The following is a 61,722-nucleotide window of genomic DNA, read 5'->3' as shown; positions in this document are numbered from 1 at the left end:
TGAGGATAATAAATTGATATTTGCATAATGGAAATGCTACCAAAATGTACTTCAAATAAGCTGAATTAGATTATAATTAGCACTGTGTTTTGGGAAAGAAAATCCTTCTAATTGCCTACGTACAGTCAGTGCCAGCGAGGAGAGGTCTTGCAGCTGCTGGAAAGTCAGGAGTGCCGTTTGCAGGATGAATGCGCAGTGACCAGGGGACCGCGCCGTGGGCCCGTGCCGGGGCTGCGGGGTGCGTGCACGCCCCTGCTCACGACCAGCGGCCCCAGCAAGCCGGCTTCATGGGCAAACTTGCAGCTGAACTGCCAAAAACAGCGATGTGAAATGAGATTACTGCTGAAAAACCGGCCCTGTGCGTGCTCAGGGCTTGGGTCGCTGCTGTGTGAGCTGTTAGCTCCATTTATGCGGCAATCGAGGCAGAGGCTGCTGCCTGGCCTGGCTGCGTTGAGGGTTGTGCAAGCATGCAAGGAGTCGTGGCCTGGGTCTTGGCCATCGTTCAAAAGCTTTTGTGTCTAGGGCTGAACCTGTGCTACACAGCTTTGTGTTGGGCAAAAAAGGGAGCAGCCTTTACAGCCATGCGGCCGCCCCCTTGGAGGGGCTCTGGCTGGGCCGGAGATTAACGCTTGATACCGAGCAGCTCCAAATGGCAACATTTCCTCCCCCCAGCAGGAGAAAAATAACAATAAAAGGTGATTCAAGCAAATACAGCTAGCACCTGCTGGCAACCTTAATCTCTATCCGAGGCACCTCCTGGCAGCCACTGCCGCTGGGTGGCTGGGGCGGCCCGTGCCCCCACCCGTGAGGACGGTGGTGCTGCCGGGGAGCTCACCCCGTCCTTCGGCCTGGTGCTCGTTCCAGGGCCGCCAGCTGCCTTCCTGCCGTCGCATCTCTCCTGCTCAGGCTCCCCGCTATACAGCTGTGCTGCGGCTGACCTCGCCGGCTGGCAGCGAGAGCTGTCCCGAGGGAGCAGCCGGTGCCTGGAAAATCCCAGGGCGCTCTTGGTTTATTTTTCCCAGCCAAGAATCGCAGAGGAGTTGTTGGGCACGAGGCAGAGATCTTGTCTTTCTCAGCAAGCAAGGATAAGCCCTGGAAAGGAGCTGATCGGCTGGTTTTCCTCTTTTGGTAATGGAGAGAGCAGGAGCAAGGTTTCCTCACAAGCTTTTTTTTCTGAGGCCAGGAGGAGGAGGCTGATGCACCAGACTGCGCTTGCAGCCCTGCGTTTTGGGGGAACATTGCACCCCAGTAAACATGCTTGGCAAGGAAAGACACTTTCTAGCGGGTGTTTTTCAGTTCATTTGCTTCTGGCGATAGAAAGTCATAACTGGATAGAGGATATATAAAAGTCTAGGTAGTATAGGTAGGTGTATTTACTTTTATGCTATGAACGGATATATAAATATAGATTTTGTTCTGCAGTTTCTTCATGAGCAAAAGTTTGAGAACTGTATGGCCATAGCTCCCTCCTGTTTGTTAGCCAGGTGCCAGGGCTCGCAGCGAGACCTGAAACCTCCTGCAGAGGGAAGTCCCTGCTCGGGGCAGGCGCTGGCACCCCGATAGAGCCATTCCCCTCATTGGGGCCCTCAGGAGACTCCTCACCTTTGGCAGTTAACTTTCTGGGGCTCTAGGCTACTTGGCAGCCTGGAAGTGCGACATTCATAACACCTTAGTGGTCCCAGCCCTACCTCCCTGCTTGGAGCTGCTTTGTCGCTGCCTTTCATTCCCCCCCGCCCCCCACCCCGTGAGCCCCTAAGGAAATAAAGCGACTTTCTACGTCTTTTAAGACACTGAACTGAGACTGCCAACTAAATGGGAAAAGTTGTTTCTAAATATTGATTTCAGCTTGCTTAGTAACAGGTTTCAAAGCATTTTTGAGCTGAATGACTCCTGCTTTTATCACACTCAGAATGTATCCTGAAAACACAGCTTAAAGAATTTGTCATAATATTTGGTCCCTTTTTACTAACTGCTTGGTGCTGGGTAGGAAGCACTAAAACTGGAGTGATCTTCACCAGAGGTCATTTGGCTTAATTAAGGGTTTCTGACTGGGGGAGTAAACATCTAAGGAAAGGCAATCCAGGCATTTCTATGGCCCAAACACACAGGAAACACGCTTACAGAGAGGGAGACGCTGGAAGTACTCTTAACACCAAAGAAATGGCTTAAGGCGCGCTATTGCAAAATTCCAAGAAAAAGGAAAGAAAATCAAGAGTTGAGATATCAGCCATGAAACATCCTCACTCTTCAGGGCTTCCAAGCAAGCCCTGGCTCTGCTTTCGCTCACACACCGGTCAGGTACTGCGCGTGCTCCTTCTTAACAGCACACTGATGTGCCTGGGTACTTTTTGAGAGTTGCTTACCTTGGAATCAGGGTGATAACAGCATTTTTTAAGAGCTCCATGTTTCACGCTATGCTTTGTAGATGCTCAGAGATCAGCTATACTGAACATTTTTGGAAGGCTTTGCTGACGCTGTTGTTCAGCCTTCAGTGCCACATTTTACTTATTGAATAATGTTTTGGAAAACAAATCTCCAGTGCTTGAACGGAGTGATTGCCATTCATGGAGCTCAGGAAGTGCCCACTCACCTGCCCTGGCTGGGGCATCCCCCCTCCTCTTACAGGAGGGTGCCCTGAAACCAGGGCTGCTGCATGGCTCTACAGGAAAACTCAGAAAAAAGGTAGGATGGATATGAACGATAGCACCAGTTGGTCATTGACTTTGAGATTATGTTTCACTGGATGGTACTGAAAGAAAACCCAGGGAAAAAAATTGTATAGAAAACAAATCTGGGGTGGGAGAAGCCAGTTTCTCAGTGAGTTGGTGCAAAGATAAAAATTGTTATGTAAGAGCTAATTCTGTAAGTTGCGCTACACCCGTGAACGTCTTTCCTTGGTGAAGTATTGGCACAGAATTGAATTGCAATAGCCTTCTCCCACTAGTGCTTGATAATTGGCTATGTTACATCAGCAGGGTTTTTTTTCCATCAAAATATAATGCGAGGTTGCTCTTGATTTATTTTCCAGCCTTACTGTTACTTGTCAAAAGCAGGCCGCTCGGAAAGCAATTGGTGCAACATTGGGCCATAAGTCACTCGGCTGTTACGTGAGCTCGTGTATACCAGGGAGGAAACGTGTAGGCCTAATGAAACTGTAGCCGAGATAAAGGAAAAATGTAAAATGGTTTTTGTAGTGAATGTGAACAAAGGAACTGCAAAATGAATAATATGCTGGCAGCATGTCTTGTCACTGAAGCTAAGGCAGCGTGAACCTTGACGCTAACATGTCACTCTAACTCCAGTGTCTCGCAGCCCGTGTCAGTGACCGCAGTGGACAAGGGCAGGAAACTTGCCGGAGCGAGCCAGGTTTCTGCACAAAGCACCAGGGGTTTCCCGTGCCAGGCACCGCACAGCCCTCCAATGCCATCACTCTTCAGAAATGAGAAACGCCATACCAAGAAAACTGTTTTCTGGAGGTGGGTGCCTCTGTCTTTCCCTCCGCTCCCCTGGGCAGACTTCAAGGAATTCAGCCAGTCTTTAGCATAATGTGATTTTCTTTGCTGCTGAAGGCACATTTCTCTGACCTGGTGCCTGTGGATGAGAATTTGAGATATAGCAGTACGTGCATGAATCATTGCCAAGAAACTGCTTCACTTGTATCAAACCTGGGGCCATTCTGTCATTTTGTTATAAACAAATAACGTGGCACCAGCTGAGCCGCTTTCATCCAAGCACACACACAATACAAGGCAAAAAGCAGCCTGCAAACCTTTGATGTTGCCACCCTACAGCACCATAAAGAAAGCTCTGACAACCATTATTTTTGTTTCTTCATTGCTTTGGAGCTTCATATTATCTAAGCTAATGACAGGCAATCTCATAGCATGAAAGCAGCATGGAAGGAGCGTCACAGCTTGCCCATTAAGCACCAGTAACAGTACTGCAAGAGATGTTTAACCTCAGAGGCCCATTAAAACATGAGGTCCTCGAGAAGCAAAGCAGTTTCTGCTTTTTTTTCTAGTATCAGTATGTCCCTGCAGTATTCAGGATAAATACGTGTGGAGAAGTGCATCAGGAGACCAAAGGTATAGTGTTTTTCCTGCTCAAGCTACAAAGAGGAGTATACCACAGGCCAGAAAGAAATATCCATTGTACTTAACTGATGTGTCTATATATACATATGAGACACATAACATAGGTCTAGTTTTCAAATGAAAGAAGAGGAGTTACAGCTTGTATATGCTTGCTGTTCAAGAAAAACATGGGTATGAGACATGATCCAGTGCTAACCTATGTCAAGGGAAATATTCCCCTTGCCTTCAAAGGGTCCTGGCTCAGGGCCCCAGTCAGCAGCTGCTGCACAGGCAGTAGAAATAAGCACCTTTTTGAACTGGCAAACACTGTATTGCTTCTGTATTTAAGGGGGAGGAAAAAAAGAAACTCAGTCGGTGCTCTATGCTGCTGCTTGCTTTGTGGTACCAGATTTAATAAAAGGATGTGTGGGAGGGGAGCACAGAAGGAAAAGACAAAGGATAAAAGCGGGCTAAGGAAGCAAGGGACTGTAAATCAAACTGAAAGAGTTAATCTGCAATATGTGCTGGCAGGGACAAGTTGGTGGGGGAGGCAGGAGGAAAGTAAGGCCCCGGTGCTCCTCCGCCCTGCATTTGGTGCCACTGGTGCAAAATGCACACCTGGCCCCGGCGAGCGAATTGCCACGGGGGCCCCCAGGCTGCATGGAGGCTAAGCCAGGCCGTCCCCTCTTTAACACCCTGATGCTGAGCTCCAACAATCTGCCTCAACAACCAGGGAAACGGGAACCTGGGCAAGAAATCCTTTACATCTTTGTTGATGAGTCACGGTGCAAAAGCAGTTCTTGGACACCAAACTCACCCTCCGTCATGGTCTTGTTTTCTCATTTGCTCTCTCTGCTGCAGCCCTCGGGACTCAGGCTCAACTGCACAGTCTCAGACACCTGTGGGAAGCTCAGGCCCTCATAAAACACAAGAAGTAAGCTGGATGATCATGATAGGAAAAAACAATGATTGCGCACCAACAAATACATCCCAGGTAAAAAAAATTATTGCTAGCAAAACACCGTGGATCTTTGTTTAGTAAGTGCACTTTCTGTTAAATGTAATTACTCCCACTGTGGCTTTAAACTGAGACCACCTTGAAAATGAAGGCAGTTTCCATTAAATTTAATTACATTTCCCTGAAACTGGCACAGTAATGGTATAGCTGTTAAGGCATGGTAGCTATTAAGTGAGGGCATTATTTATATTTTCTATTAAATCACTGTTATTTCTATTATAAATGATATCATGCATGTATCTCATGCTGATTTACAATGATAAAGCTTCAGTCTTGATCATTTATTGCAATGCATAAATACAGCATAAAATATATGCAACACAATTGCACAATTAACACTTTATCAAGCCCCAGATCAATATTTGGACCTAATATTAGCAGATCAGTTGGTACAAAGTGTGATCACCAGCTGGCAATTACTTCTCAATAAAAGAGAAGTGATTCATTCTCTCTTTATAATTCCAGCAGTTCTTTTTCAGTAACATTCGTAGGTCTGTTGTTGTCCATATAAGCCTTAAGACTATTCATCTTGTCCATCACACTGTTCCAGAACTGTTCAGAAATGGTGAGCCAGAAAACAAAAGGGAAAGTATCAGAACATTGATCATTTCAGGTATTTTCCCATCCCACACTGTGCATTTTATGACAAACAGACTGAATTGCCCTTGCTGTTAAAACTGAGACTGGAGCTAATCTGTACTGCTCATTGATGAAACTGGATTCAACCTGAATTCCCATTCATTAAAAGAGGTGGATATAACTGTATTTTTTCCTGCAGCTTGCAACAAATCACTGCTGTAGATCTAATTGTGGTGATCCAGTGCAAAACAAATGTAATATCCTGTTAATGTTTCAAATACTTGAAGACTAGACATTCAGCAAAGATGAAGCAGAGGAGCCAAACGCAGAAAAAGGCAAAGCTAGAAGAGCATCGGTGTTGCCAGCTCTGCTGTGGCTGTTCAGGGAAGGTTTCTGTTCTTGAGGATGTTTTCTAAAAGTTCCTGAGCTTCTTGGAGCCCTTGGTCTGCAGCCACACCAAGGAGCTTTTCCACTTCCCTGGAGGACATGAAGTCATTATCAGGAATATGTAGAAAGAGGCTTCATTTGCTCCTATATGATTTTTATCTACCTAGGCTTTTATAAGAGGACCATAACTACTTCTGTAAAGTCAGTTCTCCATTATTCAGAAAATGATCTAATTTTCTTTCTGCTTTTCCCTGTCATCTTTGCATGTATGTTTTCATTTTGGTGATTTTTTTCAACTTAATTGCATTGCGGTAGAGATGAATTTGGAGATCTCAAGATACATATTCCTCATACAATTGAACACGTAAGCCCACCTGACCTAATACACCTGACACATCTAAATGAAACACAGTGGCTTCAAGTCATAGGGTTTGCACAAATGTTTTTTTACTTTCAGTTAGCTTTGCTCTATCCAAGCTCAATTTTAAATTTCAGATTTGGAATAAACTTTAAAAACTCAGAAAAAAACAACAGAAAAATGACCAAGTTTCACTTTGATGGAGGCAAGGCAAGTCTTCTTTGGCTATCTGATCTTGCTGGGAACATTTGTGTGCAGTTCAAGTATGCATAAGTGCATCAGGGTAAGAAAGACGTGTCCTGGGTAGCTTCAACCAAACCCCTTGGAAATCAAAAGAAAACTTTTCACTGGCTTCACTAGACTTAAAGGAGAGCAAAAAAGGCGCACCCCCGGAAGGAAAGACAGATCTTTCTAGCAGAAAATTTGCATGCCATTTCAATAGCTCTTTCTATACCAGTATGATTCTTACTGTCCCTCACCCTCCCGGGAAATTACTGATAGAAATACATACGTAACCAGATTACAAGCATTTTAGGTACTGCGTCATCTAATTTTTAAAACTTTAACAAGGTTACTAACACAAGGGTTTTTGGCTTTCTAGCTACAGATAGAACTGCATTACTGACAATATAATGATAGGGCATTAAAAATGCTTGAGTAGCTACACCTATAGAGACTCGTATTGGATTACCCGGTCAGGAAGAACCAGGAATTCAGCTATGAAGGAAAAGAATAGGCACAGTTAACGTTACCCTTCTTCAAGTGCCATAGTCATGTTTTTGAGTGCTCCCACTGCCAGGTTAAAGGAGGAGTGTGGATGGCCCTGTCCTGCAGCTTGTCTAAAGGGGGCAAAAAGAGGAAGAAAGAAAATGTTAAGAGAAAATACAGAAGAAGAAAACCTTAGTTTGAATGTTTTCAAGTGAGGTAAGAGCAAACAAGGAGAAAGGTATGTATAAATCAGTATCCTGAAATGTGACCCCTTTAAAATTTTCAGGCCCTGATTTGGGAAAGGCACTAAGGCTTCAGTGTATTCCTAAGTATGGATGGCCTTAAGGATGCCTTCTTGTTTCAAAAGCCCTGGTGTCAGAGGCACAGTTATTTTAGCCCTAAAAGCCTTGCAGCTTTATGCTATCTTCTTTCACCTTGTTTTATGCCTTAACCAAACACATCTGAAACATGTGACGTGCCTCTCTTTCCAGGCTTTTTGTGCAGTACAATAACTTTTACAACCCCCTGTCCTTCCCATTTCTCAGCAGGAGCTGAAGGGCACCTGGGCTTGGCTGAGCTGCCCCTGGGTTTCGGAGGAAGAAGCCCCAGCTCTCGCCGGGGGTGCAGCTACCTCGTGCAGCACTGCAGCAGGTACCGCAGCAAATTTGCACACTGGGGACAGTTGCCTCATTTACATGGCAGAAATCTCCTGTGAGCATACGCAAAGAGCGGGAAATGCATACGCTGCTGGTTTTATTTTCTGTTGCCTAGAGCAGCTTCTGTCCCCTTCCACTCCCAGGCCTGTACACATTTCCTTGCTGCCTACCTGTGGCTCAAACCTCCCCCAGAAGGCTGCACTGCCCAACACAGTCACGGCAGCACCGATATCCCTCTCTGTCAACATACTTTGTCTTCCACTGACTTAAAAAATAGAAATAGCAGGTAGGGAAAGTGGAGTGAAGCACCTGGCAGCAGTCAGGAGCTTGCCTGAGGTCCCCCTCCTACTGCCCCATGCTGTGGCACAGGAGGGGTTGGCACAACTCTCCCCACAGGAGGCACTGCTGCCTCTTCTTCATCTTCTCCCTCCCTGATAGACTTGCCCCAGGAGAGAGCTAATTGCTGTGTTGGGAATTGTTTATTCCCACCTCACCTGAACCAGTGCATGGCCATGTCCTCATTTTTTTCCACTCCAGCTCCTGGGTGTGAGACAAAGACAAGAAAGTGAAATAATAGTTGGGATATAAAATATGATATCCAAAATACAGCAGTGTGGTAATGTGCCACATAGCGCAGAACCATATTTGTGTTTCTTTTTTATACACACACATACTCTGACACCAAGTTAGCCAGGGCTTGGAGAAATATTACCTTTCAAATATCTCTGCCCCACAAGGTGCTGGGCGTTGGGGTACCCCAGATGAGCATACAGATGAGCCACATGGAAATGGAAGTTCTCATAACACAGCAAGATGTACAGCAGGAGGAGGCCAGCAGTGACTATAGCTGACAACTGTAAAAGAGAAGGGAAGTCCTGATGTAAGGAAAAAAAGAAGCAGGGGACCAGTTACAGCAAATATTTCATCTAAGCTCTAAAGCCTCCTAAAGCTATTCCCCAAAGAGAAATGGGAGGAGAGCCTCACATAACAGCAAAAAATCAAAGTAAGCTTTGATACAGAGCCAGTTCCAACACCCATTAAAGCCAGCAGAAAAAGCTCTGCTGACTTCAGTGAGCAGTGGATCAGGTCCCTAGTTAATATCGTCTTTAGCTCTGCTACAGCAAAGGAAACTACAATCATTTTATTTTCTAGTGGTCCTCTTGAAGAAAAAAAACATAAGCTGGCATCAGACTTCTATGAGCAATTCATCAAGAGAGTTTGTCAGAATGAGTCTTATTCCCCGGGCAGATGGGTCTTCAGCCCATCACTGTTTCACAGCTAACTGCATCTTTGCTGTATGAATGTGAAAGCTCCCTTTATAAATTTCACCAATTCATAAATCCTTTCATCATGTGTTACAGTGAGGGTACTTCTGAAACTTCCAAATTTGACAGTAGAATAACCTTGGGTCTGAAACTCTTCTTGCATCCAGGGTATAAATCAGTGAAAAATCTGTTGTATTGCACCTGCAGAAAAAAAGATCTGAGACCAGAATCAGGCTGGTTACTTTTTGATGCCAAATTGCATTTTCTTTTTTCAGTGTGCTGCCTATTAGTTTCTAGTGAAGGAGTTGGCAACTCAAGCAACTGCATCTTAGCAGGGGGCAGAGATACCTGGCCTAGGAAAGAACAGTAGGGTTTATGAAAAAGCTCTATAAGCTGCATATGGAGCCTACCTGCACAATTTACTGAGAGCCATTTGTCTCCAAAGTGACTTGCGGTATGAGAAAGTGAAACATTTTACTAAAGGTGCCAGCACTACAGACGTTAAAATCCTTCGCTGATATATGGGGAGACAGAGGCCAGACGCTGTCACTGGGTAGAAGACACTGGTCTTTGAAAATAACAATGGAGGCAAGCACTGCTCACATTTTTCAATGTGAGCCTGTGCTAAGAGAAATCACATTGATGGTCTACAATGCACAGTAGATTGCTGATACCTCATCCCTGAACTTTGCAGTTTTTCTGAAAGTAATGCTTACTCCTGGGGTCTGGGTTTCATGGGGACATGCCAGAGCACATGCAGGCTAGGTATACATCACTGTCCCTCTTTTATGGATGCAGGAACAGAGCAGTTATGACCGGCCCCATTTCAACGCCCGAGTCAGAAACAGAAAGAGGCCGTTGTCCTGACTCCCTGTCCGCATGGCTGTGGCTGTCACAGAATAAGTGTACTTTTGTGTTCATGCATAATTTATTGCTACAGGTCTTTGTAAAGACTTACTACAGCATGTATTTGAGTTTGCTACATGTCATTCTCAGAATGAGCCAAGGCTGCAAGAAGTAGCTGAAAAGGATGATGCAATGCAACAGCTTTAAGGTTCAGGGACTGGTCATTGCAGGTGGTTGGACGTGACTGAAATGGAAGGGTGCAAAAAACAACTACCCCCTTTTGGGGGCATTTGGCACAAGAAGTGTATTCAGACCACTGCAGAAACAGCCATGCATTTAGCTCCTGATCTAGACTGGCCTGAGAGCTTGAGGGCAGAGGTGACCTGGGTCCAGTGTTTCCCTGCTGTTTCTAGATGGTTCCCATACTTGTGCCTGCAACGAAAGCTGTGTCAGCCACTGAAGCCAGCTAGTTACCAAGATCTCATTATCTCCTAATTGGGACCAAGGTCCTGATTCAGGCCCATCTCTAATTGGGAATAACAAATGCTGAGAATTAAATGAACCTCATTAGCTAATTAAGCTAATTAGTTAAAATAGGTAAGCAATAATGACATGAAAATCCCCCAATATTCAATTTTTTGGCTGACAAGTCTAGAGAAGTGAGAAATTTGCTGTTCTGTTTCAGATCCCCCAGTCAGCTAGCACAATGTTTCCTCTTGGACAGGGATGATTCCCCAACGTTTTGACAAAGAAAGCTCTTCTGTAATGCGACTGAAACCTGCAGGCCCTGAAAACGCTGAAAATATGCAAATCTGCAGTAAGCCACAAGCAATTCCAATGGGAAATATAGATTACAGATTGACCTGGTTATTGCTGAATGCTTTTTCTCTCCCTCCTAAAAAAAATGATAATGGCTAGAAACACGATAAGAAGCACTCCTTACTCAAGATATTGTTGATTTTAGGGCTTCAGCTCAAGCACCAGAGACGAGTCCAGCATGGAAAGATGCTCTTAGCAGCCAGGCTGCTGCCAGGTGGGAGGGGAGCGTGCGGCGAAGGGAAGGCAGCGTTTCAGAACAAGAACAAAGGCTGCTGAGTAAGAGCTGCCGCGTGTGCTGACAGCGGGCTGCGTTTCACACAGCCTCTGTGAAAGCGGGGGAGAGTCGCAGGGCAGCCTGGCGCGGGGCCCTGTGAACAGACAGGGAGAAGGACTCTCCAAAATCACGCTCGCCGGGGGAAGGGGGATGGGGGTGCCGCAAGTCAGAACACAGCACTCCAACTTTGGAGCTAGAGACTGATCTTACACTTTAATTGCAGTATGATTTTTCTTTTTGTGCATTAGCTAACACTATTAATGATATTTTGTCACTGTTACAGTGTCTAGGGCCTCAATATTTCAAAAACTGTTTCATGCAATTGCACAGGATATATTGCAAAGTGTTGCAAGAGCTGGTGGTGTTTTTATTATGCTGATTTGGGGGCTGCATGACGCTTGCAGTTGTGATGTTTTCTTTGCACAGGACTGCCCGAATTCTGAGGGAAGAATTAGGAAATGTCACAAAGAGTGTCACGTTTGAGAAGGGCTTTTGTGGAACGCTCTGTTGTGAGTCTGGTATGAAAAATAAGCCCAGGAGAGCAAACCAATGATGGGCTATTTTTAAAGTACAGAGGAAAAGAAAATCTTAGGACCATTTCCAAATGCCTGTGCTAGGCTGCTCTATTGGAGCTGTTGCAGGTGCAGTTCAAGCTTAGCCAAGGTGGCCAGGCTATGTCTTTATACAGTCAATGAGTAAGAGTGGAGATGCCTAACAGCAGCAGCTCAGTGCCTCCCTGAGGTGGGGTACCTAGTCATGTTTAACCCTTGGGGCATCCCCCCCTGCAGCTGTGGGATCCCACTCACAGGTCTCCTCATATTTCCCCCTAGCTCGCTTATAACACTAGGAGCGTTTAGCAGCATTAGTGAGAGGTTTTGTGCTGCTTCTGGTCTGCTAACACAGCTAATGCTTTCCTTGCCATCTCTTTGGGCAATGCCTCCACCTCCGCAGGCACGAGTGTCCCTCATACCTCTGTCTGTCCTGTGCAGATATCATGCTGGCCTTGTGGTGCCCTGCACTACCTGGCTCCCTTGCAAGGAAGGCATGTGTTTCCAGCATGTTTTAGAGCTGCTCGGACTCCTCATCATCCCCAAGCTTGCCTGCCAGCCCACAGGACTGTGCCATTCCTTCCCCTTGTAGGACACATAGTGGAAAATGAGCAGCCCAAGTTGTCTGTGCACAAACTAAGAAAGAGGATTTGTGAGTCTCCTGCAACCCAGGAAGGCTTGAAGGGCCAGAACCATCTGCAGGAAGACCAGCTCTTTAAAGACATGTACATGCCATGTACTTGGTGTGGGCTGTCACCATGTGCCACCATCATGGAAGTACCTCATGGCACAAAATTCTCATTGCAGGGCACCACCTATCCACGGCAATGTCTGTTACAGTCAGATGTCCACTGCTGGCAGCGATCATGTTCACAGTTATGGTGATATTGTGCCTGGTTCCTCAGAGACAGATGGCATGGGAATTGCCACATGCCCATTTTTTTGTCTTAGGCTTTTTTCACAGGGCTGCTTTCAGCTTTTTTACAATTGAGTAGGCAGTCAGATGTTGCAAGTGAGAGCTCTCACAGGCAGTTCCTTTAGAAATGGCTTACTGAGCATCCCTAGGTTTTTTTCTCCCCTCCTCCCACCAAACCTTCCTAAAGGGCAAGGAAGACCAAGATCTATGCATGACAAAATGTAGGCACACTAAGTGCTGGAGTGTAATGGTCCTAGCTCCAGGAGGGTGGCACCCCAAATGGTCCTCACTTGGCTGTGCATCAACATCTAAGCAAGCATCTAAAAGCATACAGTGAGTCTGATAGCGAGTGGAGGAAATGGAGATGTTGCCACAGGTTTTTATCGCTGTCTAACAAAATGCTCCTTTGCCCTCTGCTAGGTATGCGGATATTCCAATGTTCACGTAAATGTTCTGCCTATTCTGTTTTAAATGTATAAAAGAGTTGGCAGCTTTGGATCTCATCACTGCTTTTTCCTTGGGTCGCCCATGAGCCAGCTTATCAGCAGGTTTACAGGTGGCTGCTGCCAGGCCATACAAAGCAAACAATAAAAAAGCTATGTATCCTGTGGCGGGTAGTGAGACCTCTGGAAGATAAGCAGGTGACCATTCAGCCTCTTAAACAAAGCTGTGAGGGTTTTATTGTGCATGACTGCTAAAGTCAAAGACTAGGAGAGAGGGGAAATGCAATAATGTTTCTCAAAAGCATCCGCTGGTGAATGGGAGGCACTATGAAGTGAGATCTCGCCTGAAGAGTGATGGAGGAGGGAGGTGCAAGTCCCCACGTTTCCTTCAGACTGGTTGTCTGCAGCCCTTAGCCCTCACAGCCAGCGTTAGGGACTGAAGGTGCAGTATAAAGCTTCCTTGCAGAGGTGGTTTGGAGCCGTGCTGCTCGTGAGAGGACAGACAGTGGCCCAAAGGCAGCGCAGTGCCCCAGAAAAGGACGGTTTTGCCTACGTTTTGGTGAAAGGGGTTGGGGGAGCTCATTTAACACCAGCTGTCCCTGAAAGCAAGAGCTCCTCAGAAATTACAAATTCAGGAATGTGGGAAGCTTACTTGTGTCCCCCTAAATAGGGGTGGGAGGTGAGCCACTAGCCTGACACCACCGTCGTATACTTCTGAGGAACACCCAGATATTCATTTCCACCCTTTCCTTCCATGGTCACTCATTTAGAAACTAGTCTGTATGTTCCAGATCTTACATTGTTTAGGCTGCACTAAAGCAAGAGAAAGCCCAGTGATATCAGTGGGGTTACACACAAGACTGGGTGGCTTGGGAGTAGAATCAGCCTAAACATAAATATGTAAGTAACTCGGTTCCTCTCATGCACCCTTCCTAAATCCAGAAGAAACAAAATTCACGCTGGTTAGGTCAGAACTGGAGCCTAAAGAATCATGATACAAGCAGCTGGATCTGTTTGGGCAATAAAAGACAGTGAGAGGCCTCTGTATCCCTTCCCTCTTGAGACCTGGAGCCTGGACCCAGTGACGCTGCTTTAAATCCTGTCTTGTGCTGGAGGAGGAAATTTGGTCTCTCCAGAGACCGCCCTTGTATCAGTGCCAGGGCTCAGAGCTGTCAGTTTTCCCTGAGCAGTTTCAGCTGCCTTGTTTGCACCATTACCCATATGCCACAGCTAGGTAAATGGGAACAAAGCATGAACATCAACCTTCACAGAATGCCTTTAAAAATAAATCTTACCTGTGATGATTGTGTTGGAAGATGCCAAATTACTGCACATGAGCAAATGTCCCTGCTCCCTAAGCTTTGTTTGTATTGCAATAACTATCTTCATTACATTCCCTGTGTCTGTAAACAGAAAACCCCAGGGACTTTGCAGAGGCTTCAGTCATGTTACAATCCGGTCTACACAAGGCCATAATGCTGAGAAAGGAAGCGTAGGATTCAAGTTTGAGGCACTGCGTGTACAAGAAGCTTCCTGTGGCTTCCCAAGCGGCTTCGACCTCCTCTGGCATCAATGAGTTTCACAGGCTACTAGCATTTCTCTCATAAGCCCACCTTGTTGCATGATCCTACTCCACCTCTGCCTGGTGGCTGGTTTTACTGCTCGTGAGCAGCAGCAACGAAGACAAGCAGCTGATGTAGAAGCAGTGCTGCACACCACGCTGCAGTCAGACGCAGACGCCTGGCACGCCGCTGCTTCAGCTGCGATTGCGCAGAGGCAGACAAAGCTGTGGAGACCTCATCCAGCTGGGACATGGTGCATAATTTAACGCTCTGGTTTTGCGCTCCCACCGCTGGCCCCGGCTGCACGCTTACCTCCCATTTGCTCCACTCAGAACGAGAGAGCTTCTTGCTCCTCGGAGACAGGTTTTTCTCACAGGTAGGAACACCGCCGGCCTGGCTCCTTCCTTTCCGTTTCCGCTGCACCGTGGGCTTTGTGTTCCTCATCGCTCCCTCTTACAGAAGCTTTGGGCGCCTCGTTTTGACCTGGTCTGCTCCCTGTGTTCCCAGGCACTGCCACCACCCAGCCGCAGATCTCTCATAATAACTGTTTTTCTCGCACCTGATTTATGGTGTTGGTAGCCCAGCTGCTTCACCAAGATAAGAAGGATAGATACACATCACTCACAGAGCCATAGAAGAGGAAAAGATCCTCCTGCTGAAACCCTTTTAACCATTGACACTTAACTCTCTCTGTGCCAAATATTTCTCTTTAAGATCTTTCCCAGCTTTTACAATAAAATGTTTTTTTCTTTTGCAAGGCTTCACCAGGACAGGTGAATCCTTGTATTTGACAAATTTAACTAAGAAAGAAAAAGAGATTTGTTTTTCTTCTTTCTGTTTTTTCTTATGAGAAGGAAATTGCTTCACAAGTAACGATAATGTTACTTACTGTTGCAAATCTTTAGTATCTTTTCATTTAAATTGCCTGGTCTCCACTGGGCTGTGGGGTCTGTCCTATCAGGCTTTGGACAAACACAAGAAGATGCAGGCCCTGCCCCAGGGGATTCTGGAGAAAAATAGAAAAAGTGCAAATTATCAGAACATACAAAACCTCCACAGAGTTCAAGAGGATGGGTTTGGGGGGGGGGGTGTTTGTCTGGTTTTGATTTGATTAGAAAAGATCTTACTTGTCAGAGGCAGTCATTTTATAGCTAAATAGTTGTGCTTTTATTCTTCTGCAGTAACACCCTCTGGTGTTACTGGTACAGACAAATTATGTTTGCCTTCACAGTTAAGAAAACATGTTTTTAACACAAGATACCTAATGCCTGTTGTCTTTCCTGCTCTGAAGTCCTAGCTGAGGATCTGAACTGGATGGCAATTAGACAAGATCAATCTCGTGCAAAGTGCTGGCCTTGCCCAGTTACCTGATAGTAAAAAATAAAATGTTTTTTCTCTCCAATTTTTTAGCAAGATAAGGGTTATGCTATCGTTTTACAGACAACCCACCCCCCACAGAAGAAGAAGGATGCCTCTTTGGCAGTGATGACTCAGCCTAAAAATGTTACTGAAGAGGAAACCCTTCATCCTTTTGTATTTTAGGTAGGATTCTTATTTCTTATGTTATACTGCCACCATTGGGACAATTTCATTTGTTCAATCACAGCCACGTTACATTTTAAGAAATCCATATCCATTCCATGCATGCCCCTGCATATTGTTTTGATCAAAGTGCAAAGCATTTTCACAGTATATTTAATTTAACTGGACATTAATGGTCAAACTGCAGGATCTGTTGCTTCTGAGTGCAAATCTCTGGTTTAGGAAAACTAAAACAACCCAGAAATTTCTAAAACAAGTCCTGAGGAGAAGGACCTAGGTTACAGCAAAGAGCAAGGAAGAGATGAAAACACATGTAAAATCTAATACCCACTTACTTCTTTTCTTTAGCTATAATTATTAGAATTTAAAAATAAAGAAAAAAAACATTCTCAGGGAGTCATTATTTGGGGGAAGGAACCACGCTGTAGCTGCAGAACCCAAATTCTGGCAAAAGTGAGCTCTTGCAAACACGTTTCCTTTCTGAAGGATTAAATCAAAAAGCCTCACGCACAAATAACCCTCAATGGACAAAAACTGGGGAAAGAAGAAGGCTGAGATGGAAAGAAAGTCAAATGCTAAAAACTGTAAGAGTTGCACTATCTGTGAAAGTAGCTCTATTTCACTTCTAGTAAATGTGCTGAATCTCATATTGTTCACAAACACATAAAGTTCATGTTGTTCAAGAAGATGCTATTACAGCTGTTTAACAACAAAAAAAGCTACCCTCATTTCCTAAATGGGGTATGATTGTTGTCATTGCTTGTAAAGGCATATCAGTAAAAGTTGTGTTCATACTGACACAAAACCTTGCTTCATGAAATCAGTATTTTTCTCTGTACAAAACATGTCCTGGTGCTTCCAGTTCTTTGTTGCAGGTGGCTAAAAATGAAAACATGCTAATATTAATCACACATTACTCAGTGAGGGGTATGCTGTTTATGTCATAAATCAGTTTCTATACAGATTCTTATTCCAGCAGTGAGTCTGATTTACTTTTCTACAAAAATCAGCTCATACCATGAGGAAAAGGTAAATCAGGATGTTGATCTAGAAACAAATAATGACTGTAGTGTAGCCACCTTCTACCAATAAGGAAGAAATTGGATCACTTCTATCTGCAATGACTTTGGCAACAAAAGGACAAGCCCCCTAGTGAATTTTCTCTCTGCTGTTCCAAGGGGCAGATGGCATTTCTGTTTTCCCTTTCATCTTCACAGAACAAGTTGTGAAGAACCATTTCCAGCTCCTACAAATGAGCTTTTTGATTGAAAACCTGGAACCAGCAATATTCAGGGAAATGCAGTTTTCCTCCTGTTTCTTTTTCATGGAAATGGTTTCTCAGACTGCATGGTTTCTCTTCTCCTTGTTGCATTCAAGTAGTCAAGGCTAGAAGCACTTAGATACTCCATTTCAATTGAAAGATGGATGTCAAGTGTTGGCAGAAGAATGGGTGGCTGTGAATATAATGAGTTAATAGCACAACGTGAGCATTTGGGAGAGCTGCTGATTGTACTGAAGTCTCAGAGAAAAAGGAAAGGAATAAAGAATACAGGATTGCACTGAAAAACAGAAGTGAAACTGTGTTCATCCTTTCTCATTTGTTTTTTTAAGTTTGCTACACTTTGTTTCAAATTAACTATAAGCCATTTAGTAAACAGAGTGATTGAAGAAACATAATTAATTATTGAAAGAACAAAGGTTATGAAACCAAAATAAGATGCGCTCGTAACACATCGCCAGTCACTGTTCAAACCAAATATATTGATTTCACCACCTCAAAGACAGACTGTTTACAATGCAGGCTTAGTCTAAGTGTGTTCATGGATTAAACAACAAGAAGTGATTAGTCTAAGAGAGTTTTTTCAGGTTGTTTTATTAGGAAAGAAATTGATACAACTGACATGTTTCTTTGGTACAAGCCTATTTAATCACAATGTCCCCTGAGCATAGATGTCATAGGCCAAATTAGATCCACCCTGAGATTTCCGCAACTTGAACACAGTTTGAGCAGGTCCTCAGGTACAGCTTTATAGAGCAATACAAAATATGGCATAAATATTACATATTTCAGCTACCATACTGGATGGAGCTCAAGCACAGCTAATGAGGAAGCCAACGGTCTTGCTACAGGGAGGATCAAGGCACCTGCAGCAACAAAAAGGGACTGGGGAAGAAAAGTTTCTGCGTAAGAAATGTTTTCTGCATAAGGCAATGGGAGGAATGAAGATAAGGACTTCTAGTTGGCACCATCTCTGACAGACTCTCATTTCATTTGGCCTAACTAGCTACAGCTTCCTTTCACAGCTGGCTAAACAAGAACAAAACAAAAATCTATTCAGACTAGTCATTATGACACTATTAATAGCAGATACAAGAGCATACAATGAACATAAGTGTAGATATAAGGGGAGTTCAAGTCTCTCCAACAATCAGTATGCAAGTATTATCTGCAGATCTATTACAGAGACTCGGGAAGCTGTTTCTAGATACCAGATTAATAAATATATCTATTAAACCAAACAATTGCATTCATTCATCATCAAGCACAACACAACAGTGCTACCAGAGAGCATGTGATCTTCCTTAACCCAAATACACTAGTCAGCGGGGAGACTTAACTGATGCAAACCCCTGTTATTACACAGAATCCTGCAAAAGGACAGCAAGGAATACTGTGCCATGGGAGAGGCCCCCAACCTACCCCCAGTGTGTTTAGCCTGAACAGCAGGCAAATGCCAGCCATCCTATAGTTCATCTTACCACAAAAATAGAGCCAAAATGAATGTAAGCAGTTGCCACAGATCAAAAAAAAAAAAAAAAGAAAGAAAGAAATTATTCACCTAAAGGGGAAGTTGGGTGTGTTAGGCATTTGTACTAGAAAACTGTGATCCTGAAGTCTCTGCTGAGCTGCCACCTAAAACCAGAGGCTCATGAATTCACTAAGTGCCTTCTCCTGTTTAGGTCTGAAGTCCCTCAAGCATTCAGATTTGTAACCCCAGGAATACCATGGTAGGATTGAACAGCTGGGTATATATCCCCCACATAAAGTCACTCAGGATCCAGAAACTGCAAAGTTCCCTGAGGGATGTGATACAAAAAGCATGCTCGGAGCACAACAACCACATAGTGACAGGAGTTACCCTTCACAAAATACGATGGCTATTACTGTCTTTTAAAATGTGGCTGTGGGCATCTGTGCTTCCCTTTTGGCTATCCTGTAGTATATATATGGTGGCCTCCAACCCAAACCCATACAGCAATTACTTTTGCCCAGAGATCACTAGACTTCCGACGTTCCCTGCATTCCTGCAAGGAGATCCACTCCCTTTCACCCTCCTCCCAGGAAGCAGCTGTAATGGTCCAGCCGTCCTACCCACCATGAAGTTGGAGTGCAGCACTTGGCTGGCCCGGGAGATCTAGCCTTGGTGTGCTGCTAACTGATGAGTGGACCTCAGTAAAATTGTCCAGTTCATCTCAGCAAAGATGAGCTGGTCTACAGGCTAGCTCCATTGCCCTGAGAATGAGAGATTTGGCTTAAATTCTTTTTACTTCTTGATGAAATTCAAGTCAACAACTACTGCCTCCTTTGCACGTGCCCTACCCCAGTCTCTAGGCCACTCAGGCTGTCATGAAGATGTGAAGATAACCTCTACCCCTTCGGCAGAAACTGAAAAACTGCAAGAAACAAATTCAAGAGAAAATCCAAATAAGACCATGTCCATAACCTAATGATTAGTGAGGGTGAGAAGTGGTCCCTGCTTTAGAGAACACATCCATATTTTGGAGGAGAATAAAAGTGAGCTTTAGCCTCCGAGAAAGTCATATTAAGTAGCAGGCAGAGCAGAAAGGCAAGTGGCACTATAGTCCACTTCTAAGATGTGATGAAAAACAAAGGGGAAATCTATTATATTTTTGCAAGAAAGTATCTGTCCCCAGGATGCTATGAATCCCACCTGAAAAGTGATACCCTTCTGTAGCCCTATTTAAAGCACCATTAAGGCATGATCTCTCCCTTCCTTCAGCATCACTCAGGTGCCGAGTCACCCCTGAACATGCTGGCAATTTCAGGACCTATTTTGTGGTGCACATCTTTCCCTGTGAACTCCATAGGGAGCTCAGGAGTCTAATACAGAGCTCTGGAGTCTATTCTGAAGACAAGTTCCCTAAAAATACGTTATAGGATCCTGGCCTTTGTTGCGTTTGACATGCTAAAAAAATGAAATAAAGGCATGCTTCCTTAGTGATGTGATGTGCTTTAGTATAAGATGTTACAAACCATAAATGCCAGAAAACAGAACTGTAGATCCATAAAGTAGGCAAAATGTACATCTAGCCTGTACTTTGCAGATAGAGAAGAATGAATTCTGTTCATACTCCAAGCTGCTTGGACACTGGAAGACAATGGTAAATGTAGCATTGAGCTTCACCTAACAAGCCCCACTGGAAGGCTACGTAACAGGTGAGTGTGGCAAGCCCGTATCTACCCACAGAAAACGTCCTCTAGACATGGCCAAAGATAAGATTCTTGGGAGCAGAAGGCTGGCTGGTGAAACTCAGCCAACCAGCTGCTTGCTCTGAGAACACAACCAGGTGATTCAACATCTTTAACTTTCAATTCTGTTTCTAAAGTGGAGACAATTCCTACCTGAGAACTTTGGCTGTAAGGCTGCCTTCCTCCTAATGTGGATCTGTATAAAGCCCGCTAACACAGGGCTCACCGCTTGGTCAGAGGTCATAGGTGTTGCAGCTGGGCAAGAGCAGCACTCAGCCCAGGGCAGTTTACTGACAGGCATCACACAGTTGTCACACCCCATGTCCAGGCACTGCTTTGCTGCCTGAGCAGACACCTGCACCCCTCACTTGGCGTATACCCTCGTATATCATAACCCTGGCCTGTCTATTGGATTGAGTATAACCGTACTGCAGTGACAGGTCAGTCACAGGATATCTTAAGGCAGAAAGCAGTTTAGTAGGAATATAGCGTCTTGTAATGAAAAGCATCAGAAAACCTTAATACTAATAAAGCGGTGTACTAGCACTGAAGCAAAAGAGGCAAAACTCTTCATCACTGGCCTGTCAGAGGTAATACAAAATTACCCCAGCAGGCCTCACTGTTGAGACTACTGGGCATGAATACTACTACGCAAGCCCTATCAGCAAGCCTCTTCCCTCCCTTTCTAGACCCACTGCATCACCCGATTCCCCATAACCTTAACTATTAGAGGGATTTTTCACCCCATTAAAGGGGCCTATCAATGTTAATTGGACCAATAAAGGCTAATTACTCAGTTGTGCCCCCTTGAAGCACTTCTTCCCCCTATGAGGCAATTGCATTATAAAAGCTGGGCAACAAACTCAGGTTAGCACTTTGGGGGTATTGAGAAGGAGCCTGGTTGTATCAGGAGGATGGAGGTGGTAAGTGTTCTCTTTGCATACAGGGGATTGAAGCGGGGGTTATTTGTGTTTATAAGTGGCTCTAAGGTTGCTTTTGGGCTGTTCCTAGAGTATTTGAATTAGTTTCACTTTATCTCTTTAAATAGTGGGGGAGGTGGGGGGTGCTGGTTATGTTGAGAGACTTGTTAGCTAGTGTGGGGTGATTAGAGACCACTTTCACATACTGTTCTATCTAATATGATCACCTGATCTATTTAGTATCCATATACCCTTGTATTAACTTAAGTAGCTACCTAACCTGATCTTTGGTGCATACTAAGTGGGGTTATGCTTGCTTTAAACGCATCCATGAAAAGCACCACCTTCAGTTTTATGCTGTCTTACCCATGTAGTGCAAGTTGGAACTGTAAGAGGCCTTAAGTGGCTAAAAGCATGCAGCTGAAGCAAACTGTCAGGGAGACTTGTGTGGGAAGCAAGGAATGTCTGTGGTAGGGATTATTTCCATCTGGTAGGAGTCCTCTTTGTTCTGTTTCCTAGGGCTTCTGTAGACAGAAACCAGGGAGAAAATTAATTTTCTCCTACTGCATCCAGTATATTATTCCCAGAGGGGCTTATGGCCTGGAACTTGACTTCTATTTCCTTTAAGGAAGAGGGTGAATTGATCCTTGCTAGGCACTTCAGACAGAACTCATTTGTTAAAACCCTAACTTCTGCAGGCTTCTGTAAAATCTTGATTTTTATTTTTTAACTAAAAATAAAAAAACCTCTTATCTTGGGGTTTGTTGAAGGAGAACATAACTAACGCTTCAAATAGATAGAAGCACCAGACAGTGATATAAAAACAAAATGCCAAATTCCTGAATGTAGGAGTGTCTGTTCTCAATTTGGTCTTGCCTTTGTGTTTCTGCCTAGCTAGACAGAAGTAGGTCTCTCTACTCTGAAGTGGGACTAGCTAGCATAAAATGGCTGAACTGAAACTCAGAGGTAGAGGCTGTTGATGATATGATCTTGGACTGTCTGGAGACTCAGGCAAAGTGCATTCTGCCTGTGCAGTGATCGTTTGGCTCTGAAAGAGCAACTATAAGAAGCTGCAGCTAAGCAACAACACTCCCTGGGACATGGACTCCTACTGCTTGTAGGTAACTGGTGAGCAACTGGAAACACCTAAACCACTTGCTCTTCTGTCTGTTTTGCTGATGTAAATTTGTTTGAGCTCATAGTGGTTGCAAGTGTCAACCTGATTTGTGACTCTTTCACTGCCATGGCTGACACCCAATACTAGGTACCTGGGTAACAAAGTTTAAATCTTTACTATTTCAGTAAACAGCAGAAAAGATCTTGAAGAGGAGCTCTAAGGATCGGTGCTTATGCATGTATCTTAGAGCTCTGTGTCTTTGGCTTCTTATAGACATGAAGAAAGAAAAGTTGTGGAGAAGAGTAGCCTCACAGCAAGTTTGTGTTCACAGCTCCATCTCTCTTAAGTCTGTAAGAGTATTCCTCTTGCTTGGGACCCTTTGATATTGAGGTTAAAGGAAATACATATATATTAATGTCTGAAGTGGTGATTTTTTTTTTGTGATTATATTAGTCAAGTGCATGGCAGACTGAGCTAGTTTTACCTCTAAATGGCTATTCATTCACTGAAGTACCATGATTTCTTCCTGAGTAAGTTTGATACTCCCAGGTGAATTCTATATCATCTCAAACTAAGATCTATGACATTCTGGAATAGTACCATAAATAGTTAGTTTTTTAGAGCTGAAAGAGATAAAATAACAGTGAACCTACAAATGAGTTCTGAGGTTAAGTGGCCAGTCTGCTTTTTTCTGAAGTAGAAGTAACTACACTGCACTGGAAGTGGCACCTGCCAAAAAAACGGGACTAAGGCTTCATTTCAGGGAAATATTGGCAGGGTTTTGAAGTGTCCAAGCAAAGGACATCTGCACTGCATTAATTAAAAGTTGCACTTGGAAAGAACTGAATTCAGGATGAATGGTTTAACTACAGTTTGAAATATTCAGTGAGATGAATGGGTCTGAGGCAGGATTGCCCTTGGTAATCATGTGGCTCTTACATAAGACTGAGGTAAAAATAAAAACTAATGAATGTGTGTACAGTTGTTTGACATGCTGGCACTTCCCTTCCCCCAGTGTCACAAGCAGTAGATGTGACTATCTCTGCTGAAACCACATTGGTTGGCTTCGTGTGTTTGCTAATACAATGTAATAGCACTTCATCCCAAGTCTGGGATGTAACCTCATTCAGTCTGCTTCTAAACTGCTTTGTACACTAAGTCAATTAACTTCATTGCTAAAGGTTTCAGCTGGCAAAGTGGTGAACTAAAGTAACTTAAACTTGAATAAAAAGTGAAGCATGTCATGTTCAGGCTCTCAGTTGAAGAACTTACTGGAAATGAATATCAAATAGTATCTCTGTATGGCATAAAGACCCCCTTAAAAAAAAAAACAGTAAAAGCTTTTGTCTGGAGCATAGGAATCATTCATAGACTGCTCTGTAATAGCACAATCCCTTCCATGACCTTAAATTCTACTTGAAATTATGCTCACTCTCACAAAGTATCTTCATGTGACTTTTATTCTCTAAAGGATCTCAAAAGACTATGCTTCTTGCAGAAGCTCCCCAGAAGCATGCATTTTCTTTGTGGCTGTAACAGAACTATGGTTGTCTTTGACCAATGTTTAATACTTCCTCTGTAGGGTCTCATCAGACTTCCTGCTCTTTAGGTGTCTAAAGGTGCAGATGCACAGCTAGACTCAGCATAGGAATAATTATTAATAAGTTTGGGCACTACAATAATAACCACCAGACAAGTTCTGGCAAACACTTCTCATGCTGGTAACCCCACCGAGTCCTTAAACCTCATCTGCTTTTTTTACTATGAATGCCATGTTTCCTAACCTCCTCTGGTCCCTGTGGTCTCCTGCAGCTGCAATAATGGTCATGGCAGCCAGGATAGAAGTGCTGTGTGCTTGTGAGTAAGAGATGCACACAATGGGCTTGCCTTTGCTGCCAAAAGCAGCAGGTGAGATGGGAAACACTGGTGCATGGGGGAAGTTGGGGGGGGGGGCTGTTTAACCATTGGATTTCTTCCTGTTCAGAGAAGTCTTGGGAGGCCTTTGGGACTTGGCTTTCATACCTTGATTTGAGGAGGAGGAAGGGGGGCAGGTGGGAGCCAAGTGCTGCTTATTTGGGGTGGGGAAGGCTGCTTGTGCATGCACACAAGCATGTGGATTATGCAAGGCTGCAGCTCCGACTTCCTGACAGAGAAGAAAGGTGTCTGCAGTCTGAGGTGACAACTGAGTGGGTGCCATTCAGATGGCAATTTGGCATCTGAGCACACTTGAGATACTTTTTTTTTTTCCTTCTTCTTTTTTGTTAACATGACTTTAGCTCCTGAGAGTTTGAAACCTAATAACGGTGACTGGCTAAGGGATGCTCACGAGTATGAGTCTCCCACCCAGCAGCACGCAGGATGCTGAAAAGGCTTTTCTGCATGTTGCTGGCTAACGCGCAGCTAATTAAAGGGAAGCTAAACGCCTGTCAGGTAAAGAGGTGCATAAAGCCACGGAGCAGAGCCCCGCACTGCGCTGCCGGGATACGCCGTCGACCCTCCTCGGAGAAGGCTGCGCGGGGAAAGCGCCTTAACCGCGCTGAGTAACGGCAAATCGGTTGCGGGGGGGAGGGGACCCCCCGTTCAAAGCCGGGCGGCCGTTACCCGGCTGCAGCGGCGGTTAGGGCCGCGGGCCTAGGCCGGCGGCTTCCCCGCGCGGGCGGCTCGGAGCCGCCTCCCCCAGCCGAGGGCGGGGGCCGGGCTCCTCCCCGCGGCGCAGGCACCCCTGGCCGCTTCCAGGGCGGGCGGGGGGGGCCCGGCCCGGGATGGCGGAGCAGCCCCCACCCACCCCCGCCGCGGCGCGGGCCGGGGGCTCCTGCCCCTTTAAATGGGGGCGGGCCCTCTGCGGAACGGCGCCGCTCGCCAGCGCCTCTCAGCTCTGCGTAGCGAGCCGGGCGCGGCCCCGCCCCGCCGCCCCCATTGGCTGTCGCTGTGAAAGGGCGCCCCGCCCCAGCCTGCGGCGATTGGCTGGCAGGGAGGCTGGGGTTCCCGGATGCAGGCACGTTCGGCGGTTATAAAGCGCCGGGGGAAGGCGGGAGCGGGCGCAGTTTGAATCGCGGCGGGTCGGGGCAGGTCGGCGTTGTCGCGCGGGCTCGGTGCGTGCGGGACACTCTTCTCCTCCGTGTCCCTCTGCGTGGCGCTGCGGTCCCGTTCACGATGGTGAGGAGCCGCGCGGGGCGGGTGGAGGGGGCGCTCGGGCGGGGGCGCGCGGCCGCGCCGCCTCGGCGATGGCAGAGAGCGAGGTGATCCGGTGGCGGCCGTTGGGGGGAGATGGGAGCGCGCGGGTGGGGGATGGAGGGAAGGAGCGCGCGCGGGCGGTGGCGCGCGCCGGCAGGCGTTTTACCTGCCGGCAGGCGGGGGAGGGGTTGGGGTGGGGGGGGCGCGGAGGGTCGCACGCGCACTGGTGCCGCCGGGGAGAGGGAGTGGCTGCAGCGCATGCGCCCGGCGAGCGGCCTGTGCCGCTAGGTGTAGCGGGCAGAGCGCACGCGCCTCGGCGTAGCGCGTGCCGCCCCGCGGGAGGGAAGAGCGGGCGGGGGGGAGGGGGAACGAACGGGGAGCGCATGCGCGGGTGGGATGCTGCCGCTGCGCGGCCCCTGACAGGTAGGGAAGGGGGGAGGGTGTAGCGCTGCTGCGGATGTGTCTGCTCTCACACGGATCTCTCCTCTTTGTTAGGCTGGAGGTAAAGCTGGGAAGGACTCTGGAAAGACCAAGACCAAAGCAGTGTCTCGCTCTCAGAGGGCTGGCTTGCAGGTGAGCGGAGACTGGGGTATGGGCAAATGAAAGTCAGGTTGGCCTTCCACTTCTGGGCTGAACCTTGTGAAACCTGGATAGTCTGTGTCCTCTGTCCATTGGTGTAAGGATCCGTTTGATCCTGGAGTATGTTAGTGTTTGGCTCAGCCACACTCTGGACTTCCTGTACATCTGTGCTGGCAGAAGAGAACTGCCTTGTGGTGGTTGCTACTGCTAGTGGTTAGAACTGTGAAGTTGCTGATGTGGCCTGGGGAATCCAGCTAAGGATGCTGTGTGCCAGGTATTGAAATATAGTCTTCTGTGGTACACAGCACCTCTGACACTAGAATTCAACTAGTACCAGTTGCATATGCTGGACAACAGAATCCCTGCAGCAGAAGTGCTTTAGAATAGTGTTTTTCTTCTGTCTCTATGGTGACAGCATATTCCTGCTTCTGTTTTTCAGTTCCCTGTTGGCCGCATCCACAGGCATCTGAAGTCTAGGACCACCAGCCATGGGCGTGTAGGAGCTACAGCTGCTGTGTATAGTGCAGCAATCCTGGAGTACTTGACAGCTGAGGTAAAGCTGCTGCTAGGGGTACAAGCAAGTTGGTCAATCCAGTTGAAATGGTATAATGACCAGAGTCTTCTGTGTTTTGCTAGTTTGAACTGGGTTATGACTTTTTTTTTTTTTTTTTTTTTTTGCTTTAAACCTGTTTTATGAAGTAAATGCTTCCTGAGGAGACCATGGAACTTCTTGCTCTGCATCTTGTGCAGAGCAGGTAGCTGTGGCTTATAGTGAAGAGGCAAGTGTGAAGTGTTTCATAAAATGTACAGTTACAGCTTGTCCCACCTGCTGCAAAACAATACTCTTTCCTTGGGGAAAACCAAATCTAAAGCTGTAAAAGAGGAGCTGGTTAAAAAGATGTGCTGTTTGCTGTCTTCTTGTCACTAATCAGTTGGTGTAGAGAAGAAAAGAGCTAAAGCCATGCAATTGGTCTCCTTTGACTTGCTTAACTCAGTCTAAAAATATTCTTGTCTTCAGGTTCTTGAGCTGGCAGGAAATGCATCCAAAGACTTGAAGGTGAAACGTATCACTCCCCGTCACTTGCAGCTTGCAATTAGAGGAGATGAAGAATTGGACTCTCTCATTAAGGCAACAATTGCTGGTGGTGGTATGTAACTTGCTTTCTAACTTTTGTTTTAAGACTATTGGACTTCTTGCCGCTTAAAGGTTGCTTAATAATTCTATTTAAAGTGCAGAGTTTTTAGCAAAATCACTGAAGAGAAGTAACATGATTTTAATTCTTGGTATTGCTCTTTCTTAGGTGTAATACCACATATCCACAAATCTCTCATTGGAAAGAAAGGACAACAGAAAACTGTCTAAAGGATACCAGGATTCCATGTTATCTCAGGACTCTAAGTACTTAATTGTCCAGTGTTGGTGATTCCAGTGGACTGTATCTGTGAAACACAATTTTGCCTTTTTGTAACTTTGAGAAGCTAAAGCTCACTGAGCTTTCTAACAAACCAAATTTCTGCATTGAAGTCTTAACCGTATTTAAGTGTTACCATGGCTTCAAAGAAGCTATTGTATTTGTAGTGGGTTTTGATTGAGCTGACTGTTTTTAGATTGGTTTGATTTAAGTAAAGGAAGTGTTTGGTTTTGTACAGACTTTTCATCCACTAGAGTGGAAATATTCAATAAATGTTATATCAATACCAATTGTCTCATGTATAGTAACTGAAAAAACGCTTGGTCTCAGTTATGCAGCTCTGAAGAAGAGTAGTTCCAAGAACACGCAACTGTAACAGTTCTCCAAGCTGTTAAGTACTGCAGGTATCTGTATTTTCAAATGGAAACATAGCGCAGTATTCTAGGACTATTTAGTAGGTATGGTGTGCATGTTTCACCCCATCAGGTTAACACAAATTCTTAATTATTGAGCCTGATGTATAGAATGGCCTTTAGAAAGGTATATCTAAGGGCTGTGTTATGTAAGGACAGATTTACTTGATAGTAGCCTTCCAGCTATCATGGATGAAGAAGAATGTGAGCTTTCTGACTGGAGGCTGAAAATCTAAAACTTCTGTCTATATGTTTCTGTAGTATTTCTGTTAATGAAAGGCCATGGATAAATCCATAAAAGCAATGAGAAATGTACTGCAGTAGTCCCTACTGGCTCATAATATACTTTGGGGGGGAGCCTAAAACACTTCCAAGGTAGCAGTCTCTTTAAGCTTGACTGAGTGCTTTGTCAACAAGGCCAAGTGTGTATACTGATTCTATCAAATGCCAATGGAAAACCTGTTGTCAAAGTAACTGTCTTAGCTCACTGATCTGAATCTGAAGTTAAAACTACTTGTGTTCTGTTATTCTTATGACCTACTGTGATTAGGTGAGAAACTACCAATCTATCCTTCAACTCTAACTTGTAAATTTATTATTAGAACTTCTGCCTCAGCTCTAGGAAGGTCATGGATACTGTATCCTCAGCAGCAGCAGACTGATGGAAGTTCTGGTCTGGTTTCCTTTACCTGTGCTTTCCTAGCTCCCTTTAAGTTTTTATTTAAAATATGTGTATATGTTAATATCTTTAAAAAAAAAAAAACTGCTGTGCTATGTTCTTGTTGCTGAGGCAAAAAGTCTTGTAAAGACTCACTCTTGGATGTGGTGAAATGAATGGGGACAGCAAACTCCATGCTATCTAGAACCACTTCTCTTCCAGCAATTCACTACTTCAGATAAAGATGCTTCTGCATTAAACGAGGCTAATCTGTTTTGGCAGCCTCTTGCAGGTAATGTGCTCTGCTGCAGCATTGTCGCTAGAAGGTGTTGACCTGGATTTTAAACGCTGGCTCGATCTATATTAAACAACTGCATTCATCCTCTTAAAAGTAGGTGCCTCACTGTGGCGGTGGCTAAGTGCTCTCCTCCCGGCACAGCAGCTCTCGGCGAGAGCCGAGGGAGCTCGCTAATTATAGCGAGCAGCGACAAGCGCCCTCAAGCGTGATTACCGCATTGTAAAGAATGCAAAACCGGGGGCTCGTCTCCCCCTTGCAAGGGCCGGGCCGCAGCGCCGCGCCAGCACGCAGCCGCCCGCCCGGTAGTTTTCCACCGCGGCCGGTGCCCGAGGCGCGGGGAAGGAAGGGGCGGGCGGGGGGCGGAGCCAGGACCCGCGGCGGCGGCGGCGGGCGGAGCCGGGGCGCCCCGCGGGCCCGGGCGGGCGGCGCATGCGCGGCGGCGCCCCGGAAGCAGGCGGCGGGCCGGTCTGGCTGCCGGGGCCGAGCGCCGCGCTGGGGCTGCGGGCACCGCCGGCACCGTACGGCCCGGCGCGGCGCGGCGGGATGAGCCTCGCGGAGTGACAGGGAGCCCGAGCCCGCCCTCCTCTCCTCTCGCCCGCTCTGCCCTGCCCGGCTCCGCTCTGGCTTCGGGCCCCTTCTCTCTGCGCTGCGGCGGGCGGAGGCGGCGGAAGGAAAAGCCCATGGAGGGGAACCGGGACGAGGCGGAGAAGTGCATCGGCATCGCGCGGGAGGCGCTGGAGGCCGGCAACCGCGACCGCGCCCTCCGCTTCCTCGGCAAGGCCCAGAAGCTCTACCCGACCGAGACGGCCCGAGGTGAAGCCCGGCCCCCGCCGCGGGCCCGATGCCCCGGGAGGCCCTGCTGTGGCAGCCGTCCCCGCCCCCCCTCCCCCGCTCCGTTATTACCGGGTTTCCTCGGGCCGGGGGAGGAGAAACGCGGGGCCTGCGGGCCGGGAGGGGGGAGGGGAGGGAGGGGAGTCTCCTCGCAGCCGGCGCGGCCGTTAACCCGGGCGGCCGTTGGCCAGGGCGGCCGTTAGGCGGGGCGGCCGTTGGCGGAGGCGCTGAGGCGGTGGTGACCCCGCCGGGGGCACCCTGAGAGCGGGGCCGGGGTGCGAGGCAGGTCCCCGCCGCAGCGCCCCGGGGGTGTCGGGGAGTCGGCTTAAAAAGCGCGGAGGGGTGATTAAAAATGCCGCGAGGAAGGCAGGCTCGGGTCGGCTCATTTCCCTTGGGAGTGCGTGCAGCCGGCGTCAGGAGGAGCGGGGTTACCCGATCCCTCGGCAGAGGGGCTCCTCCAGGTCAGCCCGAGCGCTCGCCTGCGGCTTTTCTTCAGCCCTCAGTATGATCGGAGCCATGCGGACTGAGCCTAGACCTGATTCGCAGCAGTACGCCTCGGGCCCCGGGGCAAGACGTGCTAGGCTGCCTTCTTTACATCACTGTGGATTAGCCTTGCACTAACAGCTCGCACTAATAGCTGAAATTCCAGAGTGGGCGATGCCTTTGTTTTATAAATTATTTGTGGTTGGGTTTTTTTTTTGTTTTGTTTCCCTTTCATTGTACAGTAGCTGCATAGGAAATAAGCACAGGTTTAGCTATGGTAGAGAAAATGGGGCAGGTTGTTCCCCTATGACTTAATTGGCTCTTTAGACAGCTCTTTGCTAAAATTTTAAAAATAATTAGTATCTTTTTAGCAAAATATGTTTAGAAGTGGTTCTTTGAAAGGAACGATAGTAAGGTTTCAATTCTCAAGGTATACAGAGCTGATATGTGTCTTGTAGTCTTTCTGTTACACTATGTCAGAAGTCAACTCAATACCTTTGAATGCAATGACTTGTTGCATTCCTCTAGTTCTCACTTAAATCGTCTATATCATTGAAGGAACAGGAAAGACTTCAGTGCTCTGTACTGTCTTAAAGGCTTTGCTACAGAATAAAATATAGCACAGAATACTTACAGTTAAAATTTCACCCCAAAGCAATGTTCAAAAAATGATGAATGCTGACACCTGCGTTCTCATTTAGTGTCAGGCATATATTCAGCGAGCATTTTCTGTCCTCTTTAATATCTTGACTACTTTTTATATAAAAACAATATGCTAAGGTCTCATCAGTACTTTTTTTAATAGTAAATAGTTTTGTTTTTTTTCCCTGTAAGACAGGATGGATGTTGCTGGTAAATCACCTGAAAGAAGGTAATCGTTGCTGCTTTGTTTGGATCAAGAGGGTGGCACTGTTTATACTCCTGCCATGTTACATACCCCCCTAAAATAAAAGCAAACAAAAGTTCATCTTATTTCCCCTAAACTTGTATGGCCTAAGAAGATGGCAGGCATGAAAATGTGTTCAGCTTTTTGGAAGCTGTGTTGGTCAGGAGGCAAGAAGACTGAGGGTTTCAGTTCGGCCTCTTCCGTTCAAGGGAGTTAAATAGTTTTGCCTGCTTCACACAGCTTATTATGGTCCTACACCTCCAATTTAAGAGTTACAGTAGCCCTCAGAAAAAGATGTCTACATCTGTTTTATGTTTTGAGGTTTTTGTTTTTAAGTAGGACTGCTACTACATAACCACCATTGTAAAGTGTTCAGTGCAAGAAATAGATGTCTAATTAGGCTATTGTCTCTAGGACACTTGTTTTATTCACTGTGGAAATTAGCAAAGTGTGTCACAAATGAGGTACAGATCTGGTGGAAAGAGGATGGCCTTGTGGTTATGGTAGTGGACTGTAATCTGGGCAATTGTGTATTGACACTAAATGCTTCACAGAATTTCTCTGTGATGTTAAATAAGCCACTTCACTCCGTTTTCATTAGTGACTGCTAATTGTTTGTGCTTCATTTTTCAGGTATTCAGCTTGAAAAAAGGGCCTAATTTGTGGAACTGGTGGGCAGTTAAAGCTCCATCTGAAGCTAATGAGAATTGCAGATGCCCTAATACCACTGAAAAATCAGGCCCTAGGCCTGATTTGAACTAGGTACTTAGAAATTAGGGGACTCTGTAGACTTTTTATATCTCTGTGCTTCAGTTTTCTAGCTGTGGAGGTTGGTGGTTCTTCTCAACCTATCCCATTTCCTCACAAAATAGCACCAACTCACTGAATTTTTTTTTTTTTTTTTTAAGTTTGTGAGGCACTTAAATAGCCCTGTTATAAGTGCAGTAGGCTGCAGGGACACAGAATGTCCTGTTTTCAGCACAGGATCTGGAAGATGTGCAATAAATTAGAATTGGAAATTTTACACTGACTAAGAAAAAATGAAATGACTGCTTCATAATCTTATTGTCACCTTCTTCATAAATTAAGTGGGGGTCCACACTGAAAAACAGTAATTCATCATATAATTAAAAATTGTGTAATAGTGCATGCCCAAAAGAAGGGAACATTTAAAGTTTTGTAAGCTCTCTTAATCCTAACACAATTTCTTATTTTACAATCATAATGTGTTGGCTTCCTATGGATATAGGACAATATGGTGCAGCCCCAGCTGTTGCTGTGTTTGCTTGTTTTCTCTTTGGGATATGTATGAGAAGATAGTTCTTACCCACTTTTCTATGGAGTCAGAGATTCTCCATGAGGTATATATTCACTATGATTTTTGGGAACAATTGCCCACCATTTCACAAATGATGTTCCATCCGTGATAGCAGCTATGAGAACGGTAGCGCTGACTATTTTTACTGATGGGAATCAGCCCATCCCTAGCAAATATCAAAAAGATAAAGGAGGAGAGAAGAAGAAAGGGGGACTTAAGAAAGAAACTGAGGGAGATGAATTATTACAGGGGTCAGTGAATGAAGAAAGGTAGAGCAGGCTCAAAAGGTTACAAACGTTAAAGGACGTGATCAGAGGAGGACAACCAGCAGAGCACTCCTGATGCTGCTGTTCCCTGAAGGTATCCAAGAGGCCAGTGGGTGCAGAAATTGGCCTCGCAGTCGCTGAATTCCCTTTGTTGAGCTTCCTGCTCCTGATGTTGTAGTGGTTTATGAAAGGACACAAAGCAGCTTTTAACCATTGTCTCCGAAATGGTACTACATGTGGTGTGCCTTCAGCCACATTTGCATTTAAACTGCATTCAGCACTGGTTCAGTCACTGCTGAAGTTTAGTTTTGCTAAACAAGGCTTCTGCCTGAAATACGCTGACTGCAGCAGTGCTATTTTAAGGCATTAGTGGTGTGAAATGTAAGGTCAGTGTTTATTCAATGATATTTAGCTAATAACTTCATAGTAGCGGTTTTTGTGTTGACATCATCCTTTTCTGGAAAATAGTTTTGCAGTTCCTCTGTTCAATCAAAATGTTAAGTTAGATTATGATTTTTGATGATAATCTGTCTTGCAACTGAATGGAAACTAATTGCTTGTCCAGCAATGATCTGTAAGAGTGGATTTAAAGATAACAAAGAACAAGATCTCCTTTCCAGGCGTATGTGCCTTTCTTTTTGGAGAGGAAGGCAGAAGATGACATTAAAGTTTGTACCTGACAGGTTTTGGTAAGGACAGCTCTATTTCTCAGCGTTACTTAAGATTTCTTCCACTATTTCTGATACTGACTTTAAAAGCAAACATTTATTTTCAGGAGTAAGTAAGCTTACTTTTTTAGGGTATTGTGTTAGTATGATTCTGAATTTAACAGTTCTTTCCATTAGTGCAAGTGGGGGTTGTGCTGAATGAGTAATGGACGCAAATGCGGTGTAGGGATATTTCATTCAGAAACAAGGAACAGAAGGCATGAGAGAGCCTTCATATATGTTTGAAGATAATAATCGTTGTCCTACCTGCTAATGAAACAAATTTTAATTGACTCCATCCATATCCTATTTTAAAATATCTATACGCACACTGAAAGCTATTTTTAATACACTGTTAGTACGACTATTCTGAAAGCTGGTTTTACCACCAGAAGTTCATGGAAGAGTCAAACTCTTGTTTCTGAATATATGAACTGAATCTTTTATTTGAAGAAAACAGTGCCCCCAGGCCCTTTGTATGACTTTCTTTTTCAGCATAGAATAGCAGCATGTTTGCATACGCTGTGTCCTTCTAGCTTAAGAAGTTAACACTTATGTATTTGACATTTTCTGCAAGCATCCTACTTTGTCTTTTCAGCAATGCAGCTCCACTGTGGGGATGGGAGGTCTGAGAAGGATGATTAGGAAGTAGTAATGTTGGAGGCACTGTGCAGACAAGCTAGTCCTTGGACAGACTTATCAGCTAAACCGGCTCTAAATAGATACTGGGGGTTAAAAGTGCAAATTAGTGTCTATACCAATGTTTCTACCATTATTACTGCTACTGATTTGCACATGCATTGTTGCAGGGATGGGGAATTTCTACAGAAATTCCAATATAAAGACAGGCTTTGCAAAACCGTCAATTCAGCATTATTTATAGAGGGTAAGTTAGGGTCACATGTCCAATACAATCCTAAGTGATACCTTTACTATATGTTAAAGGTCACAAAATAGAAAAAGAATAGTGTTGTTTTCTGTTCTTATTTAACTGGAGCAATCTTGGACCAGAAATGCTCATTTTAAAGACTCTGTCCAAGTCTCTGTTCTTGATTAGTTCTCAGCCTGTAGACAAAGTCGTCTTGTTGGAATTGCTATTTAAAGTTCTAAAGTGAATGAAGTATTGCCATAACATGATATTAGAAGAACTTAATGAATATATTTGGATATGTACTTGAGTTATAATCCATAAGGGGATTATAGCTCTCCTGTTTTCAAGAACTTCATTTTATTTGCTGTGAAAACTTCCTCTTGGTATGCAACTCAACATCTAATTATTAGCTTCTTGTTTATCTCTCCTGTGCAGTGAAGAAGCCTGATCTGATCAAATGATGAGTCTTGCTGAGGCAGACAGGAGCGCAGGACTGGCGGCTGAAGTCAGATGACTTGCTTGTGCAGGCTTGAGTGTAGCTATTAGTCTGCAGTCCTTCAGACTGCTGTGCCCAGTGAGTAATAAAAACTAAAGCAAATATTGGGGAGTAAAAAAGAAGCACATCTGAAGAAAGTGGTTCTCTTCCTTAAATAAAACTCTGCCTTCTTTTCTTTCCTGTGCTTGTCTGAGATGCAGGCAGTAGTGTTTAGGATCTCAGTTTGCTGCTGCTCTAAGACTGACCACATTAGTTGGAAGAGAAATTTTTCATTAGATCTAGAAGAAAGTCCTTCAAGCTTCTTCTCACTATCTCTTAGAAGAAAATGCTCTTTAACAATGAAGCTACAGCATCCTTTCACAATGAGTGGAATATTTTTCTCTGGAAATTTTTATAAGGGCATTTTTTTATGCAGATAGTAACTCTTAGTAACTCTTAGTTTATGAAACAAATTTGCCCTGTGTAGTTTGCCATCTTGCTCTGAAGGACCCCTTTTCGGTAAGGATAAAGAAAGACTATTTAACAGTTGGTCTTTTACCTATATTATGTTTCTTGTGCAGTCCCTCAGGTTAGAGTGGTTCTGTTTCCAATGTATTGATGAGACACATACCCCAAAATACAGGCTCGTATGCAGAACCAAAAAGGCAAGTTCATGTCTGGTGATTTATTAAGACTGTCACATTTGAGATCTGTTGGATCATGGAAGGAAGGAAGGTTTAAAGGTAAAGGTGTGTTTTAAGATTCAGGACTCAAGAGCTGAGTGTATTTACTTGGTCCTGACTTATCTGTGGTGTTTAATAGTAATTTGAATTTCAGCTGGTATTGCCTGAATGGGGTATAGAGCATCAGTCTGTAGCCACTGATGGCTCAGGTTACAAATAGCCATGTTCTGTAGCAGCTGAAATGTGCTGCTTTAAAGAAAACCCTAGTAGGGAGCACTACAATTTTCCAGCCTGACAGAAATGTGACTTTTGTCTTCATCTTTCTAGTTCTCATCACCCTAGGCCTGACTATAGCATCGGTGCTTTTCTGAGATAGAGGTGTACCCGTTCTGTTTTCCAGATAAGGACGGGATCAGTTGTGATATGAGTGAAGTCGAACTGCATGGCTGACTCGGGGATTTAGCCCATGTCCTAAGCCATTCTTACACATTAGAAAATAGGGTACTGTCTTTGGGTTGTTTGACAGTAATAACAGCAGTGTAATAAATGTCTCTTATCTGGAGTCCGGGATTGCCAGTGTTCCCATAATATCTACTCCTGTTCTGCAGGCAAGGTGGGACTGAAGTACTGCCTGTTTTCCATTTCCTACAAGCATATGTACATTTTGTCATGGTTAAATTTAATCAACAGTCTTTTGTTCATGACCTGAGCTGTAAGTAACAAGGCAGCAGGCAGGCTTGTTGGGGAAGACAGGGAGCTGAGTATCAACCAAGTCCTGTCTCTTTTTCCCAGCAGCCACCAATGGAAGCATGTAACTTTAATGCAAATGGTGACCTGAATTTGTAGTGTAGCTTTGGTCAGGTGCCATGGTCTTTTCCCTTGGACAGCATCTGTTGCTGGTCTATCTGTTACAATGGCTTGTAGGGATGATGGGCTGAGAAAGGAGCAGAGTTTTTTCTTCTATTGCCCTTTTTAGTGTTGCCGTAGTAAACTATTAGCCAAAGAGTTGTTGCAACACTGAGATACCAGAGGTTTGATCTACTGTCATAGAATCTTTTTTCAGTTCTGTCCTCTAATTTTAGTAAGGCATAGAAACTTAATTGTTTAAGTACTTCAAATTGTGATTTTTTTTTTTTGAAACAACAGAGTTGAATTATCAGTTCTATTGCAAAGACCATTACTCTTTTTTTGCTAATCTGTTAACCAGATAAATCTAACTAAAATCTCACTGTGTTGTAAAGATCAATGAATCTGTTGCCAGGACAAGTCTGCGTAGTACCGGGAGATGGGCTTGGTATCTGTATGGAATAACTGTCAGGTTCTTTAGAGTGTTAGATTAGTTCCCCTTTTCAGTTTACAGTTGCTTATTCAGATGTGGGCTCAGTGTCTCTAAAACATTTGGAAATGAAGGAACTGGACACATTCTCTCCAGTATTAAATTACCTTGGCAGAGATGGAGAGGAATCCGGTCACTAATTTTGAAATGTTTTCCCATTGTTCACCATGAAAAGCAGTTGCTAGACTGGCTTCAGAAACATTTGTGGTACGAAGCAATGATTAATAAGAAAGGGGGATTTAGCAGGTAGTCTTTTACAATGTGGTGCTCCTATTTAAGTTACTTGAGAGCTCCTGACTTAATCAGTAATGATATTATCATTATGATATAATGATAATATGATATATTGATATAATATAATGATATTATCATATACTGTTGTTTTATAGTTTTGTTGGAAGCTATTATGAAGAATGGAAGTACTGCTGGGGGAGGCGCTTACTGCCGAAAACCAGCCAGTAGCAATGATCAAAGTAAGCCCAATAGCACGAAGGAGAGCAATGCATCTGCTGCAGGTGAAAGTGGAAAAGGCTACACCAAAGACCAAATGGAAGGAGTATTCAGGTATGGCCTTACTTAAATATGTCACTGTTTTTCATTCCATGTATTATATACTTAAGCTTCCAGATATAGAATCTAAAGAAGCATTGGAAAAATAAAGCTTAGCTGAGTGGGGTTGCTTATACTGAACTGTGACCAGGAAGAAAAGCAGAGTTTAACTGGATTTAAGACAGCGTGATATGCTGTCACTTTGTGCAAGAAAGATTATACTGATCTATATATAAGGAAACCTTGATGGTTTAAAAAGAAAATATTGAAAATAGTTATTGAGTAGTTCTCATGATAAATGAAAGTAGTAATGAAAATTCTGTAGTAAAACTTGCAGGACAGTGTTTCAGTTCTTAAATATTTTCATATGCAGATGTTTAAATTTACAGTGGGATTGAAAATCCAGACTTAGAAGTATGAGAAGGAAAAAAGCTCACAATTAAAGTTTATTTGCAAGATAATATTGCTATACAAACTGGTCTTAAACCAATATTACAATCATTTCATTCTGGAAGTATGTGTGTCTGAGAGGCACCTAATCAAATAGTGTAAACTGCATCATAAACTCTGGACCTCACATAGTGTGACAGTATTAAGATGGGGCAACAGAGGGAAAGCTGGATGTGAGTTAAAAGAAACAAAGATCTATAAAAATGTCCTTTTAATGAGCGTAGCTTTTAAAAGTCGTGTTATCATTATGGACTTGTTGGCAGTAGGAGTGAGAAAAATAGTTTGAGGCATGCTCTGCTTTCTGTTAAAAAAAAAAATGTTGATGCAACCACTCTAAAATTGCATACCTCAAAACCAGCCTTTATTTTCTGAGAAGTATAGCAAATATTTTCAAGGCAGTTCAAGAAAGGGGAATCCAAAGGTCCCTGTCTCTTAGTTTGTGTGGATTGGATGAATTATTGTACAAAACAGAAAATTGTGTGTTAAATTTTCCATGTAAAATGTAAGCTGCTGTTTCTATTACTTTGGGATCATTTTCTGAATTTCAATAATCTGTTCAGCTGTGCTAACAGTGACAAAAAGTTGCTTTTCTTTGTTGATCCAGCAGCATTGCATTCAGGCAGGTAGAGAGCACCCTCTTGGTGTTGCTGTTTAGTAGAGTTTTTAATTTACCATCATCTCTCTGCTTAATTAATATTGTTACCCTTTGTTACATCTAAAGTAAAACCTGAAAAAACAGGTAAATTTTCAGTTATTTTGAAATATCGACCGTTAAAATAAAAGCAAAAAGTGTGTGTGTGTGTGCGACAAAATATCCAGAAAGAAATCCTTTTTAAAATGAGGCTTAGATCAATTCAAGACATGTAACACATTCTCAGAATGCTGTTACAGGTAAGGCTGCCCTACTGCCAATATTCGCTCACCCATGATATGGCATTCTGAGCTACGGTTTGCTTTGACATCAGGCTCCCTGCAAGTTCTGGGAGAGAGGGTGGCTTGTTTTGTTGTTGCTTTGTTTTGTTTTTTACCAGAAAGTAATTTTCTCTACTTCGTTGTCTTGAGTAAAATCATGTCTTAGAGTCAACTCTTTTCCCAGGAAGGCTTTCCTGGTATTGCTTCCCTGAAAGGGTTTACTAAATAACAGCTAAAATGAATCCAGTTCAGGGAGATCAGAACCAGAGTTTGAGATATTCAATAAGTTGCATATTGTGGAAAACATTGATCCAATATTGTTTTTTAGTGGCTATTTCAACAATCTCTCCTGTGAACATCAAATTGTTTTAAAACCTACTCAGATCTTTGTAAATAAGCAGTCATAATAGTTTGCAGAATAACCCATGTTTGTTGGTATTTTGCTGACTGCTTAGAAAAACAGCTGTTAAACAATGACTTAATTTTGATCTTAGCTTCAATGATGCTATTATCCTTTAGTACAGTAACTTATAAATCTTTGGGGAGAGACTGACTTTTGATTTAGAAGCACAGGAACCAACAGAGCAAATCCCCAGTCTTTGATGGAAGTCTTGAAAAGTTTGTCATGTTGTCAGTTAGTGACATCAACGCACCACTTAGAAAATCTATGGTTGAGAAGGAAAAATATGCATGCCTTGCCAAGAACAACAGGATTAAATACAAACAGTGGGCTAAAACTCAAAGGAAAAATATAACTGTGCAAATTTAACTGAACACATTCAGTGATGGTCACTGAGGGGAAGTTCGTATTTAAGCCAGAGTGAGAATGAGCTTTTTTTGTGGGGGCATGATAGGCTGCATATGCTATTCCTGCAGTCAGGCCTAGACTTTTTCAATTAAATGAAACACTCCCTTTTGGGGAAGGGTATTCTTTAGAGAGTCACGCTTGTCACCACCACACACTGCTGCCGTACCACAGCCGAATGGTTTTCAGACCTTTGAATCAGTTAAAGAAACACTGTATGAAAAGAGGTGGTGTTAAATAGTGCTTCATGCCTGATTTTAATTTTTTTTCCTGTGAAGAAAAAAAATGTTTAGATAGCAAGGTAGAGCCTCAATTTGTAATAAATTCTCAGTCTTAGCATGAATTTGACTTTGTCAAACTAAATTGTGTTGCGTGCTTATGGCTTGAAATGTGGTCATTATCCTCAGGTATCCTTCCCTCAATGAGTTTTGGGTTCTGTGCTAGCAATTGAATAGACACTGAGAGAAGGTATTCCTAATTTGACTATAGGTACCCTTTACACCCCTTTCTTTATCAGCACTAGTGAGAGGTAGGACTTGGCGCTCTGACTTGGAGCACTGATTAGTGTTCCTGGAGTTGTCCAGCTATCTTGAATTTGCTTGTGACAATAGATTTAAGCATAGCGAAGATACACTTGGAGCAATATACTGATTGATTTAACTGCATTAATTTTCATCAGTGTTACTCCAGCAATGTAGGTGTGAGTACAAACAAGCACCTCAGTGCGGCTTTTTATTTTTTCCACATACACAAGGGACACCGATCACCAGCAAGCTACCATAACGCTTCAGTAGAGCATTGCATGAGCTTGCAAACAAGTCGCTCAATAGGGAGAAGCATAAGATGCAATACCTTTCCACTGATTGCATAAGTGGTGGGTGATGCTCCGTTTCTTTAAGAAACGTAGCAAAGAAATGTGTTCACTATTTCAGTGCAACAGTTTGAAACTTGAGGTATTCAAAAGCACATCATTACTTTTGAATTGAAATGTTTTGAAAATACAATCTGTAGTACATGCATCTTTCACCTGCTGATGGTTATCGTCTTGTCAGTAAGGGTTGGATCACAGAGCTTTAACACTTTAGATGTCCTGTATATCAGAGATAATAAAAGGAGGCTGGCAAAATGTGTGAGGACCCATGGTAGAGTTATTTCCTTCTAGAGCTGGTGCCTTAGGAGTCTCTTTTTAGGCAATCGAATCCTGTCTGAACTACGTCAATAAATCACATACATGACAAAAAAAAGGGAGAACTTGGTTTTGACTTCTGTAGTCTTTAAAGCAATTCCTTTGCTCTTTTATATAGGTTACCTGCATTTGTATAGGTTTACCTGCATTTGTTGCTGAGGTAGCGAAAGGAGCATCTGTTCAAGAAAGATTGTAACTTTTTTTTCCTTTTAGTTCTCTTAAAACAACTGAAGAATAAGTGCTGAACAGGATTACAGTTGTCAAAGAGTTCTCACCCACTTTCAAACAAATTCTGTTCATAGTATCTGCCTTGTCATACCAAGTGTGCAGACCCTCTGGAAAGCTTTTGTGGACAAATTAAAAAAATCCTTTTAAAAAAGAATCAGTTCCTGCTTTGTGTTAATCTTTCTCATTTCTTTTTATGCCATCAAGTGTGTATTATCTGTCAGCTACATAATTCTAAAAAAGCAGTTTGAGAAATATTGATAGGTTGTTCACTTTATACTGACTCCCTTTAAATGATCTTGAAATTGATATGTATCTGATGTCTCTTTTTAGTAAATAAGCCTTAGCATAAATTCCATATTACCTGTTTAACATCTGAAAAATAACCTCCACAATCAGCAATATGCTAGAGTTGGATTGCTTTCTTGTGAAAACTCTACTGGAATGTTGCTTGTTCTGCCCTGCTAGTGCACTTCTGAGAGCATAAGAATGAAATTTTGTATTGTTTGGATTTTGAATTAGAACCAAAACAAACTGTTGGTCATGAGTTATGTAGGAGTCTTGCGAGGCAGGATTAAATTTCATCCAGTAGTGGTCAAGAATAATCAGCAACTTCATTTGAATTCACAAAGTAAACCAAAAAATTGCCTCTGCACATTTTATGGATCAAACTGCAAGGATCAGAAGTTGTGTGTGGCAGACTTTTTCCAGACTTGCTGCCAAGACTTGCAAATTCAGCAAAAAGAGGTATATCATTACTTTGTTATCATAGGGTCAGAAAGATAATTAACTGAAAGTGGAATAATAAGAGCAATCAACATATCCTAAAATGGAAAAACAAAGCACAGAAATCAGGGCATGCCTTTAATTAGGCTGCTAGAACAGCTGTGAATTGTTGAAATATCCAGTTGAATGATTGAGAAAATCTCAGTAGTAAGGCCTGTCATGGAAAAGTGGCACAGGAGAGCCTGGTGGATTTTGTCAGAAAGCTCCTGCCTTCTTTTCTTTCCTTTTTTTTTTCCCCCTTTTTCTTTCTTTTTTCCCTAGTTAAGAGAAAAGCCTAAAAAAATCTGGAGAAAAGTGTACTATTATTTAACACAGACCCAAATATTTTGTGTAATGCACACAGGAGAAACAAACTGATCAGATACCTGCTCTTGCACCAAGACAAGCACCCTAATGTCCTGCTGAATCTGGCTGTAGACCAGAGATCTGAAACATCCAGGGCATTTCAGAAAGTGGGGTTACGCTGGGGCCAGCTTGATTTCCTCCATGACACTGTAACCCCCTCTTTCCAGTCTAGAGTATCTTTTAAAAACCACACTCATGTCATCCAAATTGTGACTGGCACACCCCAGCTTAACTGCAGCATGCCATTTGCATCAGGCCCTTTGGCATCATCTGAAACTTGAGTCTGTGTAGAAATTGGTCTGCAGTTTACTTTGTTTTTCTGCTCAACTCTGGGATCAGAAGTCATCACAGCTTCCTTTTGCTTAATTCTTTGTGGCTGGCACTTCTTGTTGCTGCTTACTGTGCTGCTCAGCTCAGATTACAACTGGGAGAAATGACGGTGGCTCCCCTCAGGAGCTTCTGAAAGTTGTGGTCCAACTGTATGTGACTTTTGGCCCATCCCTGTGTGTGTAGGCACAGGTTTTGGAAGGCCTTTTGAAATACATAGTCGTACTCAAAATTTTGTGTTTATGGATCACTGTAGGTGCCTGATACAGGAATGAAAGCTTATCTGCTAGGTTTGCTTAACCTGATAAAAGCTGTTGATGCTGACATCTGAATTGTAGATCTGAAAGTAAAACAAGAAGCAGAGAGCAACAGGATCACATCATTTTATAGTCACAGGAGAACCTGTGTTGTATCCCCAGAATTTCTGCAGGAGAAAGCAGACATTTCTTGACGTGAAGGGCTTACTCTGCCTTCTGCCATCGGAGCACAGAGGGGAGCTTGACTTAAGGCAGAATTGGCTGCTGCTGCAGTCTGGAAGCTGGCTGGCCAATTTTACTGCAGTTGGCTTGTCAACTGCCAAACTGGTATAGTGGAGGTTTGCAAGTCATGATGAGATACCTCTATCAACAGATTGTTGGATGTTCCTGAAATATCTGACTTGTAGAGAATAGAGTTGTCAAATTGCATCAAGGCAAGCGATGGCCTGCATGCACCCACAGTGTGCCCTCCGAAAAGAGCCAGCAAATACATTAGCCAGGAGGACACTGCCAAAGTTCTGGCAGGGGGCTAACAATTCAGCAGGGACAGAAATTAACTGGACACCACATGTAATTTGATAGTAATTCAGAAACAGAAGTAATCCAAGCAGGAATGAAATACACGAGAAAAGCAGCTCACAAAAAACAAATGAACAGTGAAAACACCAATCTTTAAATAAACTGGAAAATAAGTAACAAAATTGACTGAAAGAGTACAGTCAATAAGCAAGCAATACATAAAATGCAGTTATAAAAAGAAACATCTGTGTGGAGTTTACACATGCACACACCCAAAAAAACCTGAAGGACAACAGTGTCTTAAGTGCAGCAAAAAGAAACAATTTGAAATGCAGCTTTCAAAAAATTAGTTGTTCACACTGAGTGTGCTACAGGACAGAGGTTTGAGACACACATAAAAGTCGTAAGTACCATCAGTAATCAGTCTTTATCCAAAACCTCCACTGGTTTTTCTCATGCTTTTCATAGCTTCTGCTGGCCTACGTTGTGTGGCTGGAGTAGGAGACAAGTGGGAAGGGGACTGATTGCTTCCATCCATCTGCCCTCCCATGACCAATTTCCACCGGACAGTTTCCCATGTCAGGCAACGGATTCTGGCAGAGTGAGGACTGTCAGACATTATCAGTTAGCCTTGACAAATATAGTGAGGAATCCATCCAAAAGGGTCTGCTTCTGCTGAGGTACAGGGATCAAAGCTCGGCCCTGGCTTCCAATAGCTCCCAGGAGCTGGAGAGAAATTTCTCGAAGGGACAGTGACAGTTTGGGGGAAGGGGACTTAACTCTTGGAGCATCTCTTTGATGGGCCCATGATCCCCACTTCTTTCAGGTGGAGGAGGGAGGTAGCATATCAGGCCACTGTGGGGTGGGCCGTGCACTCAAACCGTCTCAGAGGTGTTGGAGAAGCCTGGTACTGCACAACATGTGTATGAAATGAGGGTCTGGTGGTTTACCCTGGTTGTCTAGCACAGTTTGTCCTGCCAGTTAACTTGACTTACCAGCTTGAATTCATTTTGCAATAAAGTTTTGCCTCTCTCAGGAGTGTATCAAAAACATTCATAATTTGACCCATCTTCCCCACAGCAAAGCTGCTGCAGTGGGACTTCTGGTGTAAAACTCCCTTGGACTTCACTGAGGTGGGAAGAACTGAGTCACTACCCTGTAATTATTGCCCTGAATTGTGCTCAGTAAAGGGACCTCCTGACAAAAGTCACTAAATTCTTCCTCCCTTTAGGAAACTTTGCTGGCATTAGTTGGCATTAACTAGATGCCAGATAGCTACAGTCCAGATGTGTTTTGTCTTGAAGTGGTAAGGGCCAAGTTCATTGCTGAGAATTCCAGTCTTCATATAGTTTTTGTCTTCTGTGTGTCTAGACAGGCATTTGATGTGCTTTAGCTTTGAAGCTTGATATACTGAATCCAAAGTTCTGCTAAACTCTGCAAAATTGCTCTATGTGTATGTATATTGAAGGAAGTCACATGCAGCAGTGCTCCTCCAGCTCTCCAGCAGAGTACTTGAAGCTCGTGTGTGCAGCTGAGGTTTCTAAGAGCTAGCATGGACTTGGATGAGATCTGGAGACAACAAGGGGTTAAACAGTGAAGAGCAGGTACTTAACTCAGTGTAGATCCTGTGCAGTAGAAAGGAGGACAATGTAAATGACCTGGAAGATCGGTTACAGGCCTGTTGTAGGCGATGTTGCTGTGCGTGTGCCTGTGCTGACAAGAACAGGCAAAAGAGAATAGGAGAGAGTAGAGGTAAGGGGTGGCAGCCACAACTCCAGAAAGGCTTCGCTGACTAAGAATGGCTTTTTAGCCTAGCGTTTTTAGGTCTCAATGATTAGCAGGTCAGGTTCTGAGGGTGTTTTGGTACAAGATGTGCTTGAAATATTGAATCATGGGTTCATACAAAATGAAGAATGTTGGAATAGAGAGTTTGTTTGTTTGTTTGTTTGTAGAATTTTTTTGTTTAATGAATCAAACACTAGCAAAGACATGCTAAGAGAAAATAGAAATGTATTATACCTTAGCCGAACACTTGGTTCTTGATAAATAACAGCAGCTTATTGCTGCAGACCAGGTTCAGGATGGCTCTTGCATGGAGGGTGATTACATTCATCTCTTCTGAGGGCAAGTGCTATATGACCCACAAGGCAGGCTCCTTCCTGCACTTTCTCATCAGGAAGGAGCTCTAGTTCTTGACTCTGGCCTTAAGTAAATCTTGGTGTCAGTAGCTGGTGGGTAGTATACTAACCTGCATGTCTTCTGATTGATAGTGACCATTCCTGCTTTTCCCATGATGGTGGTCCACTGTGGGACTTTCCTTATTGGTTATGAGTAGGAAGAAACTTCAGGGCAACTTTCTGAAGATTAGAACAGGTTGTTTTGTTTTGTTTTGTTTTTTAATTTTTCTCCTCTCTGCATCTTCAAGTGCTGTGAACTAAATGTGTATCAGGTCTGCAAAGAACTAAACTTTCATTTTTTTTGTCAAGTTTGTTTCATGGGTTTTTTCATGTTTGGGCAAAAAGTCCTTGAGGATGCATGGCTCTTAGAAACATTAAAAAAAAACATTTAAAACTACAGTTTTAATGCTAATAAAATAATAAGTGCCAAATATTGATGAATCACTACCTTATTTTATATGAACCTAAGCTCTGCAAGGTACGGTCCAAAATAAATAATACAGGTACTGAATTATTGAAGAGAAGAAATTTAGATCAGATGCTGAGGCAGCAATTTCTTGAAATAAAAACCTGTGTGATACTGTTATGCTTGCATATTAAGCTATCCGTTCTTGATATAACTCCTACATAATCCATGTCTTGAGGCTAAAGATAAAGGGATGTGTGTATACTTCCAAAATTTTAGCCTATCATAAAAATTTACAAACAAAAATTTCCACTACCCAGAGTATAATTTAGTGTATTTTCTTTCTTTTTCACTCACTCGATGATGAGCTCGCTGTGTTCTTTTTAGTTAGCTTTATCATCTTCCTAAGCAGAGCTTATTAAATGTTACTTCAATGTAATGAGCTATATGTGTTTCACAGGATGTTCGCGTTGGCAACTGCATGCATACATTCAATTCAGTGCTCTTGGGAGCATTACACTGAGACTTCTGTAAAAAGCTTGTGTTATTTGAACCCAGGAAAAAGGGATCCCTCAAATAAAACTTGACTTGATCAATCTGTGAGCTCCGAAGGACCACACAAGATGGTGTGGTTGTACTTCTGGTGCTGGCGTTCCCTTAATTATAGGGTGCCCATTCTTCTTTCATGGAACTGCCAAAGGCTTGCTTACCCCCTTCCTGTCCACTTGGCTGCCCTGTGTATAGTCTTTGTAACACTAAAACCATATTTATGTAGAGGTGCATGCATTTAAAAGATTGTCGAAACAATTGTATCGGTTAGAAGAAGCTCACATTAACCTCTTAAAATATTTCTGGATGTAATTTCTATTGCTTGCTCAGACCAAATCTTTTCTTAGTATTCACTAAATGCCAGCGTGTTTGATTTCTGCAGTGCAATTCTGTGATTCAGCTTTATTTCTCTACATTTCTGAACTCTTACCCAGATAATTTGGTTTGACTTTAAGATGTGTTTATTGGTTTGGTCAGTTCTTCCTGCCCACTTGGAAGTAGTGTCCTGTCTGTCCCCTGTAACTGCTGTTTCTCTCTTCTGGGTATTGTAAAGCATATTGCATCTTTTCCGGATTTTGCTGGTCCTGTCTGGGTGAAGCTGTCTATAGGAGGAATATTTCAGAGTTTTCAGAGCTTTCCAGAAATGCTACGTTGAACACTTGAGCTGAATATGTAATTGCTGTAGCTATTATTGTTTCTTCAGATTTATATAAACACTTATAGAAAGGTTTTTTTGGTATCCAGGTGCATTTCTAGCAATGCACGTGTTCTTGCATGCCTTATTTCCCAGCCAAGTGAATGCTTGAATGGTATTATGACTTGACTTTTGTCTGGAGAAACAGAAGTCTTGTTTGTTTGTTTGTTTTTTTATCATGCACACCAAAGTGCGTCTGCTGTGACAATTGAAACAGAACTTTCTAACTGCTGGCTTTACAAAGTAAATTTGAAATCTTTGTTTTATGTAGTATTAAGAGCAATATTTATGTAATTGGGAATGAGTAATTGCAAACTGAAACCTTTTCTCACAACTGCGGTGGTTCTACAGTACAAGTGAAAGTGAAGTAAATATAACTAGTAAATAATGTTTAAGAACAATAATTAATGTACTCAGTATTGAGTTTATTATGAAAGAATGCTCATTTATTTCTAGAGTGAATTTATTTGTATATTTTCTATTAAAAGTCAGCAATCAGTACAACATATTACCTCTTTTGCAGCTGTGTTCCAACATACTACTTCTACATCTTTTTGGTTACAATACTTTATATCATTTTCTTTTGCAGTATAAAGAAATGTAAAAATTATTATGAAGTCCTTGGAGTGTCAAAGGATGCTGGTGAAGAAGACCTAAAGAAGGCTTATCGAAAACTTGCTTTGAAATTCCACCCAGACAAAAACCATGCACCTGGAGCAACAGAAGCTTTTAAAAGTAAAATATCATCTTTCTTAAACTTTATGATCAAACTATGGCAGAATAAAAGGAATTCATCTGCATTGGTCGGTTGTCTTTTTATAAAATTGACAAGGTAGTGTTTTGTAACTAATATTAAACTGACCTTTTTTGGTTCTGAACTAGATGTGTAGTATGACAGTACATAGTCAGGAAACAGCAGAGGAATCTTGCTGACTAAAAATCAGTCTGGCTTTTAAAGGTGCCTGATGAGTTTCTAACATCCTACCTGAGAAAAGCAGTTTCATCATAATATCTGAAGAAGAAATTATTTCTTTTAAGGAATGGTCACATTAGAGAACAGGATTGAGTTGGTCTTAGGCAAGGGTACTTACTTAGATCTTGAGGATAGGTAGTACTACTCATCTATTGTATTAAGCAGTCTTCCTTGAGGTTATTTTTAGATTTAAAAAGTATATGCAAATAAAATCACCTTTGATCTCTTGAAATCTTTTTCTAAACTTCATCAAAAATCTTTCAAACATTTGAGCAGTGTTTCTTTTTTTTTTAATTTAAAGAAAACTATTTTTTAATCAGATCTGTTTTGAATTAGTATCAGCTAATCAAAAACAAGTAACAAACAAATAAATAGTCAGAAAGGGTTGCTTTTATTTATGGATCATACTGTGACAGTATGGTTTCTTTACTTCATTTGCTATCACCAGATTAATGTCTCCCTAAATTCTTAATTGTTGAAAAAACCCTAAATTTTTAGTACCAATTTTATCCTTGTGCTGAGTAACAGAAATTTCGTAACAATATTTGGTGTCATTAGTGTATAACCTGCTCCCAGGTGAAGTTATCATGCTTCATTTCTTTGGGTTTTTTTTCCCCACTTAAAGGAACTACTAATGATAATTTCTAAGGTCAACTTAAAAGCACATAGCTGACTCCATTAACTTTTTTCAATTGGATAGTGTTGAAAACATGAACTGTGCAGAGCCATTGTCTTATTTGTTGGTGATGAGGTTTTAGTGCTGCACCTTTCACCAACTTTTGATGACTGATGGCTTTTCAGCACTGAAAAACGTAATTCCTGTGACTTGTGTTGATTGGCTGCAGAAGAGAAGCCTTTTGTTAGAGAGGCGAGGGGGAGAGGAAGAAAGAAAAGCGGAAAGGGTCTAATGAAGATATGACTGAGTGAAGATTATTTACTGAGTGTCAATAGAAAATTTCCTTAAGTCTGCAAGAGCTACGTGTCTGTGCACAGCAGTTAGGGTGAAAGCACTTTTGAGTCTCGTAAAGTCAGCAGAACTTGTGGTCTTTTCACACTGATTCTTTCCATGCTCACCTATCTGAGTTTTCCTCTTGCTGCTTTCAAAATCAAATAAATTAGTCTGTGATAATATGGCATTAATGTACTGGGGCAAGCATCCAGGCCAGGCATTCCAAATGTTAAGGTTATTTCAACAACCTTAGGAACATGTCATTTGACATGTGAACAGGAACGTTCCTGTCATGCACACATATTGTATTCTTCATGTTATGTCTTGCAAAACTCTGTTATTAATGTACTCTAAAATATCTAAGCAGCATATATGAAAATACATTCAAACAGTTGAAGGCAATCAAGCTGACACATTAGAAGTTACAACCTATTAAATAAAACCAAAGAAAACCTGTTAAGTGATGCTATGATAATTTCAACCCTGGGCTGCAGTTACCCCGTTCCTAAGTGTTCATCGTAGTGCTTGGTTCTTTCCTGTAATTGCAGTAATTCCACTGGTGAAGGTGTTCCCCTAGGAGGAGGAACAAAACTGTCCTGCCTTCTGCAGGAATAGAAAGCTGTTGAATGGAATTGGTGGGAAACTTAGTGGAAACTATGCTAAGACGAGTAGAGATGTTTCTGGACTTTGTTCTACTATAGCTGATTTGTAACATAAAGGACATCAATCTCTGCCTATTCTTGACTTTGAAATTGCAGTTTTCATGCTGAAATAGCTCTTATCTTTCATTTATGGGTGCTGTCTTCTATTCCTTGCTTCAGAAATTGGAAATGCGTATGCTGTGCTGAGTAATCCAGAAAAACGAAAACAGTATGACCTTACAGGCAGTGAAGAGCAAGCATGCAGTCACCCTAGCAACGGTAGATTCAACTTCCATAGAGGTTGTGAGGCAGATATTACTCCAGAAGATCTATTCAACATGTTTTTTGGAGGGGCATTTCCAACAGGTATTTGTATACAGCAGCATACTCATCAATATACAGTGGTATTGATCAGAGGGGCATTAAACATTGTGCCATTCTAAAACAATAAAATAACTCCAAAACACACGCCCCCAACTCTTTAGTCTACATCAGAGTTTATTTTTCTCCTAAGTATTGCTAAATCCCCAGAATGTGAATTCCCTTCTTTGGGTTTATCCTACAGCACATGAAATAAAACAATTGTTTTTAGAGCTTAAAATATTTATTTCAAAAGACTTTGAAATTGTAAGATGTCTTGAAGTTGAGTTAAGTGTCATCATGCAATAATGTTAAATACTCTATGTTGTTGCCCATTTATTGGCTTCTAGATTTTTTTCCCTTTGTCCCATTTTACATGTTTTAAATATGGATATTTTTTTCCTTAGGTAGTGTACATTCATTTTCTAATGGTCGTGCTGGCTACAGTCATCCTAATCAGCACCGTCAGAGTGGACATGAAAGGGAAGAAGAAAGGGGTGATGTATGTTTAAGTGCCATTGACTTTAAATTGTGGATTGTGAAATTTGCTGGTAGTCGTTTCCAGTGATGTGACTGAAAGGGAGTTCTGTGCTGTAGAGGAGAATTTGCGTTGCCAGTTTCATACTATAAAACTTTGGCAGGTGGTAGTCTTAGGGAGTTGGTAAATAGACCTGCAAATTTAAGAAGATAATAGTGCATTTTTGCAAGTGTATTGTTGTGTGTCTCTAAGAAGCTAGCGACTGGTACTATTGGTCTAACTATGCCACTAATCCTGCTCAGTAATCCTTGTCTGCATTTAAAAGTTGATTTGGGTTGAGGCAGAGCTTGTATTTAAGGCTCAATAGCTAGTCCTAGATATGAATTATAAATAGTCCTATATAATGACATATCACTGTATAGATGAGACCAAATAATGGAGTACTATATAACTGAATTTGGTAATTGTTTGTGACTAAGTGTTAACCCATGAACTCCTGTAGCTTCAGCACTTTGTGAATATTGTGTATACATTAGAAAGCTAAGATAATATCACAGATAATATCAACAAACCTGCACGTTATAGTAGTGTTTGTAGCTACAGTTTTCCTAGCAGCTTTGATGCTTAAGCATAAAGTCACAGTTAGGATTAAATCTTGTCAAATTTGCCTGTTTATTTGATTTCATTTTATGAAATATCTGAATCTGTTTTGTTCCTTAGGGAGGCTTCTCTATGTTCATTCAGCTGATGCCTATTATTGTGTTGATCCTTGTTTCCTTATTGAGCCAGTTGATGGTATCTAACCCTCCTTACGCCTTATACCCGAGACAGTAAGTAATGCTAAATTACGTTACCATAAAACAGGGTAAGATGTTAAAATCCCTTGCCATCAGAAGTGTTTTAGAGAGTCCTCCATTCGTTGGACCTTGATTTTTCACAGTGAGAAAAGGAAGAAAAGTATAGATGAAGTAGAAATGGAGCAAAACAAAACTTGCAAGTTAGATACTGAGAACATTCTGTGAGAATGTAATGGAGAAAAGAGGTCAGCAGTAACTGGCACTTAGGAGAGCTTCTAATATGAGGCAGTGGGATCGTGAAACGTAGCATGTTGCAAAAGTGTCTGTATCTCCAGCGTGTTTAATCCAATCCTGAACCCTATTAAGGCTCATTACTATTTTAGGAGTCATCTGTGCTTGTAGCAAGCAAAGTGCTTGAAGGCAACTTTCTCATCCTTGCTTAAGTTTTGAACTAGATAAAGACTAGAGAAATTATCTGTTCTTTTGTTCATTCTAGACGATGATAAAATAGTTTATCTCTGCTGCCTTGCGGACAATTCTGATAGTGAAACCATCTGTTTTATACAGAAGGATATATAAATCTTTTTTCCTTGAGAGAAATAAATAACGTATTAAAGTACCAAGCATTCAGCCAGCTAACAGAGTTATCCCACTTGCCACAACTATTTTAAAGATTCTCAGTTCCTTGTAGAGCTCACAGCTCCACAACAGAAGGGCTTCTTTCTCCTTTCTTGTTTTTTGGTATTCCTTAATTCCGGAGTGTGACGTTGTTTCCTTCTGCAGCTAAGCTGTTATGATGTTTATAAACACTTCTCTGCCAAAATGTTTGTGCACAATCCTTGATTTTTAATCCACAGAATGCCAGCAGGAAGATGGATATGTCAGGGGTTGCAGAAAACATTTTAGAGCAGAGATGTACTAGGCTGCTACAGAGTAGTGATCTATTTTTCTTTCTCTTGAGTTTGAATGTAATTTTGTATTATCAAAACTTATAAGTCGCTAAAGAGGTATAAAATAGTGTCTCACTAAAGTCGATTTTTTGGGGTTATGGATGAAAATAGCAGAAGCTTAGTGTCCATGTAAATGTAGTAATTCTTTTTTCTAGTAAAATATACAGCCATTCATATCATTACTTGTCTTGAAATAGCAAGCTCAGCGACATGCTGTTGTTCTGTAATAATGATATTTTTAAAAGTATATTTGTGGTGTTAACAAAAAAAAAAGACAAATAAAAATCTAGTCTCTTTCTCTGTCTCCTTTTCCTGCAGAAGTACAGGGCAGACCATTAAAATGCAGACAGAAAACTTGGGTGTTGTTTACTATGTCAACAAGGACTTTAGAAGTGAATATAAAGGCGTGTCATTACAGAAAGTGGAAAAGAGTGTGGAAGAGGATTATGTGTCCAACATTCGTAATAACTGTTGGAAGGAGAGGCAACAAAGTAAGTTTGGTATTATGTATAATTACATAAAAGCATGCATTTTTATAAAAAAGATTGTGTTAGGCTAGAATCAAGTGCCTTTATTATTAATATATCTGAATGAAAAAGCAAGTGTGAAGTTCCCTACTGTTTCTCACTTCTCAGATTGTCACAGCTAGTGTCACTTAATTTCCCTGTCCTTTACTCAGTGACCTGATAACCATCTGCAAATAATCAGGATTTTTAACCTGTTGTTCTATTTTCTGTGGCCATTTCTCAGAAAATTAATGATTACGGTGAATTTATAATGGGAAAAAAAAATTCTCTAAGTAAAGGATGAACGCTGAGAATTCTGATTTCTTCCACATTATTTTATCATGGCAGTATCTTATTCTTGTTGTGTATCCATTACTATTGCGTACCTTTCTTATGAGCCAGCCTTTGCTTCTTTCTCCGGAATGTTATTCCTCTTAGTCAAGGCAAGGATCATGAGTGTTTTTATAAAAAAAATACAATAAAACTAAAACCCACATAGATGTTTTCAGAGAAGGAAAAAAATAACTGCCTTGCATCACAATACAAACAAACACTCCTGTTCCAGGCAACCAAGGACACCCAACATGTCATGTAAAACATCATAGGAGATAGAACCTAGAAATCGGTGTTAAAGCACAGAATTTGCTTTAACAGAGAGAATACTGAATGGCATCAGACATTAGCCTTTCGTGCTCTGTGAGAACAGCGCTGCTAGAATGGCACCAGTGCTAAGATCAGAAAGCATGCTGGTAAGCTCAGTAATATCTTACTGGAGAAGTAGCTCTTTCATGAACTGTTAGTAGACCCATCACTGACAAGAAGCGAACAGAATGCTGCTGCTCCCTGAATGAAGTTGCGCGTTCCTGCCTAACTTCGCTCTCTGCAGACCAGTGATGCCAGATGTTTCACCTGAAATGGCTTCTCCCCATTGCAAGAGACAGCCAGACATCACGGCTGGTCAGATACCTGTTCAGGAGTGCACACGTTCATTACAGTGGGCCTGTCTGTACACAAATGCAAACTGTATGGCCTGTGCAGAGCAGGCCCAATGCTTCCTGGAGGCATTACACTCCTTACTCACTGCGTGTGCTCTAGTAAAATCTCTACAGATTTACAGATTGCCCACAGAAAAGAAAAGCTATGGGCTGGTAAAGCAGACTGTCCCAGCGGGCCACATGTGTGCAAGAGAAACACCTGTGCTTTGGAGAAAAATTTTGAGATTATCACCCAGGCTACTAGATTTGATCAGAATAACTTTTCCCATATTTTTCAAATATGGGAAATCATCAGAGAATGTTTGGATGTAACTCATAAGCAAATATTAAGAATTCTTGTATATGTGCAACTAAATTGTTCTTTGATAATCTTGAAATGTTCGAATATGGTCACATTCCAAGAAATGAATACCTAATTTTTCATCTACAAGTGGTTTCTAGATAAGGGATTGATAGTCTCAAATGGAAATAAAATACTTAAATGTAATGAAATGGCTCACAAAAATATGAGAGCTGATTGTCATCAAACAATTTAACACCTAAGAGAGAAACGAGTACAATAAAAAGAGGACATATTCTCTGTGAATCTTTTCAGCAGAGTGTAGATCAGGAAGGATGATGTACTTTTAGTGACTTAGTTATTACGCTTAGATTTACTGGCACATTAGATTTGTGTTTCATGTAATATATACTGTCTAAGTGTCTTTGGAAAGGTAGATATTTAGTTGATATGCAATTCTCACCTAGGGAAGGAAAGAGGGGGAAAAAATGCCTCTCATTCTTCAGCATTTATTCTTGACAGGCTTACTTTGATAAGCATTAGAGGAGTCCTGGACAATGCAGAGGCCCACCCTTCAGTATGTAAATAATTAATGGGAAGAAATTGATGGCTGGAGAAACATCTCGCACTAGTATAAAGAAAAAAAATAACCTGATAGTTGTGACTGTCATTTTGTTTGCAATTTGCAATTTATCAAGCTGTGAAAACTACCCAGACTGATTTTGAAAAAGCAGCCCCTGGTAGAGTTTCTCTATATTTATATTTTATGGGTTTAAAATATCTGTTGTGTTTTAGATCTGTTTGTTTGACAGATAAAATCTTCTTTCCAGTGTTGATTGACATTTAAGAAGGCTTTGCTAATCCATTTTTGAAGGGCTGAAAAAGATTGTATAGAATTAAAATACTCAACAATGTCAAGCTAGTGACGAGCTAGTGAACGCCAGTATAATATACAGAGCTCTTCTGTTAATACCCCTGAACACTGGCAGTCTGAAGCGGCATGAATGAAGTAATGAGCTTAACATTCAGAATGGTTTTTGGGCACAGACAAGGCATTAGAGCTGTCTATAACATGCAAGATCACTGAGTGTGGCGTATATTTGTATTGTTTAATGCTATCTGACAGAGAAGTAGTTTTTTCAGTCAGGGACTGCTGTGTGAAATACGAGGGTTCTGGAAGGCTGTCACCACTTTCACTGCTCAACAAGACGAAATGCTGGTGAAGACCCGGTGAAGGGAAGCCTGTGACAGTGATATTCAGGGGGTGTCTGTGGGTAGTTAGAACAGGCAGAAGGGAAAAAGGGTGAGGATTAAGCCCGAGGTGCTTTGGACAGCTCTGAGAAGGAATATGTCGTGCGTGAAGTATTCCATTCTTAACCTGAAAAATCTTTTCTCTCTCTCTTTTTTTTTTAATTAAAGAAACAGACTTACTTTATGCAGCAAAAGTGTATCGAGATGACCGCCTCCGAAAGAAAGCAGACTCCATGTCTATGGACAACTGCAAAGAACTAGAACGACTGACCAGCCTCTATCGAGGAGGATGAACTAGAATTATACATGTGCATCCTTACGTATGCTGTTATCTCTCTTGCAAATTAAGAGATTTAGTTTCATCATGAATGCTGGAAAAGAGGGGTGGATGTAAAACTCTACTGTGTAGCTGTTTCCAGAAACCTTGTGCTGAATTATAATTTAATGGCTTCTTTACCTACTGTGAAATATAGGTACCTTACTTGTTTAGATATTTTACTTCAAAGCTTCTGTGAATTCCTTCAGCAGAGAGAATAGCTCAGAAAGGATGTTATACTTGTAGAGATTTAGTCATAGTCGTTCTCCTCTAACATATTTGCCATGTAAATATCTGTGGAAAGAACACTTTGTGTATATACGAGTTAAATGACTTTCTATTTAAAATCTCAGAAATTTAGTTCCATACAACATTTTGTCTCACTGATGGAATAAATAGTATGATTACATCACTCCTATTCAGATGTCAAGTGTGTGGAGTTGAAACAGAATTTTTAATATTTTATCTCTAACTCTATGTAAAATCTTCTAGGTTTACCAGCTTAGAGGAACTTGGTATTTTTAAATATAATGACGTATATTCCTAAATATATGTTGGGGTATATTGATCTGGTGTAGAGTAGCAGTTAGCTGTTGTAGTTTTTTAGCGTTTCTAAGCAATGCTAAGAAAACTAAGAACTACAGTAATCTCTTTTCAAAGTAAATATTTGCAAATGCTGTACAGACCATTATAAGCATTGCTTTTAGTACCTGCAAGAGTTTACAGTAATAAGACCATAACGGGCATCCACAGCTTCCTTAATTTTCACTGAAAAGGTAGGGGAAAACACACAATAGCAAATCTAGAGTTTAAAAAAAAAAAAAAAAAGCAATTTAATATATTTTTTCCTGGGAGATTTACTTAATTTTCTTACTGTTTTTTATTTCAAGCTGGGTCCTAACACTGATTCCTCAATGGGCACCACAAGCGGAGCAGGGAAACATTGCTGAGGACAAGCTATGTGCCTTTCAACACTTTTGCCAACTATTTAAATGCTTTGCTAGTTTGCAGCATGCTTCTGTGGTCAGAGCCATATTACTGGTCCCAGGAGAGGAACTAAAGGAACGAGTAGGTAGAGTATGTGTTTCTTTGGACCAGAATGTTGCTGGATTGACTTCCTGGAAAGGAGTAAGCATGCTGTTCGGCTCTAGTGTACAGTGTCATGTCACTCAGTGGCCTGTACATGGAGACTATATGTAGCCACACCTGCTAATGCAAATGAAGAGGTGTTTTGAAGCAGCTAGGTACAATGTACTAAAAGTTTATATAGAAAGTGAGCTGAAAACTTTTTTAGGTTCAGTAGCTGTTGTTTCTACTTTTTAACAGTGCTATGTAGCAGAATGTTTTCTTGTATCTGAGAATGCCAGATGGCTCGTAATAAGGGCAGTATTTTTTGTCAGAGAAAACTGTTGTCTTAAACAATGCTCTCAGTTCACGTGGAGCCAAATTCTGCTCCTAAATTGGAAATTTAAATACTTGACTAAATTCCTTTTAATTCCTTCTGATCTAGACTTGTAGTTTGAGAAGAGGATTTGACTCTAGAAATACATTAAATGCTACTGCTCTGAGTGACCCAGAAGTCAGTTTGCGTATGTACCTTTTCTAAACTGTCTCACAGGAAATGCCCTGTATTGAATAAGCTGTAACACGGGACAGACTTGCTGCAGAGTTTTAACAGAGCAGCTAAAGCAGCATCCAAAGTAGATGTGAAAGGCTGAGGTACAAAGCAGAGCTAAAAGCTGCTGAAAGAAAGAAGGGGTTGCCGTACTGGATGTCCTTGCTAAGATTATAGGGTGAGTGGGAGGAAGTGATGAAAGACGCTCAAATGTTCAAAGTTTACAATATAAATTTATGGAGAAAATGTGATTCCCCAAATTTTGCAACTGTCTGGAATGTATTGTAAATATAATAATGAAAACTATCAGAGTACGTATTGATACTCCTGTGTGTTCTTAATAGAAAAAAAAATGTTTCAAAGGCTTTAAGTACTCAGGCCTTTTGATTCACAAATGAGTCTGAGCTTGAAGGTGATCTTTTAGTTAACAGAGGAAAATGGATGTATAACACATTTGTCAAATACTGGAACAGTGAAGCGAGAGTTAAGAGATGGTCTTAGCAAAGCTGCTTATAATAATCTGATGGGTTATGTCTGCCTTGCAGTTACTTCTGCTTCATCTGAGGAGGTGGTAAATGGGCTGCTGCTGAGCAGCATTACACTGGTTAGATCGCTATCAGTATCTCAGCAAACTGGAATAATGCAATGTCTGTGCTGTGTGGCGACACAGACGTCCCAGTAGGTTAGGAGTGAGACATGGGCTGTTACATTCCTTTGGATTATCTATTGTAATAACTCTTTTAAAAGAAGAAACAGTTGATATGTTTAGACTGGTGGGAAAATGCTACTTTGTGTTTAACAGATTGAATCGTTGCAGAGTTTGAAATATGCAGTAGCATGCGGATTGCAGAAGGATGTTCTTATATCCTGTAGCATAAATATTAACCTGCTTTAAATATGGCCTGCAAGCATTCTGTAAATGTTTCAAGTGGGTGCTTCTCTCATCTGGTTGTTATTTTTCTCTTGAGTCTGAAGTTTTTTTCTTCAGAAATGTCATCATCTTCCCAGGTTTTGCTGAAGGAATCTGCTGGAAAGTTCAGAGTGAATTTTTTTATGAGGAGGATGCTAACTGAAGAGGGTGGAGTACTTTAATCTTTTCAGATGACCTTTCTTCAAAAGGTTAAGTACTCGTACAGTTAATATACTGGAAAGAAAAGGGGAAAACAAAACTCTGATTTTGAACAGCCTCACTTAAAGAACCCTCAGCTTTTCCAGCTGCTTAGGATTAACTCCTTATTCTTTGATTTAGTCATGACCTCTGTGTCTAATCTAGAATTAAAAATAGGACAAACAAGGGTTCTTGATTTCTCCTTTAAAAGAGCAAGTAGGAAAGTCTTTCAAAACGTAAAAAATCTTGGCATGCCACTCTGACATACCATAATGAAAAAAGGGAGGTGATTTGCATCTGCTGAAATAAAACATCAATATCTCTTCTATTTATGGAGCAGCCTGAGTCATGAGCAAGTTCAGTGTTCACATCTGATGAACATTTGCCTGCAAGTTCTCTGCCTGTTTAGGGAAAATAAGATTAAATTTGAATTACTGACTTTTTTTTGAACAGTTCCAATTCTTTTATAAGTTTACAAGCAATGTAAAAATATATAGTCACTAAAATATAACGGATGCTTTTAAATAGGCAGCAGAGGCAGCTGTAAATTACGGACATTTTTAATGACTGTTGTAATGAATGCTATAAAAGGATTAAAGTGGTTGGGCAAAAATACATTTTTTAAGGTTATTTGCTCCATAAATTTCATTCATCTCCTGAGTCGTCATTTTTCTTTGTGCAGATCTTGCAAACAGAGCAGAAGAAAGCAAAATGTGATGGTAAAACCAAACGCTTTGTTAGAGGAAATCCAGTCAATATACAAATTCCTGAAACTGTAATTTAAAAGAAGTACTAGCTGCCCAGTTGTCTGGATCTGGTCAATAGACTGCAGTCAGTTTTGCCAGAGGAAGCTTGGTCATGATGATTAATGATGACTGGCAGTCGGGAGCCCTGGCGCTGTATTGCCACGTTAGTCTGAATTTGCTGTAACCTTGCAAGCATCACTCACCTCTGGGCGTTGTTTTCCCCATGCTCCTCTGTAAACCACAGCCGGGACAAAAGGTACCACGTAACAAATGTAAAACATTATCAGCAGTGCCATATTTGAAGTGTGATCTAGCTATTTTTCAGAGCGAACAGTACAAATGTAATAAATATGGGAAAGAAATATGCCATTATAAACCCTCCTCCCCATATATCTGTTCTCTGGGATAACTGAGACTTCCCAATCTGGCGAGGATTAAGCCTGAATGTCAGATTTGTCAGGATTTTTAGAAGTCATATTAAGATACAATGTTTAGTTACGATGTTACAATTCTTCGTGCAGAATATATTTCTCCCTTCAGGGCTAGGTTTGCAAGCACAGACCCTGTGTATACGTAGGCTGTCACTGGAACTGGGGACAAGATGCCTGCTAACTTTAAAATGCAGGAGTCGTCTCATAGGTGCTCCTGCATAGCTTTCAGTCAGTACTCAGTGTGACAGGGAAAGAAGTAGAATCAATCAACTAGGATGATGCCGCCAAATTTTAACAACTCAGTTGCCTTTTTAAACATTTTTAGTGTATGGTAAGGAGTATTTTAATAAATGAGTGGGCCAAGGTTTTTGCACGTAACATTTTCAAAACCCTACCAGAAGCCCACATGAGAATTTTATGGGGATCTCCTTAAGCGTTACTCTAGTATGACCAAGTCCCCTACTAAATTGCCATGTCTTGTATTTAGAAAGAGGCATAGATTCTCAATATTCAAAGAGATCTGCCCTTTTTTTACTGAGCTTTTCCTCTGACTTGCAAAATTGACTTGTGTCTGGTTATTCTGGGGTTTTTTTAGACCTCACAAGACCTGTATGTTCAGAAACATTAGCAAGTTTCAGTTGAGCATCTTTTTTTTTATTCTGAAGCTCCAGTATTGGCATCCAGACGAAATCTCAGCAGTGCTCAATATGTAGCAGCTCCCTTTGAGAGAAGGAGCACTGTTACCTGCCGAGCACTGTTCAAAATCTACCACTATGGTCCTAGATCCTGATACAGCAGGAGTTTTAACATAGACACACAGTTACCATTTTTAGACAGTGAACATCTAGTGCATGAATCTTCCTTGTTTCCTCACCTTAGTTTGTTAAATTATTAGCCTGCAGGTGCATGGCTGGAGGGACGAGATCCAAAAGTATGGGTATGTTTACAGGACATGAGCATCACTGGAAAAGTAAAACTAGGTGTAACTATGCTAAGCAGAAATGGACATTTCAGTTTTTGTTCCTTAAATGCAGGGGGGGAATTCTCCAAAACTGTGCTATTTCCCCCAATCTCCCTAGAAGATGAGCTGTGGTGCCGAGTGGAAAAACAGAAGCTTAGGGGAAAAAACGAACTCTTGGTTTTGCTCTGTGTTGACCATGAGAGACGAAACATCTGCTTCCTATGAAAATAGTTAAACTTCCCAAAGTATTTGAATGCGGACAATAGTCGTTTACATTTTTATTTTGCTGTCATTGAAAATACCACAGCGTCTTGTCTGGAATTGTGTCCTAAACTGAATTAAAAAGCTTTTGTGTAAGCTTGTGTATTGGAGGGGAAGAGCCCGAGGGGCTTTGGGGATCGCAATTCAGGTTACAGCCACATGGGGTAATGGAAAAGCACAAGGTTCCTTTCCTTCCCTTCCTCTGGTTAAACCTGCTAGTGCCACAGAAATGCCTTTTCTGCCCACACGGTGCAATAGGTAAATCGACTGAGCAGCCGTGGGAGGAAAAGCTGCTGGAGCAAAAAAAAAGTCCTTTAACTTTTTGTGCTGGTCTGGTTGCTGAAAAGTAGCTGGTAATCTTGCAGTGACCTCTTAGGTGAATTTTGTAATCCTTACAGAGAAACTTTGAGATTTCAGACTCCCTTCTCAGTTTTATTGTCACTATTAGTGATATTCCAATAATATAATTTATTCCGATGTGTCTGGTTTCTTCTAAGCATGGTTTAAAAAAAAATCCTTATATTAAGGATTATGCAGAGTGTGTTTTTTCAAAGGCTTTTTGCATGTATCATTTCCCTGGTCAGTATATAGTTTCTTTCGAATTCCAAGGTTCGCTGGTCTTGGGGCCGTTACGAATACCGTGCGCGCACGTGTGGATAGGGGCACAGCTCCTTTCCAGCTGGTACCTCCAACCTGGGACTGTTTTATATTGTCCTATTGTAAGTTTGCACGGGGCAGGGCTTCCACTGGCAGTGAAAACTACCCACCCAACTTGGACAGCTCTGGAGTCGATTCTCTTAAAAAAAACCATAGTGTATTTCTGCAGTAAGCGAGGTGTTTCCCTGGCAGGGTGCCTTCCCCAAATGAAACCGCTGCCGTTCTCCTGAGCACCAGCCTGCAAGCCCCCAGCGTTTCTCCGCGAGCACAGGGCCTTCCCAGCGAGCGCCTTGCTGGAGCTGCTGCTGCCTCCGGCGGTATTTTGCGAGCCTGTGCCCGAGCCTGAA

General features: G+C 42.3%; 2 protein-coding genes and 1 long non-coding RNA gene across 7 annotated transcripts; all 3 read left to right on the top strand.

Moving 5' to 3' along the window:
* Positions 1-7,117: 7,117 nt before the first annotated feature.
* Positions 7,118-18,456, top strand: LOC106491912 (uncharacterized). The gene is made up of 5 exons (XR_001293828.2): positions 7,118-7,339; positions 7,669-7,774; positions 10,576-10,707; positions 15,893-15,994; positions 18,066-18,456. It is a non-coding gene; the product is annotated as an uncharacterized lncRNA (long non-coding RNA).
* A 7,092-nt stretch (positions 18,457-25,548) lies between these two features.
* On the top strand, positions 25,549-27,974 carry H2AZ1 (H2A.Z variant histone 1). Its single transcript, XM_013951727.2, has 5 exons — positions 25,549-25,679; positions 26,193-26,270; positions 26,716-26,829; positions 27,295-27,424; positions 27,578-27,974. The coding sequence occupies exons 1-5, from the start codon at positions 25,677-25,679 to the stop codon at positions 27,637-27,639; spliced, it is 387 nt and encodes a 128-aa protein (XP_013807181.1). The 5' UTR covers positions 25,549-25,676; the 3' UTR covers positions 27,640-27,974.
* A 1,533-nt stretch (positions 27,975-29,507) lies between these two features.
* On the top strand, positions 29,508-60,814 carry DNAJB14 (DnaJ heat shock protein family (Hsp40) member B14). 5 transcript variants are annotated; one of them, XM_067297558.1, is made up of 10 exons: positions 29,794-29,870; positions 31,891-32,019; positions 34,855-34,993; positions 37,303-37,477; positions 47,690-47,835; positions 49,844-50,029; positions 50,431-50,525; positions 51,222-51,331; positions 52,567-52,739; positions 55,449-60,814. In XM_067297558.1, the coding sequence occupies exons 4-10, from the start codon at positions 37,320-37,322 to the stop codon at positions 55,571-55,573; spliced, it is 993 nt and encodes a 330-aa protein (XP_067153659.1). In that variant the 5' UTR covers positions 29,794-29,870; positions 31,891-32,019; positions 34,855-34,993; positions 37,303-37,319; the 3' UTR covers positions 55,574-60,814. The 5 variants fall into 5 exon arrangements, with proteins under 5 accessions (XP_013807229.1, XP_013807230.1, XP_067153659.1 ...); XM_013951776.2 differs by lacking the exon at positions 31,891-32,019 and having other exon boundaries at positions 29,789-29,870; XM_067297559.1 differs by lacking the exon at positions 34,855-34,993.
* The last annotated feature ends 908 nt before the right edge of the window (positions 60,815-61,722 follow it).

This window comes from Apteryx mantelli, chromosome 5 (assembly GCF_036417845.1).
Source record: "Apteryx mantelli isolate bAptMan1 chromosome 5, bAptMan1.hap1, whole genome shotgun sequence".
NCBI lineage: Eukaryota > Metazoa > Chordata > Aves > Apterygiformes > Apterygidae > Apteryx > Apteryx mantelli.
This window is presented reverse-complemented; position numbering and strand designations above follow the sequence as displayed.

What these genes read in the sequence shown, in the direction of transcription:
- DNAJB14 (XM_013951775.2), top strand. Translation starts at nt 29,738, where the DNA reads ATGGAGGGGAACCGGGACGAGGCGGAGAAGTGCATCGGCATCGCGCGG. An exon ending in CCCGACCGAGACGGCCCGAG is followed by an intron (nt 29,871 to 37,302) that starts GTGAAGCCCGGC and finishes GTTGTTTTATAG; the next exon opens with TTTTGTTGGAAGCTATTATG. An exon ending in TACGCCTTATACCCGAGACA is followed by an intron (nt 51,332 to 52,566) that starts GTAAGTAATGCT and finishes CTTTTCCTGCAG; the next exon opens with AAGTACAGGGCAGACCATTA.
- H2AZ1 (XM_013951727.2), top strand. An exon ending in CTCAGAGGGCTGGCTTGCAG is followed by an intron (nt 26,271 to 26,715) that starts GTGAGCGGAGAC and finishes TCTGTTTTTCAG; the next exon opens with TTCCCTGTTGGCCGCATCCA. An exon ending in GGCAACAATTGCTGGTGGTG is followed by an intron (nt 27,425 to 27,577) that starts GTATGTAACTTG and finishes GCTCTTTCTTAG; the next exon opens with GTGTAATACCACATATCCAC.